Source organism: Pongo pygmaeus, chromosome 4 (genome assembly GCF_028885625.2).
Source record: "Pongo pygmaeus isolate AG05252 chromosome 4, NHGRI_mPonPyg2-v2.0_pri, whole genome shotgun sequence".
NCBI classification, from domain to species: domain Eukaryota; kingdom Metazoa; phylum Chordata; class Mammalia; order Primates; family Hominidae; genus Pongo; species Pongo pygmaeus.
The window spans coordinates 23,780,120-23,852,208 of NC_072377.2; the positions used below are offsets into that span (position 1 = coordinate 23,780,120).

The 72,089-nt window shown below is 38.1% G+C and overlaps 1 protein-coding gene across 4 annotated transcripts; it reads left to right on the plus strand.

Annotated features, from left to right (window-relative positions):
• The first annotated feature begins 17,245 nt into the window (after positions 1-17,245).
• Positions 17,246-43,488, plus strand: PRDM9 (PR/SET domain 9). 4 transcript variants are annotated; one of them, XM_054488313.1, is made up of 12 exons: positions 17,262-17,315; positions 18,595-18,747; positions 19,109-19,232; positions 19,559-19,666; positions 27,519-27,568; positions 30,646-30,802; positions 31,929-32,030; positions 32,239-32,510; positions 32,913-32,980; positions 40,052-40,245; positions 41,019-41,102; positions 41,970-43,482. In XM_054488313.1, exons 2-12 carry the CDS (start codon positions 18,646-18,648, stop codon positions 43,169-43,171), a joined length of 2,463 nt encoding a protein of 820 aa, XP_054344288.1. In that variant the 5' UTR covers positions 17,262-17,315; positions 18,595-18,645; the 3' UTR covers positions 43,172-43,482. The 4 variants fall into 4 exon arrangements, with proteins under 4 accessions (XP_054344291.1, XP_054344288.1, XP_054344290.1 ...); XM_054488314.1 differs by having other exon boundaries at positions 17,267-17,357; XM_054488316.1 differs by lacking the exon at positions 41,019-41,102 and having other exon boundaries at positions 17,246-17,315; positions 41,970-43,488.
• The last annotated feature ends 28,601 nt before the right edge of the window (positions 43,489-72,089 follow it).

A 72,089-nucleotide genomic window follows, 5' to 3' on the forward strand; every position in this document is an offset into this window, starting at 1 on the left:
TAAGGACCTCTTGTAAGACAGGTTGAATGGTAATGAATTATTTCAAAATTTACCTGTCTGAAAAGGATTATATTTCTTCTTTGATTGTTAAGCTTGTTTGGCTGGATATGAAATTCTTGGATGGAATTTATTTTTTTAATAAGCTAAATATAGGGCCTCAATCTCTTCTGGCTTGTAGGATTTCTGCTGAAAGTTCTGCTATTAGCCTAATGGGGTTCCTTTTGAAAGTGACCTGCCTCTTTTCTCTAGCTTCACATAACATTTTTTTTTTTTTATTTCAAACATGAAAAATTTGATGCCAATGTGTCTTGGGTATGGCCATCTTGAATGGTATCTCTCAGGTGTTGTCTGCATTTCCTAAATTTGAATGTTGGCCTCTAGTGAGGTTAGGGAAATTTTCATGGACAATTTCCTAAAAGTCTTTTTTCCAAGTTGCTTGCTTTCTCTCTCTTTCAGAGATGCCAATGTCATAGATTTGGTCTCTTTACATAATTCCATATTTCTTGAAGGTTTTTCTTTCTTCTTCATTGTTTTTTTCTTTATTTTGGTCTGAGTTATTTTGGACAACCAGTCTTCTAGCTCTGAAGTTCCTCAGCTTGGTCAATTCTGCTGTTAATGCTTGCAATTGTGTTATGTAATTCTTGAAGTAAGTTTGTAAGCAGTATCAGATCAGTTTGGTTCTTTCTGAAAAATGGCCATTTTCTCTTTCATCTCCTGATCATTTTATTATATCCTTAGAGTCTTTGGATTGAGTTTAGACTTCATCCTGATTCTTGATGAGCTTTGTTTCTGTTTATATTATGAATTCTATTTCTGTTGCTTCATTCATTTTAATTGTTAAGGACCATTGCTGAGGAACTAGTGTCATTGCCTGGAGGTGAGAAGACAGTCTGGCTTTGCGAGTTTTCAGAGTTCTTGTACTGTTTCTTTCTCATCTTTGTGGGCTGGTGTTCCTTCAGTCTTTTATGTTGTCCTTTGAGTGTTTTTTTTTTTCTCTTATCTTCTTTGGTGCACTTGGAGGTTTGATTGTGGTATATGGTGGGTTCAGTTGACTCGCCCCATTTCTGAAAGATTTTAGGGGGCCAAGATTCAGCACAGCACTCTTGGAATATGTACTCTAACTCTGGGGGATCAGCACGGGGTCCCAGCTTTGTTATCTGGCCCCTTGAATTTAAAAACATGCTGCACTGGAAGATCCAAGGTGTTTCCAATCTGCTGGCCACAGCAGTCTGATGGATGGTGATGGCTAAAGGGCTTTGTCACCCAGTGGCAGTGGGATTTGTTCTCATTTGTGCATGCCAGCAGCCACAGCAGTGCAGCAATTATGCATGTGTGTTGACTGGGTGGGTGGTCACCTGGGAAGCAGAGCTGCAGTGTTCCCGCTGCACTGGTGGCGTGGTGGGGGCATGGTGCAGGTGAGGACAGGTTTGCCAGTGTCTGTGCACACTTTGCTGCAGCTGCATGTCAGCACAAGTGAGGCAGAATTTTTAGGTTTGTTCCCTGTTGGTACCAGCTATGGCAGCATTGCTGGGTCCCCACATGTCATGGAGTAGGGGCTCTTTGGGATGTGATCATCTCATAGTGGCAGGAGTTGTGCAGTGTGGCGCTTGTGTGCCTGTTGGTGAGAGGAAGCTAATTGCATGTGTGTGTATGCATGCATGGGTAATATCAGTGGGGGAGGGCCTTGGGCGAGTGTGTGCCAGCAAGGTGGTGTGGGGGAGGTTGTTGTGGAGGGAGAGTGTGGGTGGCCTGGTGAACATTGGCAGGGGCCACTCTGCTGGAGCTTTCCAATGGTCAAGCGTGGTTTACCAGCCAACGAGTTATGATGAGGGCCCCCAAGAAGCACCCTGGTTAGATGTCCTAGGATGCACTGCACATGGGAGCAGCTAGGCTGAGGCCCCAGGAGAGGACAGCAAATGGGGGCGTCCTCAGATCAGACTGGCCCCATCCCATGGGCAGGACCTCTACTGCCCTGTTCAGGTTCAACAGACATTCCAAAGCTAAACCTTCCTAGAGGAGCATGATAAGCCTTGGGGGGATGGGTGTCCCTGCCTGTGCTCCATAGCAGACACTCCTGCACCAAACACTCTGGGCTCCACAAAGGGTGGGGTCCTACCCCTACCACCTAGCCAAACAGTTCTTTGTAGCAGCTCAGGTGTCTGTTGGGGTTGTGGAGTCCCCTGATGCCAGGATCCTGGAAGGCTGTGACAAGAGTGAGTCACTCCTTGCCTGTTCAATTCACTCCTTCCTCAGGAATCTCTGGGAGCCAGGAACAAGTCCTGATGCTTGGTAGGCCCATGCAAGGTTCCCAGCTTCCTTCCTCTCTAGATCAGCAGCAGTGTCCTCTGTCCATCTTACATGAATATGTCTAGAGTGTACTAGTCTTCCCAATGTCCTGGTCTCCTTTGGACAGCTATTTGTCCTTGCTGCATCTAGTCAGCCATCTTGGCTCCTGGTTTCTCAGGGATCAACACTTTTCGTATGACATCACTTTGATGTGAACCTTATCTTTGGCTTGAGGTAGTGTTTTTCATTTTTCCCCAATGTGAAATTGCTTTTGTGTTTTTCTTCCCTTTCTGTGCTGTATTCGCTGGAAGAAAAGCACTGTGCACAGCCCACTTAAATAGTGGGGATTTATTCTCTACCTCCTTGCCACGGGAGTGTTTTCATAAATTATTTGGAATTTTACATAGTATATTTGATTATTTTCCCCTCAAGTCTTTATTCAATCATTTATTAATATTAGAATGATTCTGTTAATATTTGTCTTACATTTTATGTTTTAAGCCAAGCTACTTTACTTATGTTGTTCAGAACGCTTGGTCATTGATGGTGGTGGTCGGGGGTGTCTTTCAGATGTCTTTTATACCATTTTTTATTTTATTTTTAAGAGACAGTGTCTGTTGCTCTGCTGCCAGAGCTGGATCGCATTGGCACCATCATGGCTCACTGCAGCCTCGACCTCTGGGCTCAAGTGAATCTCCCACTGCAGCCTCCCGAATAGCTGAAACTACAGACACATGCCACCATACCCAGGTAATTTTTATATCTTTTGTTGAGATGGGGACTTTCTATGTTGCCCAGGTTTGTCTTGAATTCTTGGCCTCAAACAAACCTCTCATCTCAGCTTTCCAAAGTGCTCAGTATCCTTTTGACATATCATAATCTTCTCCACCCCCACCAGCATCTTGTAATTATTGATGGTTCACTATGATCTATGCTTATCTTGTATATTTCCTGACTCAAACCTGGTATCAATCATTTCACCAAGGAGCTCTGGGTCTTTTTGTCATAGAATAGTGTTAGAAATCAAAATGTGGGTCACTATGTGTGCTAGTTGCCATTGGCTTCAACTCTACTTTTAACTTATTTGAGTAATTATAGAAAAGTGAGTTTCTTGTAACAACACAATTGGGTCTTTTTGTTTTTTGGTCCACTCTTACAATCTTTTTATCTTGATTGGTATATTTTGATTATTCACAATATTGATGAAATTGGATTAATAGATCTATTTTTGTACTATTGTCTATTTGTGGCATTTGCTCTTTGTTATTTTTCTTTTCCTGACTTGAATAATTTCAGTTGAGCATTTTATGTGATTCTATTTTATCTTCTTTCTTAGTAGATCACATATACCTATTTATTTTTTAATTTTTTAGCGGCTACCCTACAGTTGATGGTATAGATTTGTAATTGGTATAAGTCTACTTTCAAATAAAACTACCATTTCACATATAGTGCAAGGACACTATAACACAGTGTTTCTAATTCTTACCTCCCATCCTTTTGACATTGTACCTTTCATTTTACTTATTCACATTATATGCTTACATAATACATTGTTATTATCACGGCTTTAAGCAAACATTTTTTAGTGGTTAATGGGTCGGTTAATTAATATTTTAAAAAACATTTATTTTACCTGTATTTTTTCCTTCTCTGGCAATTTTTATTTCTTTGTACGTAATTAGTAGTCTGACTTATGTTAGTTTAGAAAATACAAGAAAAAAGCAAACAATGATGGAAAAGATATTGTAGTAAAATGAATTCTATCACTCTAAGTAACACTGTTACTTTGTTTTTTCTTGTTTGTGTATGTGTGTGTGTGTGTGTGTGTGTGTGTGTGTAAAGTATAACAATATTTACATAGAGATAAAGAAAGTAATAATATTCTATATATGCAGAATTCAAAATTTCTGCCCTTTAGGAAGCTAACAAGATTGGTGAAAGTTCAGAAGAAAGTGTAATTTGCTTTGTCAATATTGAATCAGAAAACATTTATTCAGTACCAGCAATATTACTGGTGCTGTCCTAGGGAGTGAGGGTGCAGTTCTTAACACATTCCATCTTTATTTAAGCTTACGACCTCTATATTAGTATCTCAAAAATACACAGAGAATAAGTAGAAATGAAAATCAAAACAGGATATTACCACATATATATTCAAAAAATTCAGACTTTTTAATGCAAATTTTTAAATGCTTTTATTAAACAAATCATTTTAGGTCAAAGCAGAAAATCAAACTGAAAGTGTTATATTTCTCTAAGCCAGAGATAATGAAAACACAGTGTATTTAGACAAAATTCATTCAGAAGAAAACCTGTAGCTTGAAATCTTAGATCAATATAAAGCAAAATGTAAAAAATTATTTTAAAATTTCGTAATTTCAATAACAGAAAAAACAAACCAAAGAAAAGACAAAAGATTTAATGAAGAATGAGGAAGAAATTAAAGACCTAGAAAAAAGTAAAGTGATTACATTATAAAGCTTGTCCTTTGAAAATTCTGCAAAATAATTCTATCACAAGATAATCTTGGCAGCCTTAAAGGGGAAGAGTATACAAACATACACATCATTCATAAAAATGAGAAGAGAAAATTAATCAAGAAAATAGAGGAAATTTAAAAAATTATCAGATACTTTGCACAGCTATATGCAAAAAATAGATAATTTTTAGAAAAATATAAATTTTGTAATGTTGAACAAGAGACAAAAGGTATATGGGAAAAATATCTAGAATAAATAAATAATATTTTTCAAATACTACTCTCGCTAGAACAGGCCTGATTCTCCATGTGCCTGGCTCATTTATATTTACTAGATTATAATATACACTATCAAAGTTTAAGAGAAGATTTTCTCAGTGCTAGTAAGAATTCCAGATCTTGTTGAAAGAGATAGACAGAGAAAGATAAATATTTAAAAGCTTTATAAGAAGTGAATGTGCTGTTTATGCAAACTCTGTTAACTGGTTCTTAAAAATCTGTAAGTACATCTCACATGTAGATATACCTAATGCTAAATGACGAGTTAATGGGTGCAGCACACCACCATGGCACATGTATACATATGTAACTAACCTGCACATTGTGCACATGTACCCTAAAACTTAAAGTATAATAATAAAAAAAAAAGAAGTGAATGTGCTGTTTATACAAACTCTGTTAACTGGTTCTTAAAAATCTGTAAATACAACTCACTTACATGTCGATGAAACAATACAGCATGATATTAAGGTGGGATTTAGTCTGGGAACAAAAGGATAACTCAACATTTGAAAACGTTTTAATATAATTTATCACACTAAGAGATCCCAGGAGGAAAAAAATCACATAAATGTTACCTAATATACTGAAAAGTCACTTGGCAATATCCAAAACTGTTGAGTCATAACTATTACATCAATATAAGTTAATGAAAATTCTTTTAAATCATTATTCATATATCTATATCTGTAACACATATATGTATATACATGTATACCCAAATATATATGTATATACATGTATACCCAAATATATATGTATATCTCAAAATCAAGTTTTCTCATTAATAAAGGATTATTTGAGATAGGCTTTCAAAAGTAATGTATTCATGACTATAATGGAAGTGTTAGAGAATGCAATAAACAACTTATAGATATTAAAGTTGCAATTAAAGAATTAGAAAAACCTAAAATGGGATCTTTCTCTTAGAGCATATGAAAATAAAAGTGGAAGTTCTATAAGATCAAATTAAAATGACAAGAAATGTTTTATTAGTGAGATATAAAACAAATATACTAGCATCAATAAACTACATAAATATGTTATTTTCACATATATGATTTTTATATATCATATATACATACATATATAGATAAAATATAAACAATATATTTTACATATAAATATGAATAGACTTTACAAACATGTGTGGGTGCACACACATGCACTGATACACGCATGCAAGCAAGAACTGGTTTTAAAGTATAAAGGAGATCTACGTTACATCATCAATATTAACAAGAACAAGTAAAAACTACAAAATATATGTAAAATGTATATAAAGAAATGGTCTATAACATAATTTAAAATTAATCAAATTTAAATGAATGAATTAAATTTAAATTAAATTTAATTTCATTATTTCATGAATTTAATTTGAATTCATTCATTTAAATTAATTTAATTTAAATTAAATCTAATTTAATTAATCTCTGTTTTTGTAAGTAGACAAGCTGACACTGACACATGCAGAAGTAAACAAGGAAAACTTCCTAAAAATTTTCTAGCACAAAAAAAATGTTAAGTGGTTGGTGGGAAGTATTAGACCTTCAATAATTAAAACATGGTATAATTTACCAATATTTAAGCCATTATGATATTGAAACATGAACAGAGCACATGTCTATTTCATATAATACAATTAATACATATATTTTTAAATGTATATATTCATAAATAGACAATTTATATAAGACAAAGAAAGCATTTAAAATCAGTGAGTTTATAAAATGACTTCCTAGTAAAAGATATTGAGATAACTGGAAACTAATTTAGATTCAGAATTCTTCTTTCTACATTATAAGATAAATGTCAAATAGTTAAGAACATACTTATAAAACATGAAACCATAAAGTATAAAAAATATTGCGACATTTTTACAATAATGAAATATGTAATAGCTGTTTCAGTGTAGAAGCTGTTAAAAACATCACAAGCAAAAAAGAGATAGGTAAAAATAACAAACTAGAAAAATATTTGCAATTCACACTACAAATAAAGGAGTAATATTCCCACATTGTGCAGAACACCTACAATTCAGAAGAAAATGACCAACATGCTGATTTAAAAATAATGGGCTGAAGGCACAGGGAAGCAGAAAAAGTAGCAACAGCATTGATATATATGAAAAAGTGGTCAAGTTGCCTTATGGTAAGATAAATGCAAGTAAAACCCAGCAATTCACACCTGTAACACTCTAGGGAGACAGGATTTTAATGCATTCATTGTGTGGGTAGAAAATAGAACAGCACTTATTGAGGAATATCTGGCAGTACCTGACAAAATTATGAATTTTGGAATTCTATTTCGGAAATACAGCAGTATAAATATAGAATAAATCTTATGCAGGCACATTATTGTAGAAATGTTTATAATAGAAAAATACAATAAAGATTCCATGTGCTCATTAATAGAAAATGGGTTATAGTCCTCTAAAAGAAGAAAAAAAGCAGAAAAAAAATAAATACAAGAATTTATTTTTACTAAGAAAAACTCACCAGGATATGTTGATAAACTGAATGATCAGCTTCTAAATATTATATATAGTGTTCTCCTTTATTCCAAAAGGTACACAGATAAAAATATATTTTCATTTGCTTAAAATATTTGAGAAAAATAAAGAAAATAATAAATAGCATACACATGACAGTGATTTGGCAGAGACAGGAAGAGGGAAAGTCAAGGACATGACTTCTCTGCTTATGCTTCTTTTTATATTACAATGTAAATTGTGCTTATGTTCAAGAAAGCGTATTTTGTATTTTAGAAAAATACTCCAAATAAACAGATGGTCCAACAATGAGAGAGACATTTATGGGAATCTAGTATGATTCAGGTAATGCTTTGAAGGCTTAGGACATGGTGATGAGTAATGGGGAGAAAAAAATTGGGTCCTTTGGAACCAGGGCTTTATTATAACTCATTTATGGTCTCCCCATGCTACGAGAAATTTTTCTATCAATATTCTTTAATCCTTTTTCTAGAATTGGTAAAGAAAAAAGAAGTAAAAGAACCACCTTAAAGCTAATTACTCAATATGACAAATTGTTTTGGGATGCTGAATTTAGTAATTATGTATATGGGCTATTTAATGTAATTTTTTGCTAATCTAGATGAAACAAAGATTGCTATATTTGCTCTTTATTCAAGAATGTTCTCTTTTCCCCTGGTTATTTCTCAGCTTTGCAAATTTGCATTGACAAGAATCAGAATGCTTTCTCAGTGACACATTATGCACCTGACAAAATTCAATGGAGGGTGATGATTCTTAATTTTAATGACAGGCTTTCTACTTTCCATGGACTATGCATAAATCTTTAATTAAGAGTTATGAGGCAACACAGGGAACACAACAAATCCTCCATTTGGTTTGTGAAATTTAAACTGAGTAAAAAATCTACTAGTAAAAGAGATGCCCCAAAGAGATAATATAAATACATACTTTAAGTAGGTATAAAAATAGAAATAATGATACAAATTATAAACTGATCAGTATTTAAATGTTTATTTTATTAAATACAGATGACATAATCTCAGTCTTTAAGAAATTTTAAAAAATTAATGCACTTACTCAAAATATTAATAGCATAGCCTTAAAGAAATTAAGGAAACATGATTCCTAACTTCAGCTAGATTTCTGACAACTGGAATGTGATTATGCACATTGTTCTTTACTTGCAACCCTTAAATGAGTCATTAAGATATGAGAAACATACAATCGTCTTCTTAGCTTCAAGCAATAATTTTCTTCTTCATAACATTTTTATATCAGAAAGGTATATGGGTGTAGAGAGGTTGATGTGGTAGTTTTTTGTAAATAAACAAGCTGGCCAGAGGAAAAAACAATAGATTTGGTAAAGAAGAGTCAAAGATTTGTTGTTTTAACTTACCATCTTTCATAATCTACATGTCAAATAACATGGACCCAGGACATATGCTTGTTTCATGTGACATATGCTTGTTCATTGGGGGGATTTTGAGTAAGGGATTATTCAACATGTTAATAGGGCCCAACACATTAGCCTTACATACAAGATATATTATAACAAATAAGTAAGCTGTATTAGTCTGTTCTTGCATTGCTATAAAGACCTTGAGATTGGGCAATTTATAAAGAAAAGAAGTTTAATTGACTCACAGTTCAAGGCACATTTTACATGGCTGAAGCAGGAGGAAGAGGCAAAAGGTGAAGTGTTACAGACTTTCAAACAACCAGATCTCGTGATAACTCACTCACTATTATGAGAACAGCAAGGGGGAAATCCATCCCCATAATCCAGTCACCTCCCAGAAGGCTTCTCCTCCAACTCTGGGGAATAAAACTTGACATGAGATTTGAGTGGGAAACAAATCTAAACCATATCATTCTGACCCTGGCCCCTCTCAAATCTCATGTCCTTCTCATATTGCAAAATACATTTATCGCTTCTGAACAGTCCTCCAAGTCTTATCTCATTTCAGCATTAACTCAAAAGTCCACAATCCAGAATCTCATCTGAAGCAGGGCAAGTTTCTTCCACCTATGAGCCTGTAAAATCAATAACAAATTACTTCTTTCCAAGATACAATGGGGTTACAAGCATTGGGTAAATACACCCATTCCAAAAGAGAGAAATCAGCCAAACAAAGTGGATGCAGGCTCCATGAAAGTCTGAAAACTAGCAGAGCAGTAATTAAATCTTAAAGCTCCAAAATGATCTCCTTTGACTCCATGTTTCACACCCGGCCACAATGATGCAAGGGGTGAGATTCCAAACCTTGGGTAGCTCTGCCCCTTGGGCTCTGCAGGCTATAGCTTCCTCAGCTGCTTTTATGGGCTGGCATTGACTGCCTGTGGCTTTTCCAGGCACATTATGCAAGCTGATGATGAATCTACCATTCTGGGATCCGGCAGATGGTGGCGTACTTCTGACAGCTCCACTAGTCAGTGCCCCACTGGGGATTCTGTGTGGTGGCTCCATCCCCACAATCCCCCTCTGAACTGCCAAAGTAGTTTCTTAATGAAGGCTCTACCCCTGCAGTAGACTTCTGCCTGGACATCCAGGCATTTCCATACATCTTCTGAAATCTAATCAGAGGCTCCCAAGCCTCAACTCTTTCCCTCTCTGCACCTATAGGCTTAGCACCACCTGGAAGCCACCAAGGCTTAGGGTTTACATCTTCTGGAGCTTCAGGCTGAGATGTATCTGGGGCCCTTTTAGTAAGGACTAGAGTTGGAGTGCCTGGGCTGTAGGGCACATGTTCCAAGGCTTCACAGAACAGTGGGGCCCTGGACCCATGAAACCTTTCTTCCTTCCTAAGCTTCCAGACCTCTAATGGGAGGAGCTGCCATGAAGGTCTCTAAAATGCCCATTTTCTCCATTATCTTTGTTATCAACATTTGGCTACTTTTTACTTATGCAGATTTCAGCATCTGGCTTGAATTCTTCTGCAGAAATTTATTTTTCTTCCTACCACTTTGCAAGGCTGCACATTTTCCAAACTTTGCACTCTGTGTTGAGGTATGTTTATTCTATAACTAATTTATTGAGGGTTTTTTCATGAATGGGCCTTGCACTTTATCAAATGCTCTTCGTGCTTCTATTGAGATGATCTTATGGCTTTTGTCCTTTATTCTTTTGACATGGTGTATCATATTTATTTATTTGTGTATATTGAAGAATCCTTGCATCCCTGGAATAAATTATCTTGATCCTGGTGTATTATCTTGTTGATATGCTGTTGAATTTTGTTTACTAGTATCTTGTTAAGGGTTTTTACTTCTATGTTAATCATGGATATTAGCTTTTGTTGTTTTTGTGTCCTTGTTTAGTTTTGGTATCAGGGTAATGCTGGCCTCATAGGATGAATTAGGAAGAATTCCCTCCCTTTCAATATTTTTGAATAGTTTGAGGATTGGTGCTAGTTCTTCTTTAAAAGTTTGATAGAATTCAGAAGTAAAGCCATCAGGTCCTGGGCTTTTTTTTGGGGGGAGACTTTTTATTACTGACACAAATTTGTTACACCTTATTCATCTATTCAGGTTTGTTATTTCTTCTTAGTTCATTTTTGGCAGGTTGAATGTGTCTAGAAACTTATCCATTTTCTTCAGGTTTTTCGATTTGTTGACATATGGTTGTTTATAACCAAGTGTACAGTTTCTGACATTAATAAGCTGTGGTTATGCGTATTATACTGCCAGTCAAAACACTACTTGTAATACAACTGAGAATAAAATTTATATGTACCCATGTGGTCTATCTACCACTTACATTTTTATCTTCATCTTTTTTTACATTTTCCATGACATTGGTGCCATGTGAGATACTTTCACCTTCTCTCCCTCTTCCCATCAGACTGATTTTACCCTGTAGGCTAGTGTATTGTCATCTTTCAGATCCTGGTTCTAATGTTGCTTCCTGTACGCTTTATCCTGCCCCACTAGCAGAGGATCCTTAAGTTATGAAATTTTAGCACAATATACATTCTTCCTTCATAGAATTTAACATATATTTATTTGGGTAACAATTTGATTAAGAAGGTAGTAGTAAGTAAAATACAAGCACTATAAGTAAAAGGGAAACTGTAACTTAGTTGCCCGTTTTATATCCAAACCAAAACCAGTGCCTGGTACATAGTTGCCTTCAGTAAATATTTGGGAAATATATGGCTGAATTCTTGACAAGCTTTACATAAATGAATGGTCCCTGTCTTCCTCTATGTGCAACTATGTACTAAAAGACTTACTATGCAAGTGTTTAAAATAAATAATGCTTATGTACCTCTTTTAAAATTTGTTTTGAAGAAACATCATCTTAGTGAATAGCTATGATGGAAAATGTGAATTATACTTGATTACACCTTCCTCTTCAACTTCCATATCTAATTGGTCTCCAAGTTCTTTTGATTCTTCTATCTTACATCTTTTGATGTGACCCTCCAAACTCACCCATAATCATTCATCCTTTGGTGGCTTCATTCATGCCTTAGTTAGGGCAGTGATAATTTTATTTCCTGAAGGTATTCAAGATGCTCCCCCAGTATACCGTTTGCAATTTCAACTTTTTAATATTTAGGTCTGAGAGTATAATTTTCTCCTCCTTTTTAGAAGAAAATTCCAGCTTTGGCTGGCAGGAAGGCTTGGAAGCTGATGACCAAAAGGATATTTAATCATATCTTCGTATGCTCTTTGGTCATCTGAGGATACCACAGGGAAAGAGATAAAAAAAAGAATGGTCTTGAATCTCTCTTCTGTGTATTACCTATTCTTTCTTTCAAGTGGAGCCTGATAAGGTCATTAGTGTGGCTTTGTTTTTACAGGAGGATTAATCCTTCTAGGACACACACTTATTGGTTATAAGGAAAAGCAGATATTCTAGTTATCTTATTGAAGTTTTTCATGGTGGGTTGTAGGAGAAATAAACCAGAAGGTTACTCATATAAAACAAAGTTACATAAAAGCAATATGTGGGCCAGGCATGGTGGTTCACGCCTGTAATCCCAGCACTTTGGTAAGCCAAGGTAGGCGGATCATGAGGTCAGGAGATTGAGACCATCCTGGCCAACATGGTGAAACCTCGTCTGTACTAAAAATACACAAATTAGCTGGGTGTGGTAGTGTGCGCCTGTAATCCCAGCTACTCGGGAGGCTGAGGCAGGAGAATCACTTGAACCCAGGAGGCATAGATTTCAGTGAGCCGAGATTGTGCCACTGGACTCCAGCCTGGCAAGAGAGTGAGACTCCATCTAAAAAAAAAAAAGAAAAAGAAAAAAAGCAATGTGCGAAGTAAGTTTGCCACGCTGTTATTGATTGCACAAATTGCACACATTTCTTTAAAGTTCAGCAAGATATTTTCAAACATTATTGAAATTTGAGTTAAAGCTTTTGAATCTTTAGAACTTGAATCTCACATATAAGGTAATAGCAGTTTTGTTTAACACGTTAAAAAGCATGATTACTATTCATTTGGAAAAATAAAGATAAAATTAGCAAACTAAAAAGTACAAATACCAATTTATTGAAGTATGTCTTTTCATCTACTAAATTGTGCATTAAGAAATAAGATAATTTATCCTTTATTTTTCATCTCCCCAATAGTCCTTAAAATAATGCTTTATTAATGCAGGTTTTTACAAAATTGGACTACAGTTTGCACTTAAAGAGACTGATATGAAACCACTATCCTCTAATACTTTATAAAATCCTGGAGAAAGTATGGATTTTCATTTGCTTCAGGTGTCATTCATCTTAAACTTACAACTAACTTTTTTAAAGTATGGTCTATAATAGTAGCTGTATTGATTCCCCCACTGACATGGCAAGAGATAAAAATTTTTTTTTTTTTTACAAAGAAACACAGGCATACATACTTGAAGCAACGAAAGATAACACATTTCTCTTATGTTTGTGATATGGTTTGGATTGGTGTCCCTGCCCAAATCTCATGTCATATTGTAATCCCCTATGTTGAAGGAGGGACCTGTTGGCAGGTAATTACATCATGGTGGTAAATTTCTCTCTTGCCGTTCTTGTGATAATAAGTTCTCATTAGATCTGGTTGTTTAAAAATGGGTAGAACTTGTGCCTTCACCCTCTTCCTCCTGCTCCAGCCATGTAATACATGCCTCCTTCCTCTTTGCCTTTCATCATGATTGTAAGTTTCCTGAGGCCACCCCAGCCATGCTTTCTGTACAGCCTGCAGAACCATGAGCCAATTAAACCTCTTTTCTTTATAAATTACCCACAAAGACACAAACTTCATGGCTCAACCAAAAAATCACTCAAGATAATCTATAGACTTAAATTTCCAAATATAAAATTGTAAAAGTTATAGAAGAAAACCTACATGGATTTGGGTTGGTGATAAATTTTTAGATATAATAGCAAAAGCTAGTCCATAAAAGAAAAAAAAATTGATGATGTGGACTTTATTAAAATTTGAAATGTCTACTCTGAAACATCCTGCCATGAGAATGAAAAACCAAGCCACAGACTGAGAGAAAATATTAATAAAACAAACCTGAAAAGGATTTATATGCAAAATATACAAAGAAATTCTAATGCTCAGCAAGAAGACAACACAATTAAAAGGTAGACACCTCACTAAAAAAGATAAGACAACAAACAAGCATCCAAAAGAATGCTCATGGCACTTGTCATAGGGAAAAGCAAATTAATGCAACAATGGTATACCACTGAGCATCTACTAATGTGATTAAAATCTTTTTTTAATGTACTAAAAATTACAACAGGAAGCTGGGAACAGTGGCTCATGCCTGTAATCCCATCACTTTGGGAAGCAAAGTCAGGAGGATCACTTGAAACCAGGAGTTCAAGACCAGCCTGGGCAACATGTGAGACCCCCATCTTTACCAAAAATTAAAAAAATAAAATAAAATAAAATTAGCCAGCCCTGGTGGCACATATCTGTAATCCCAGCTGAGGTGGGAGAATTGCTTGAGCCTGGAAGGTAGAGGCAGCAGTGAGCAGTGTTCGCACCACTGCACTTAGCCTGGGCTACAGAGCAAGACTCTCTCTCAAAAACACAAATAAATAAATAAAATTAAAATAAGTTGCAACAGGAACTCTCATTCAATGCTAGTGGAATGCATAAGGATACAGCAACTTCAGAAAACAATATGGCAGTTTTTATTAAAGTTAAACATGCTCTCACCATAGAGGCACTCCTAGGTTTTGGGGGGTTTTTTGTTTTGTTTTGTTTTTTGTTTTGTTTTGTTTTGTTTTGTTTTGTTTTGAGATGGAGTCTCACTCTGTCGCCCAGGCTGGAGTACAGTGGTGCGATCTCGGCTCACTGCAGCCGCCATCTCCCGGGTTCAACCAACTCTCCTGCCTCAGCCTCCCAAGTAGCTGGGACTACAGGCCAGTGCCTCCACACCCAGCTAATTTTTTAATTTTTTGTAGAGTCAGGATCTCCCTATGTTGCCCAGGCTAGTCTTGAACTCCTGGGCTCAAGTGAACCTCCCACCTCAGCCTCCCATGTAGCTTGGACTTAAGGCATGAACCACTACACCCAGCTAATTAAAAAAACATAATTTGGTAGAGATGGGCCTCAATATGTTGCCCAGGCTAATCTGAAACTCCTGGCCTCAAACAGTCCTCCCTCCTTGGCCTCCCAAAGTGTTGGGATTACAGGCATAAGCCACTGCATCCCACCTTTGATTTTTTAATTGTTATTTTTTGTTGTTGAGCTTTAAGACTTTTTTTATAAGTTTCTGGATATTAACTCCTTATCAGTTATATGATTTGCAAATGTTTTCTCCCGTTCTATGTAGGTTGCCTTGTCACTGTTGATTGTTTCCTTTGCTACACAGACATTTTTAAGTTTGATGTACTCCCATCTATCTAATTTTGCTTTGGTTGCTTATGTTTTTGGTGTCATATCCAGGAAGTAATTGCTCATTCCAATGTTATAAAGATTTTATTTTTTTTCTTCTTGGAGTTCTGTACTTTTAGGTCTTAGATTTCAGTCTTTAATTTATTTTGAGTTAATGATAATAGATAATGCATCATACGGTAGCATTCCATAAAATGGAATGATATGGTTTGGATCTGTGTCCCTGTCCAAATCTTATGTTGAAATGTAATCGCTAGTGTTGGAGGTGTGGCCTGGTGGGAGGTGATTGAATCACAGGACAAACTTCTTATGAATGGTTTAGCACCATCCCACTTTGGAACTGTGTAGTGAGATCTGGTTGTTTAAAAGTGTATAGCACCTCCCCACCTTTCTCTCTTCCTCCTGCTCTGGCCATGTGAAGTGCTGATTCCCCTTTCACCTTCCGCCATGAGTGTAAGTCTCCCAAGAAGCCAAGCAGGTGCCAGCATCATGCCTCCTGTACAGCCTGCAGAACAATAAGCCAACTAAATCTATTTTCATTAGAAATTACAGTCTTGGGTATTTCTTTATAGCAGTGCGAGAATGGACTAATACAGACGCCAATCCCCCAGGCTCCCTATCTCCTTGCAGGCAGCAGCTGACCTCTGACCCAGGAGACAGCCGGGGCAGCTTCCCTGTGGGACTTGGATGCCTCTGTTCTGCAAGTCCTCCTGCCCACTGGCCCCTCCCAGGGCCCATGCCTAGCCACTCTGCAAGAGCAGGTGCACAGTTTAGCCTCTGCAGCCCAGCCTGAGTGTATCGCTCCGCCTGAGTACCTTCCTGGTGACCCAGGAGCACATTGGATTCCCCAGCGCAGAGACAGCCCAACCCCAATTCATAGGACTTCTTGGTATCCCCAGGGCTGTGGCATGTAGCTAGGGATACTGAGCGGGAGATCTGTGGCTAGCACTTGAACGGGGGAGGAGCCCCCACTCAGAGCACTGAGAGAGGTGAGACATTTGGGATACTTGGCAGCGAGGGAGAGAGGCATGCCTCCCTCCAGAGGGCCAGTCCAGAAAGGGGGAGACCTATGCAACCTCTGCCCGAGGGAGCCCCGCAGCCCAGAACACCTAACAAAAGAAATGCAGGCAGGCGCCAGTGATCACAGGAGGCTCCCCCAAGGTCCAGGAGCTGGTAAAGGGCTATCGCTCTCCCGTCTCACCGCAAAGCACGGCTGGAACGCAAAGTACAAAAGAGCCTTGCTGCTGGAGATAGCAGCCGTTCCTCTTAAGCACTATCTATTGGATCACAGCCCTAACTACAACACCAAAATTGGCCAGCTAATACAACGTCTGTGAAACCAAGGACAATTCACCCACACGTAAGGGTCCTGTACAGAACCCTGGCCCTCTGAAGCACCCAGAAACGAAGCCAGCTGACAATACCCAACTTACACCACAGTTAAAGGAACACCAACCCTCCCAGATGAGAATCAGTGCAAGAACTCTGGCAATTCAAAAAGACACAGCGTCCCCTCAGAAGACCCAGGCCTGCGGAGGGACTTGAGGAACAGCCCCGACTCCCGACTCAGTCGCAAACACCGGAGTTGGGGAAAACCAAGTAATAAAACCCTCGAAACTGCGCCTGCGCCCCGGAGGATTACACGCAATCCCCTCTGGGAGGCGAGGGACCTTCCTCAGGGGCGGGAAGAGCCAGGCCCCTCCCCCACCTTCTGAGCCCAAAACCGGGTTGTGCTGACAGGCAAGGCTCCGCCCTACTCCCCGCCCATTTAGCACCTCCTGACTGCCGAATGGCGGGCTCGCCGTGGTCTCAGTGCTGATTGGCTGGCAGCTCTACAGCCTGGCACTTCGCCCTCCACCACATCGCACCTCCTGAGGGACTCTGAGAGGACGCCCGGCCAGGGTGAACACCGCGGCAGGAGAATACGGGAGACTGTGAGAGCATGGGGAGCCTTTGTCGTGCAGCGTGAAACCCTTGTAACCCCTCATCCTGAGACCTTCAAATTTTAGCCTGGGAGACCCCAGATCCCCTCACCCTGGGAAGCTCCAAATCCTCTCAGCCTCAAAAGACCCCAAATCCTGCCACCTTGAGGGTCTTAAAATCCCCTCAGCGTGAAACCCGCAAAGTACTTCAGCTTCAGAGACTCCAAATCCCTTCACCCAGAGGAACACCGAATCTCCTAATGCTTAGATCACCAAATATTCTGAGCCTAAGGAGCCGCAATTCCCCTCACCGTGAGGCACCTCAAATCCCTCAGCCCTGAGGAACGCTAAATATCTCACCCACAGAGAGACCAAATTTCCCCAACCTCAGATAACCTAAATAGCCTGAAAACTCAATCCCTTCAGCTTCAAGGACCAAATAACCTCAGTGTCAAAGACCCTAAAACCCCTTAATGAGAGATCCAAATTTCCTTTACCTGAGACCCAGAATTTCCTCAGCCTCAAAGATCCCAAATCCTTTCATCCTGAGGAACCCCAAATCCCCTTCACCTGATGAATCTCAAATCCTGTCAACTTGAGCACTCCAAATCTCTTCAGCCTAAAAGACCCCAAATCTCATCCTGAAAAAACCACGGATACTGTCAGCCTGAGGGATACCAAAGCTCCTCAGCTCGAGATACCCCAAATTCCCTCAACCTGAGAAACCCCAATTTCTTCAGTCTAAGACATCTCAAATCCCCTCAGCCTGAGGGACCCCAAATCTCAACCTGAGAGATAGCTTCCCCTTAGAGATGCAGACTGCTTTACTCCTGGATTTTTCCAGAATCCTCAGGTAGAGGTCCCCAAATCCTGTCTATGCAAAATGTTAGTTTTGCCTCGCTGAAACAGAACCTTGCCCCTCAGTCTGACCCAAGTCTCAGCAGTCAGGGAGCCTCAAGTCTCCTTGGGACTTCTCTGGCTCTCACACCTCAGGACTCCCCTCAAACACCGGTAGCTACAACCCTCCAGCCACCTGTGCCATCCTTCTCCAAATAAGCCTAGCTGCAGGGGAACTAAAAGAACAAAATCCAGCTTACATTAGGTGGTAGCTCATGGCCAGTGGAGGCCTTCCCATCCCATCAGTACCCCCAAATCTCCCTGGGGTGCTCAAGACCTCACCAGGAACCCACATCTTCCTGCTCTGAACACCCAGCCAGATGGAGAAGACAGAGTCTGGCTCTGGGTAGTGCTCAGGGCTGTTGCCCCCTCTCAGCACCTTCTCCTTCCACAGGAGCCTTTGGCCTAGGAGCTGGGAGACTCAGGGCCCTTTCCACACTCAGAAATGGAGCAGGGCCTTCTAGGCAGTCCCAGCACCATGAGCCCTGAAAGGTCCCAAGAGGAAAGCCCAGAAGACGACACAGAGAGAACAGAGCAGAAGCCCACGGTGAGAAGTGGGGGAGGTGAAGCCCGACTCCTAGCAGGAGCTGATCTCTGGAGTGCTGCAGACTCCTGGCCTGTACCCTTGGGGGACCCTATCTGAATGTGCATGGAATGGGGGCAGCTGGTCCTGGCCAGGACATGGGGGAGAAAAGAACACTAGCATCTGCTCTGTGTTAGCAGAGAGCTACGAAAATGCTCAGGGTCTGCTCAGTTAAACGGGACACAATCTGGAGAAGGAGGGAAAATCTTTATATTTCACAGAGACTCCCAGAGGCCCCAGGCTATGCCCTACACACAGGGTAGAGGAAAAGGACCAGCTCAGTGTGTACTAGTAAATCACTGATGGAATCTGTTACTTCTTCTAGGTCAAAGATGCCTTCAAAGACATTTCCATATACTTCACCAAGGAAGAATGGGCAGAGATGGGAGACTGGGAGAAAACTCGCTATAGGAATGTGAAAAGGAACTATAATGCACTGATTACTATAGGTAACAGGAAGTGCTGGGCACAGACCAGCCTGGGAGACATAAAACAGGTCTTTGGTCCCTATATTATTTTAGTTCTCAGGTGGCGGCATCTGCCCACAATTCCCTTTTGCATGGAGACAAATCTGGAGGGAAATTTTGTTCTTTTGCGTCAGTGTGGGGCTGAGTGTGGATATTGACCATGCAGAGGTCACATTTTGACCTTGTTCAAGACTCTCCCAGCTCATCAGACTGAGCAGCACTGGCTTTGTGGTGCTTTCCATTGCCACTGCCCTTTATTCCTCCTCCCAGCCCTTCCATTTTAGAACAAAATTTTTGCTTCTTTTCAGGTCTCAGAGCCACACGACCAGCTTTCATGTGTCACCGAAGGCAGGCCATCAAACTCCAGGTGGATGACACAGAAGATTCTGATGAAGAATGGACACCTAGGCAGCAAGGTAAGAGGGAAGGGAAGGAGGATTTTTTTTTTTTTGAGATGGAGTTTTGCTCTTGTTGCCCAGGCTGGGGTGCAATGGCGTGATCTTGGCTCACTGCAACCTCCACCTCCCAGGTTCAAGTGATTCTCCTGCCTCAGCCTCCCAAGTAACTGGGATTATAGGCATCCACCACCACACCCAGCTGATTTTTTGTAATTTTTTTTAGTAGAGATGGGGTTTCTCCGTGTTGGTCAAGCTGGTCTCGAACTCCCGACCTCAGGTGATCTACCCATCTTGGCCTTCCAAGGTACTGGGATTACAGTCATGAGCCACCACACCTGGCCTATTTTTATTTTTATTTTTTGAGACAGAGTCTCGCTGTGTCATCCAGGCTGGAGTACAGTGGTGCAATCTCGGCTCACTGCAGCCTCTGCCTTCCAGGTTAAACAATTCTCCCACCTCAGCTTCTCGAGTAGCTGGGACTACAGATGTGCACCACCATGCCCAGCTAATTTTTGTATTTTTTGTAGAGATGGGGTTTCACCATGTTGGCCAGGCTGGTCTCGAATTCCTGGCCTCAAGTGATCCACCTGCCTTGACCTCCCAAAGTGCTGGGATGATGATGATGATGATGATGATGATGATGATGATGATGATGATGATTGTTATTATTATTACAGACAAGGTCTCACTCTGTCACCCAGGCTGGAGTGCAGTGGTGCAATCATAACTCGCTGCAGCCTCAAACTCCTGGGCTTAAGTGATCCTCCCACCTCAGCTTCCCAAAGTGCTAGGATTACAGGCATGAGGCACCGTGCATAGCCCCTAGGAAGATTTAGAAGTGACCTCCTGGCCAGGCAGGGTGGCTCACACCTGTAATCCCAGCACTTTGGGAGGCCAAGGCGGGCGTATCACTTGAGGTCTGGAGTTTGAGACAAGCCTGGCCAACATGGTGAAACCCTGTCTCCACTAAAAATGCAAAAAAAAAAAAAAAAAAAATTAGCCAGGTGTGGTGGTGGGTGCCTATAATCCCAGCTACTCAGGAGGCTGAGGCTGGGGAATAGCTTGAACCCGTGAGGCAGAGGTGGCAGTGTGCCGAAATTGTGCCACACCCTCCAGCCTGGGCAACAGAATGAGAAGACTCTGTCTCGGGGCGGGGAAAAATAGTGACCTCCTGAAACCAGCCTGGGTTTAGGTCTCAGCTACATTTCAGAATTTAACAAAGGAAAAAGAATCTTCCCTCAAAGGCATAAATGTTCAACAAACAAGCAAAATGCAGGACAGTATATACAGTAAGAGGTTATTCATATAACATTGTTTGTTTGTTTGTTTTTGTTTTTGAGATAGAGTCTCCCTCTGTTGCCCAGGCTGGAGTGCAGTGGCACAATATCAGCTCACTGCAACCTCCACCTCCCAAGTTCAAGCGATTTTCTTGCCTCGGTCTTCTGAATAGCTGGGACTACAGGCATGTGCCACCACACCAGGCTAATTTTTGTATTTTTGGTGGAGATGGGGTTTTGCCATATTAGCCAGGCTGGTCATGAACTCCTTACCCACCTCAGTCCACCCACCTTGGTCTCCCAAAGTGCTGGAATTACAGACATGAGCCACCACACCTGGCCTCATATAAAGTTTTAAAACTTGTAAAATATATATAGTATTTATAGATACAATAATAAGTGGTAAATGTATAAAATCTAAATGTGAATAAGAGTGCCAAATTCAGAACATTTATCATCACAACAAAAGAAGGAAGGGCTGGCAGGTGGCTTCACTGTGGCTTGGTTAGTTTTTTTGTTTGTTTTTATTTTTGTTTTTAAATTTTGAAATAAACATAAAAAGATCTGAAACAATTGTGGCAGAACGTTGACATTGTACTGAATGGTGATGGATGTATAGGTTTTCCAGTACCATTCTCCATTGTTTTCTATATGTTTAAAATTTGTCATTCTTTTTTTTTTTAAATTGTTTTTGCTAAACATTGTTAATACATCATAGAACAATGAAAGCAAACTTAAACTGTAAATCCACGAAAAAGCTTTCTAATACCAATCTCATAATAGTTTAGTTATTGAGTTAAATTTCTTAGAAGAAGAAATAATATTAAGTAAAGATACATCATTTATGTACATTTAATCATACTATATGATCCTCTTATACCAAAATGAATCTACTTCTTTGTCTCGATTCTGGAGCGGGTTTGAGAGAGCTGTTTACTTTCCCTGACCTTTCCCATATGTCACTGATCAGAGACAGCATCAGGTAAATAAAATAATGTATCATAATTATAAAATAGAAGTGTGAAGCTCATTTCCTCTTCGGACTGCTTGGTTAGGAGAGTTTAGAAGTAAAAAGAGTCAATCTGCCCAAACTAGAGAAAGCAACTTGGATTGGGTCTACAATTTCCCCATCTATGGATTTTAGATTCCTTAGGACCTAAAAATAGTGTAAGAGGTATGAAAGGCCAGTGTTTGCTTTTCTGCCAATGTTTTGACATGAAAAGAATGTCTCTTTAGAGGGAATCTACCTCCCATGGTTTACCACACATCTATACATCTTTATCTGAACTCAGTTAAAATCCCCAATTTAAGTCAATTTATTTTTTATTGTGGTAAGAAATCATATAACATATATTTACTCTTCTAACAATTTTTAAGTGTACAACTTTATTAATTATATGCACATTGTTGTGAAATAGATCCCTAGAACTTTTTATCTTGCATGACTAAAACCCTATACCCATTGAACAATAACACCCCATTTCCTCCTCCCTGCAGCTCCTAGCACCTGCAATTCTGTTTCTATAAATTTGATTACTTTAGATACTTCATATACGTGGGATCAGCCATGAAATATTTGTCTTTTTGTGACTGATTTATTTAATCACTTAGCATAATGTCCCCAAGATTCACCCATGTCATAGCATGTGACAAGATTTTCTTCTTTTTTAAGGCCGAATAATATTCCACTCCACGTATATACCACATTTTTAAAATCCATTCATTTGTCAATGGATATTAGGTTGCTTCATCTCTTGTCTATTGTGAATAATGCTGTAATAACTATCAGTGTGCAAATATCTCTTTGAGATCCTGTTTTTAATTCTTTTTAATATATTTTATACCCAGAAGTGGAATTGCTGGATCATAAGGTAGCTCTGATTTTAATTTTTTGTGGAAGTGCTATACTGTATTTTACAGTGTCTGCACCATTTTACATTCCCACTACTATGGTTTGAATGTGTGGAAGTTCATGTATTCGAAACTTAATTGCCATCGTAACAGTATTAAGAGGTGGAGCCTTTAAGAGGTGAATTAGGTAATGATAGCTCCAACCTCATGAATGGATTAATGCCACTATCACAGGAGTGGGTTAGTTATTGCAGGAGTGGGTTCCTGTTGAAAAGGATGAGTTGGGCCCTTCCCTGTCTTTCTCTCTGTCTCACATGCACACTTACCCTTCCACCATGTCATGATGCAGTTTGAAGCCCCTTGCAAGATGCCAGTGCCATGCTCTTCAACTTCCCAACCTCCAGAACCACAAGCCAAATAATTCTTCTCCTTATAAATTACCCACTCTGGGCCAGGCATGGTGGCTCATGCCTGTAATCCTAGCACTTTGGTAGGCTGAGGCAGGTGGATCATGAAGTCAGGAGTTCGAGGCCAGCCTGGCCAGCTTGGTGAAACCCCATCTCTACTAAAAATATAAAATTAGCCGGGCATGCTGGTGTGTACCTATAATCCCAGCCTACTCCGTAGGCTGAAGTAGAAGAATCACTTGAACCCGGGAGGCAGAGGTTGCAGGGAGCTGAGATCGCACCACTATACTGCAGCCTGGGCAACAGAACGAGACACCGTGTCAAAACAAACAAACAAACAAACAAACAAAAAACCACGCACACACATAAATTACCCACTCTGTTACATTCTAGGAAAGCAGCAGAAAACAGACTAAGCCACCTACCAACAATGAGCAAGTGTTCTAAATTTCTCCGCATCTTCGCCAACACTTGCTATTTTCTGTTTTTTTGACAGAGGCTATCATAACAGGATAAGGTGATATCTCGCTGTGGTTTTAATTTTCATTTCCCTGATGATTAGTGATGTTAAGCATATTTTCATATGCTTCTTTGCCATTTATGTATCTTCTTTTGAGAAATGTCTATTCAAGTTTTTTGCCCATTGTATTAGTCAGCCCAGGCTGCCACAAGAAAATACCACACACTGGGTGGCTTAAACAACAGAAATTTATTTTCTGACATTTCTGAAGCCTGGAAGTAAAAAATCAGAGTGCCAGCATGGTTGGGTTCTGGTGAGGGCTCTCTTCCTGACTTGTGGGCAGCCTCCATCTCACTGTGTATTTACACGAATTATTTGTGTTTCCACATCAGGAAGGAGAAGGAATTTCTTCCTCTTCTTATAAAAGCAATAATATCTACTAGAAGATTTTTTTTTTAGACAGCCTCACTCTGTTGCCCCAGGCTGGAGTTCAGTGATGTGATCTCAGCTCACTGCAAACTCCACCTCCTGGGTTCAAGCAATTCTCCTGCCTCAGCCCCCCACGTAGTTGGGACTATAGGGGCACACCAGCTAATTTTTGTATTTTCAGTAGAGATGGAGTTTTACCATGTTGACCAGGCTGGTCTAAAACTCCTGGCCTCAAATGATCTGCCCACCTCCTTGGCCTCCCAAAGTGCTGGGATTGTAGGCATGAGCCACTGCGCCAGACCAAAAACACTAAATGTCATCCTAAGGGTCCCACCCTCATGACATCACCTATCCCTAATTACCTACCAGTGGCTCCATCTTTAAATACCATCATATTGAGGTATTAAATATGCTTCAGCATATGAATTTGGGGGAAACAAAATTCAGGCCATAGCACTCATTATTTAATTATTTGTTTTGTTGTTGTTGTATTATAGGAGTTCTTCACATATTCTGAATATTAACTCTTTTTTTTTTTTTTTTTTGAGACAGAGTTTCACTCTTGTCGCCCAGGCTGGAGTGCAATGGCGCGATCTCAGCTCACTGCAACCTCCACCTCCCAGGTTCCAGCGATTATTCTGCCTCATCCTCCCGAGTAGCTGGGATTACAGGCACACACCACCACGCCCAGCTAATTTTTTGTATTTTTAGTAGAGACAGGGTTTCACCATGTTGGCCAGGCTGGTCAAGAACTCCTGACCTCAAGTGATCCATCTGCCTCGGCCTCCCAAAGTGCTGGGATTACAGGCCTGAGCCACAGCGCCTGGCCTGGATATTAACTCTTTATCTTCTTTTTTTGAGTCAGAGGTCTCACTATGTTGCCCTGGCTGGTCTCGAACTCCTGGGTTCAAGTTATCCTCCCACCTCAGCCTCTGAATAGCTGAACTATAGTCATGTGCCACTGCACTCAGCAACATTAAACCTTTATCAAATATATGGTTTGCATATATTTTCTTCCACTCTGTAGGATGCCTTCCCGCTCTGTTGAATGTTTTTTTTGCTACACAGAAGTTTTTAAGTTTGGTGTAGTCCTATTTGTCTATTTTTGCTTTTATTGCTTATGCTTTTGGTGTCATATACAAGAAGTTATTGTTCATTTCAATGTCATAAGCTTTTCCTCTGTGTTTTCTTCTTGAGGTTCTGTACTTTAAGGTCTTACATTTCAGTCTTTAATCTATTTTGAGTTAATTTTTATATGAGATATGTGGTAAGAGTCTGTCTTCTCTTTTGCATATGTATATCCAATTTTCCCAACACCATTTCTTGCAGACCGTCCTTTCCTCCATTGTGTAGTCTTGGCATCCTTGCTGAAGATCATTTGACCGTATACACAACGGTTTATTTCTGGCCTCTCTATTCTGTTCCATTGGTCTATATGTCTGTCTTTATACCAGTACCACACTTTTCTGATTACTATAGCTTTGTAATATGCTTTGAAATCAGGAAGTGTGAGGCCTTTAACTTTATTCTTCTTTTTCAAGATTGTTTCAGCTATTCTGGGTCCTTAGAGATTCTATATGAATTTTTGGATATTTTTCCGTTTCTGAAAATAATGGCATTGGCATTTTGATAGAGATGGCATTGAATCTATAGATCATTTTGATAGTATGAACATGTTAACAATATTAAGTCTTCAAATCCATGAACACAGGATGTCCTTCCATTTATTTGTGTCTCCTTAAATTTCTATCGGCACCGTTTTGTAGTTTTTAGAGTTCAAGTTTTTTGCCTCCTTGGTTAAGTTTATTTGTAATTATTCTATTCTTTTTGATGCTATTGTGGTTGGGATATTTTTCTTAATTTCCTTTGTGGATTGTTACTAAATAGAAACACAACTGATTTGGGGTGTTGATTTTGTATGGTGAATTCATGTATTCTTTTTTTTTAGACGGAGTCTGGCTCTGTTGCCCAGGCTGGAGTGCAGTGGTGTGATATTGGCTCACTGCAATCTCCACTTCCCTGGTTCATGCCATTCTCCTGCTTCAGCCTCCTGAGTAGCTGGGACTGCAGGCGAGGCACCCACCACCATGCCTGGCTAATTGTTTGTATTTTTAGTAGAGATGGGGTTTCACCATGTTAGCCAGGATGGTCTCGATCTCCTGACCTCGTGATCTGCGCACCTCAGCCTCCCAAAGTGCTATGATTACAGGCGTGAGCCACCATGCCCGGCCCAAATTCATGTATTACTTCTAACAATTTTTTGGTAAAAATCTTTACAGTTTTCTTTTTCTTTTTTTTTTTAAGATGGGGTCTCGCTCTGTTGCCCAGGCTGGAGTGCAGTGGCATGATCTCAGTTCACTGCAACCTCTGCCTCCCAGATTCAAGCGATTCTCCTGCCTCAGCCTCCTGAGTAGCTGGGACTACAGGTGCCCGCCACCACGCCTGTAATCCTAGCACTTTGGGAGGCCAAGATGGGCAGATCACGAGGTCAGGAGATCGAGACCATCCTGGCTAACATGGTGAAACCTTGTCTCTACTAAAAATAAAAAATTTAAAAAGTTAAAAAAATTAGCCGGGCATGGTGGTGGGCACCTGTAGTCCCAGCTACTCAGGAGGCTGAGGCAGGAGAATGGCATGAACCCACGAGGCGGAGCTTGCAGTGAGCTGAGATTGCGCCACTGCACTCCAGCCTGGGCGACAGAGCGAGACTCCATCTCAAAAAGAAAAAAAAGGGTGTGGGGGGGAATTTCTTATACGACCTTTTTATGTTAAAGTGATTTCCTTCTATTCCTACTTTGTTCAGTGTGTTTGTCGTGAAAGGTGAGTCAATTTACATTTTAAAAATTAATATAATAGATACCTTATTAGGTATACCTTAATAGATAGGATGAAACAAAGATGAAGTTTTATCTATTTTTTTAAGTCTTAAGAAAATTAGCAATGCCTCTAATAGAAACATAGGCCTTAATGATACTTCAGAAAACATTTCCAAATCGCCCTTGGATAATACTTGGAATCATCACTCTCTGATTCAGAATTCTCTGTCTCTAATGAGAAACTCCAGAGTTAGGCCAGGCATGGTGGCTCACACCTGTAATCTCAGCACTTTGGGAGGCGGAGGCAGGTAGATCACCTGAGGTCAGGAGTTCAAGACCAGCATCGCCAACATGGAGAAACCCCATCTCTACTAAAAATACAAAAATTAGCTGGGTGTGGTGGCACACACCTGTAGTTCCCAACAATTCGCAAGGCTGAGGCAGGAGAATCGCTTGAATCCGGGAGAGGGAGGTTGCAGTGAGTGGAGATTGTGCCACTGCACTCCAGCCTGGGTGACAGAGGGAGACTCCGTCTCAAAAATAAAAAATAAAAATAAAAAATAAAAGAGAGAATCTCTACCGTTTGGAAACATTTACCAACCAAACCACTGATTTCTCATCACCTTTTAGTCAAACCTCCTTGGATGGCCTTAAGAGTGGAACAGCGTAAACACCAGAAGGTAAGTATTTCCCAAACCTTATTGACAAGAAACCTTCCTCATGGATCCAAACACAGGTAAGAGAAGGAGAATGTACAGACTGTCATAGGAACTACTGCCTTCTTTTCATGATCTCTTTAGCACAGTGTCTGACGTCATCATTATTTTAAGAGTTAATAAGAACAGCAACAATAATTGCTACCACGGTGTTATTTTCTCAGTATTTTCAGACTTTATTTTAAGCATTTTACATGAATAAACTTTACATATAGTTCCTATTCAACTTTATATATAGTACCTATTAAATAGATGCTGTAACTGTAGCCATTTTACAGATGAGAAAACTGAGGTATAAAAATGTTCAGTTATATCCCTGTGATAACATTCAGTGTTGGTGCAGTCTAATCCAAAACTCCTTCTCTAAAGCACTTACAAGATCATTAACACAAGATCATTAAAAGTTTCATAGTTTTATAAAGTTTATGCTGTCTTACCCATATGTGTTACATCATTCGCCCAACTGACTTTTCAACCTCAGTTTTTCTCTGTTACGGTAAAGTGAGATTTGCACTAAAACACTCTGATTAAGGGAAGCTTCCAAGTAAATAGACAGTTCATATTGTGTTTGGTCCCAGAAGGAGATAGGCTCCCTACCCTCATAAGGGACCCATTCTGATCAGAGGAAGCAGCTTCCAGCCCCGAGGATTTTCAGGTTTGAAGACTGAGAAACAACAAATAAGAAAATGGTTTAGGACTTCATATAGGTTACATCCTATTAAGTAAAAATATATTCTTCTGGAATCGATTTCAAATGCTCATTCCTACAGAAGGCAGTAACAGCTCCTTCCTCTGGGCTCCAATTAGGGAACTGTCATATTTTTGGAATTATTTGTTTAGCCTGCCTGCTGCGTCTTCATTGTGAGCTCTTCAGGAGTCTGGTCCATATCTGATTCTTCTCAGAACTTGCAACCCCAGCTCAGGGCCTCTGAGAGCCTCCTTAGTGTTTTCTGAATGACTGATTCCAAGTTTATGAATTAAACTATAAGTAACAGGGTCAAGGAATGCTGAAAATATCTTTGAGTTAGATTCCAAATGTAGAGATGTTATCATGACTATGAGATAATTTTCATTTGTTTGTTATTTTTCTGGGTGGTGGGAGGGTGATTTGAGACAGGGTCTGGCTCTTTTGCCCAGGCTGGAGTGCAATGATTCAATCTCGGCTTACTGCAGCCTCCATCTCCTAGGTTAGTGCGATCCTCCTGCCTCAGCCTCCTGAGTAGCTGGGACCATAGGCATGCACCACCATGCCCGGCTCATTTTTATGTGTTTTGTAGAGACAGGGTTTTGCCATGTAGCTCAGGCTGGTCTTGAACTACTGGGCTCAAGCCATCCTCCCACCTTTGCCTCCCAAAGTGCTGGGATTACAGATGTGAGCCATCGCACCCAGTCTGTGAGAAAAATTATTTTTTCTTTTCTTTTTTTGAGACAGAGTTTCACTCTTGTCACCCAGGCTGGAGTGCAGTGGCGTGATCTCGGCTCACTTTAACCTCCACCTCCTGGGTTCAAGTTGTTCTCCTGCCTCAGCCTCCCAAGTAGCTGGGATTACAGGCGCCTGCCACCACACCCGGCTAGTTTTTTGTATTTTTTGTAGAGACAGGGTTGGCCAGACTGGTCTCAAACTCCTGACCTCAGGTGATCCGCCTGCCTTGGTCTCCCAAAGTGCTGGGATTACAGGTGTGAGCCACTGCACCCCGTGAGAAAAATTATTCATCTCACATTCGTACTGCAATAAGTAGTTCAAAAAACACTTTGGTGAACATTATTATCTTTCATGTTCACTACCATATTAAGAATTAGCGCCAGGGGCAGTGGCTCACACCTGTAATCCCAGCACTTTGAGAGGTGGAGGTGGGCAGATCACCAGAGGTCAGGAGTTCAAGACCAGCCTGGCTAACATGGTGAAACCCCATCTCTACTAAAACTACAAAAATTAGCTGGGCATGGTGGTGGACACCTGTAATCCCAACTACTCGGGAGGCTGAAGCAGGAGAATCGCTTGAACCTGGGACGTGGAGGCTGCAGTGAGCTGAGATCATGCCACTGCACTCCAGCTTAGGCAACAGAGTGAGACTCCCTCTCAAAAAAAAGAAAAGAATTAGCATGGTCTGAGTGCGGGGGCTCATGCCTATAATCCCAGCACTTTGGGAGGTTGAGGTGGGTGGATCCCTTGAGGTGAGGAGTTCGAGACCAACCTGGCCAACCTAGTGAAACCCCGTCTCTAATAAATATACAAAAATTAGCTGGGTATGGTGACACATGCCTGTAATCCTAGCTTCTCGGGAGGCTGAGGTAGAAGAATCTCTTGAACTTGGGAGGCGGAGGCTGCAGTGAGCTGATATCGTGCCACTGCACTTCAGCCTAGGCAACAGAGCAAGACTCCTTCTCAAAAAAAAAAAAAAAAAGCACGTATGCCAATTTCTGGATCAGGAAACTAAAGAGAATTAGCTAACAATAGACCCTTATTCAAGCAGACAAGCAGAACTGGTACAGGAACTAACTAATCTAATTCCAAAGCCAAATATTCTTTCCAGGATATGGCAACATGCAACTTTGACATCACTTTCTTAGTTGTCTAGATATATTTTTGCCAATCATCTCTTTGTTCTGTTCCCAATCTTACTGCTCTATTACCTCATTTTCCGGATGTGCTTTGTCCCTCTGTGCTTTTCTACATTTCCCCTTCCATCAAAAGTCTACTAGTTTATGGAAGATTCCCTCCTTCTCTTTGTAAGCCCTTATCCCCTTCTTTCACAGATCTTGTTGATTCTCCAGCTAGTCTTCCCAAGTATATTTCCTCCTTCCCTTTAACTTATATAGAACATTTTAGAGAAAGTTGAAGGAAAGAGCCTTAAGACATGGGTTAGAGTCCCAGATTCACTACTCACTTAGACCTTCTCTTTTCCCTCTAGTATTTAGACACTGTAGGTATTTTCAAGGTTTGAACATTAACTAGAATCGTGCATATGAAAACATGTTGCAAGCCGTAAAGAACTAAAGAAATTCATGTTGTCTTTTAATATGTGACTCTCATATTAAAGGGAATGCCCAAGGCGTCATTCAATAATGAATCTAGTTTGAAAGAATTGTCAGAAACGGCAAATTTACTGAATGCAAGTGGCTCAGAGCAGGCTCAGAAACCAGTGTCCCCTCCTGGAGAAGCAAGTACCTCTGGACAGCACTCTAGACTAAAACTGGGTAAGAAAAAATGTTTGGGGGGAATTTAGTCCCTCTATGTCCTCTAGAAAGGTTGATGAGTATGGTTTACCTATGTGGGGTGGACTTTGCATAGGCCTGGGCTTAAGCTGGACTCAACTGTGAGACCAGAAGGTAGATGCAGTATTTTGTTAAAATTATTTATTTATTTGTTCACTGAGATAGAGTCTCACTCTGTTGCCCAGGCTGGAGTGCAGTGGCGCAATCTCGGTTCACTGCAACCTCTGCCTCCATGAAAATAGATGTTTTCTTGCCTCAGTCACCAATTAACTGGGATTATAGGTGTGCGCCACTGTGCCCGGCTGATTTTTGTATTTTTAGTAGAGACAGGGTTTCACCTTGTTGACCAGGCTGGTCTCAAACTCCTGGCCTCAAGAGATCTGCTCACTTCAGCCTCCCAAAATGCTGGGATTACAGGCTTGAGCCACCATGCCCAGCCTTGGACACAGTATTGAATAGCATGTAAGAACATTAACTTTGAAGTCATTCACTTGGGTTATAATCCACATAGAAGCATTGGGGCCTTGGGCAAATCTTATAAATTCTCTGAGCTCCTGAATGGTAATCTGTAAAATGAGACCAAGTATATATAGACCAAGTATATTGTTTGAAAGCATTAAATTAAATATAAATGAACTGATGCATGCAATGTGTCCAATAAGTACCTCTCTGATAATAGATATTCTTTTGTGCATTTCTGCATTTCCTCTTCCATCACATGTCTACTAGTTTATAGAAGATCCCCTATAGAGATCATACTTTAACTTAGTGTTGTATGTCCAGGCCTTTGTTTAATGCTTAAGATGTAATGTGACCTCAAGAAATATTTTCCGAATGAATAAATGCATGAATGAACCATTTTGTAAGTAGAAATGTTGGGAGGTTAATGGTATAATGAGAACAGCCAGAAACTAAAATTAAATAGGCATCTGCAGTCAGTGTGGGTATGGGGTCTAAGTCTCTCTGAAGCAGTAGTTAAAGAGGGGGACACTAGAGTATGTAGAAAGGTAGATGCTAATTTGATGGTAGGAGATTTCACATTTTCTTATGAAACAAGGATGAACACCCCAGACTCCCAATTTTATCCATCTACTCTTCTCCAACCTAGAACTTAGGAGCAAGGAGACTGAAGGAAATACGTATAGACTGCGAGAAAGAAAGGGTCATGCATACAAAGAGATCAGCGAGCCGCAGGATGATGATTACCTCTGTAAGTGACACTTTTGGCCACTCACACAGCTTGCTGTTATGTCCTGGTACAATAATTTCATCATTTGGCCCACAAATCATTCCCTTACTCTAATGAATTAGAGTACAGGATTGGGGCTAAATAATGTGAATGCCAAGCTCTTTCTGAAGCTCTTATATCAAGGAACACGCATTACAACTTTCCTAATCTCTGCTTCCCTCACTTCCAGATTGTGAGATGTGTCAGAACTTCTTCATTGACAGCTGTGCTGCCCATGGGCCCCCTACATTTGTAAAGGACAGTGCAGTGGACAAGGGGCATCCCAACCGTTCAGCCCTCACTCTGCCCCCAGGGCTGAGAATTGGGCCATCAGGCATCCCTCAGGCTGGGCTTGGAGTATGGAATGAGGCATCTGATCTGCCGCTGGGTCTGCACTTTGGCCCCTACGAGGGCCGAATTACAAAAGACGAAGAGGCAGCCAACAATGGGTACTCCTGGCTGGTAAGAAGAGCCTGCCGTTTCCCCTGTTCTGTCTTCCCACATCCCTTTTGTGCCTTTGGTGGGACATAATCTTCTACATGTTAGGATATCGGTAGGGATAACATGGTTAGCTCTGTGTACTCAAGGGTCTTTGCATGAACATGGAACTCCTATTTAGAGATCAGAGGTTACATGGGAGCAGAGTGGTACAAAGACAAAGAAGTGCATCCTCCCTTGTGGAGCTTCTGCTCTGATTGGACAAACCAACTCAGATGTGTAGATGATGACTAAGGTGCACACCATGTGGTCTCAATTGGCAGCTGAAGCTATGCAGGCCCAAAGGCCATTGATGACAGTGGAGTAAAATAATTCTTCTGATTTTTACCCTCTAAAAAGCCTTTACCTTATTTTTCTGAAACTCAGATCACCAAGGGGAGAAACTGCTATGAGTATGTGGATGGAAAAGATAAATCCTGGGCCAACTGGATGAGGTAAGGCCAGTAGCTCTCTGAGTTTCAGAGAGAACCTTCATCTCTCACAAAGCCGGATTTCCTTCCTTATCATTATGCCTCCCTCAATGATTTTCTTTTTTTTTTTTTTTTTCTTTTTTTTTCTTTTATTGTAATTATTATTATTATTATTATTCTTATTATTATACTTTAGGTTTTATGGTACATGTGCCCAATGTGCAGGTAAGTTACATATGTATACATGTGCCATGCTGGTGCCCTGCACCCACCAACTCGTCATCTAGCATTAGGTATATCTCCCAATGTTATCCCTCCCCCCTCCCCCCAACCCACAACAGTCCCTGAAGTGTGATGTTCCCCTTCCTGTGTCCATGTGTTCTCATTGTTCAATTCCCACCTATGAGTGAGAATATGCGGTGTTTGGTTTTTTGTTCTTGCGATAGTTTACTGAGAATGATGATTTCCAATTTCATCCATGTCCCTACAAAGGACATGAACTCATCATTTCTTATGGCTGCATAGTATTCCATGGTGTAGATGTGCCACATTTTCTTAATCCAGTCTATCATTGTTGGACATTTGGGTTGGTTCCAAGTCTTTGCTATTGTGAATAATGCGGCAATAAACATACGTGTGCATGTGTCTTTATAGCAGCATGATTTATAGTCCTTTGGGTATATACCCAGTAATGGGATGGCTGGGTCGAATGGAATTTCTAGTTCTAGATCCCTGAGGAATCGCCACACTGACTTCCACAAGGGTTGAACTAGTTTACAGTCCCACCAACAGTGTAAAAGTGTTCCTATTTCTCCACATCCTCTCCAGCACCTGTTGTTTCCTGACTTTTTAATGATCGCCATTCTAACTGGTGTGAGATGGTATCTCATTGTGGTTTTGATTTGCATTTCTCTGATGGCCAGTGATGGTGAGCATTTTTTCATGTGTCTTTTGGCTGCATAAATGTCTTCTTTTGAGAAGTGTCTGTTCATGTCCTTCGCCCACTTTTTGATGGGGTTGTTTGTTTTTTTCTTGTAAATTTGTTGGAGTTCATTGTAGATTCTGGATATTAGCCCTTTGTCAGATGAGTAGGTTGCGAAAATTTTCTCCCATTTTGTAGGTTGCCTGTTCACTCTGATGGTAGTTTCCTTTGCTGTGCAGAAGCTCTTTAGTTTAATTAGATCCCATTTGTCAATTTTGGCTTTTGTTGCCATTGCTTTTGGTGTTTTAGACATGAAGTCCTTGCCCATGCCTATGTCCTGAATGGTATTGCCTAGGTTTTCTTCTAGGGTTTTTATGGTTTTGGGTCTAACATTTAAGTCTTTAATCCATCTTGAATTGATTTTTGTATAAGGTGTAAGGAAGGGATCCAGTTTCAGCTTTCTACATATGGCTAGCCAGTTTTCCCAGCACCATTTATTAAATAGGGAATCCTTTCCCCATTTCTTGTTTTTCTCAGGTTTGTCAAAGATCAGATGGTTGTAGATATGTGGCATTATTTCTGACGGCTCTGTTCTGTTCCATTGATCTATATCTCTGTTTTGGTACCAGTACCATGCTGTTTTGGTTACTGTAGCCTTGTAGTATAGTTTGAAGTCAGGTAGCGTGATGCCTCCAGCTTTGTTCTTTTGGCTTAGGATTGACTTGGCGATGCGGGCTCTTTTTTGGTTCCATATGAACTTTAAAGTAGTTTTTTCCAATTCTGTGAAGAAAGTCATTGGTAGCTTGATGGGGATGGCATTGAATCTGTAAATTACCTTGGGAAGGATGGCCATTTTCATGATATTGATTCTTCCTACCCATGAGCATGGAATGTTCTTCCATTTGTTTGTATCCTCTTTTATTTCCTTGAGCAGTGGTTTGTAGTTCTCCTTGAAGAGGTCTTTCACATCCCTTGTAAGTTGGATTCCTAGGTATTTTATTCTCTTTGAAGCAATTGTGAATGGGAGTTCACTCATGATTTGGCTCTCTGTTTGTCTGTTATTGATGTATAAGAATGCTTGTGATTTTTGCACATTGATTTTGTATCCTGAGACTTTGCTGAAGTTGCTTATCAGCTTAAGGAGATTTTGGGCTGAGACAATGGGGTTTTCTAGATATACTATCATGTCATCTGCAAACAGGGACAATTTGACTTCCTCTTTTCCTAATTGAATACCCTTGATTTCCTTCTCCTGCCTAATTGCCCTGGCCAGAACTTCCAACACTATGTTGAATAGAAGTGGCGAGAGAGGGCATCCCTGTCTTATGCCAGTTTTCAAAGGGAATGCTTTCAGTTTTTGCCCATTCAGTATGATATTGGCTGTGGGTTTGTCATAAATAGCTCTTATTATTTTGAGATACGTCCCATCAATTCCTAATTTATTGAGAGTTTTTAGCATGAAGGGTTGTTGAATTTTGTCAAAGGCCTTTTCTGCATCTATTGAGATAATCATGTGGTTTTTGTCTTTGGTTCTGTTTATATGCTGGATTACATTTATTGATTTGCGTATATTGAACCAGCCTTGCATCCCAGGGATGAAGCCCACTTGATCATGGTGGATAAGCTTTTTGATGTGCTGCTGGATTCTGTTTGCCAGTATTTTATTGAGGATTTTTGCATCAATGTTCATCAAGGATATTGGTCTAAAATTCTCTTTTTTTGTTGTGTCTCTGCCAGGCTTTGGTATCAGGATGATGCTGGCCTCATAAAATGAGTTAGGGAGGATTCCCTCTTTTTCTATTGATTGGAATAGTTTCAGAAGGAATGGTACCAGCTCCTCCTTGTACCTCTGGTAGAATTCGGCTGTGAACCCATCTGGTCCTGGACTTTTTTTGGTTGGTAAGCTATTGATTATTGCCATAATTTCAGCTCCTGTTATTGGTCTATTCAGAGATTGAACTTCTTCTTGGTTTAGTCTTGGGAGGGTGTATGTGTTGAGGAATTTATCCATTTCTTCTAGATTTTCTAGTTTATTTGCATAGAGGTGTTTGTAATATTCTCTGATGGTAGTTTGTATTTCTGTGGGATCGGTGGTGATATCCCCTTTATCATTTTTTATTGCATCTATTTGATTCTTCTCTCTTTTTTTCTTTATTAATCTTGCTAGCGGTCTATCAATTTTGTTGATCCTTTCAAAAAACCAGCTCCTGGATTCATTTATTTTTTGAAGGGTTTTTTGTGTCTCTATTTCCTTCAGTTCTGCTCTGATTTTAGTTATTTCTTGCCTTCTGCTAGCTTTTGAATGTGTTTGCTCTTGCTTTTCTAGTTCTTTTAATTGTGATGTTAGGGTGTCAATTTTGGATCTTTCCTGCTTTCTCTTGTGGGCATTTAGTGCTATAAATTTCCCTCTACACACTGCTTTGAATGCATCCCAGAGATTCTGGTATGTTGTGTCTTGGTTCTCGTTGGTTTCAAAGAACATCTTTATTTCTGCCTTCATTTCGTTATGTACCCAGTAGTCATTCAGGAGCAGGTTGTTCAGTTTCCACGTAGTTGAGCGGTTTTGAGTGAGATTCTTAATCCTGAGTTCTAGCTTGATTGCACTGTGATCTGAGAGACAGTTTGTTACAATTTCTGTTCTTTTACATTTATTGAGGAGAGCTTTACTTCCAAGGATATGGTCAATTTTGGAATAGGTGTGGTGTGGTGCTGAAAAAAATGTATATTCTGTTGATTTGGGGTGGAGAGTTCTGTAGATGTCTATTAGGTCTGCTTGGTGCAGAGCTGAGTTCAATTCCTGGGTATCCTTGTTGACTTTCTGTCTCGTTGATCTGTCTAATGTTGACAGTGGGGTGTTAAAGTCTCCCATTATTAATGTGTGGGAGTCTAAGTCTCTTTGTAGGTCACTCAGGACTTGCTTTATGAATCTGGGTGCTCCTGTATTGGGTGCATATATATTTAGGATAGTTAGCTCTTCTTGTTGAATTAATCCCTTTACCATTATGTAATGGCCTTCTTTGCCTCTTTTGATCTTTGTTGGTTTAAAGTCTGTTTTATCAGAGACTAGGATTGCAACCCCTGCCTTTTTTTGTTTTCCATTTGCTTGGTAGATCTTCCTCCATCCTTTTATTTTGAACCTATGTGTGTCTCTGCACGTGAGATGGGTTTCCTGAATACAGCACACTGATGGGTCTTGACTCTTTATCCAATTTGCCAGTCTGTGTCTTTTAATTGGAGCATTTAGTCCATTTACATTTAAAGTTAATATTGTTATGTGTGAATTTGATCCTGTCATTATGATATTAGCTCGATGTTTTGCTCGTTAGTTGATGCAGTCTCTTCCTAGTCTCAATTGTCTTTACATTTCGGTATGATTTTGCAGTGGCTGGTACCGGTTGTGCCTTTCCATGTTTAGCGCTTCCTTCAAGAGCTCTTTTAGGGCAAGCCTGGTGGTGACAAAATCTCTCAGCATTTGCTTGTCTGTAAAGTATTTTATTTCTCCTTCACTTATAAAGCTTAGTTTGGCAGGATATGAAATTCTGGGTCGAAAATTCTTTTCTTTAAGAATGTTGAATATTGGCCCCCACTCTCTTCTGGCTTGTAGGGTTTCTGCCGAGAGATCCGCTGTTAGTCTGATGGGCTTCCCTTTGATGGTAACCCGTCCTTTCTCTCTGGCTGCCCTTAACATTTTTTCCTTCATTTCAACTTTGGTGAATCTGACAATTATGTGTCTTGGAGTTGCTCTTCTCGAAGAGTATCTTTGTGGCGTTCTCTGTATTTCCTGAATCTGAATGTTGGCCTGCCTTGCTAGATTGGGGAAGTTCTCCTGGATAATATCCTGCAGAGTGTTTTCCAACTTGTTTCCATTCTCCCCATCACTTTCAGGTACACCAATCAGACGTAGATTTGGTCTTTTCACATAGTCCCACATTTCTTGGAGGCTTTGCTCGTTTCTTTTTATTCTTTTTTCTCTAAACTTCCCTTCTTGCTTCATTTCATTCATTTCATCTTCCAGGGCTGATACCCTTTCTTCCATTTGATCGCATCGGCTCCTGAGGCTTCTGCATTCTTCACGTAGTTCTCGAGCCTTGGTTTTCAGCTCCATCAGCTCCTTTAAGCACTTCTCTGTATTGGTTATTCTAGTTATACATTCTTCTAAATTTTTTTCAAAGTTTTCAACTTCTTTGCCTTTGGATTGAATATCCTCCCGTAGCTCGGAGTAATTTGATCGTCTGAAGCCTTCTTCTCTCAGCTCGTCAAAGTCATTCTCCGTCCAGCTTTGTTCCGTTGCTGGTGAGGAACTGCGTTCCTTTGGAGGAGGAGAGGTACTCTGGTTTTTAGAGTTTCCAGTTTTTCTGCTTTGTTTTTTCCCCATCTTTGTGGTTTTATCTACTTTTGGTCTTTGATGATGGTGATGTACAGATGGGTTTTTGGTGTGGATGTCCTTTCTGTTAGTTTTCCTTCTAACAGACAGAACCCTCAGCTGCAGGTCTGTTGGAGTACCTGGCCGGCCGTGTGAGGTGTCAGTCTGCCCCTGCTGGGGGGTGCCTCCCAGTTAGGCTGCTCAGGGGTCAGGGGTCAGGGACCCACTTGAGGAGGCAGTCAGCCCGTTCTCAGATCTCCAGCTGCGTGCTGGGAGAACCACTGCTCTCCTCACAGCTGTCAGACAGGGACATTTAAGTCTGCAGAGGTTACTGCTGTCTTTTTGTTTGTCTGTGCCCTGCCCCCAGAGGTGGAGCCTACAGAGGCAGGCAGGCCTCCTTGAGCTGTGGTGGGCTCCACCCAGTTCAAGCTTCCAGGCTGCTTTGTTTACCTAAGCGAGCCTGGGCAATGGCGGGCGCCCCTCCCCCAGCCTCGCTGCCGACTTGCTGCTTGATCTCAGACTGCTGTGCTAGCAATCAGCGAGACTCCGTGGGCGTAGGACCCTCTGAGCCAGGTGCGGGCTATACTCTCCTGGGGCACCGTTTCCTAAGCCCGTCGGAAAAGCACAGTATTCGGGTGGGAGTGGCCCGATTTTCCAGGTGCCGTCTGTCACCCCTGGAAGGGGAACTCCCTGACCCCTTGCGCTTCCCGAGTGAGGCAATGCCTCGCCCCTGCTTCGGCTGGCGCACGGTGCGCTCACCCACTGACCTGCGCCCACTGTCTGGCACTCCCTAGTGAGATGAACACGGTACCTCAGATGGAAATGCAGAAATCACCCGTCTTCTGCGTCGCTCGCGCTGGGAGCTGTAGACCGGAGCTGTTCCTATTCGGCCATCTTGGCTCCTCCCCCCTCCCTCAATGATTTTCACATTCCCTATTTCTGTTTTTCTCCATACAATGCTGTTATATACCATCAACATTTAGAAATAAAAAATAAAAATATAGATATTATGATTTATTGGTATCAAAACATAAATATGTAGGCTAGACAAAATTGAGGCACCAAGATAAACCTTGAGAAGCCTAGATTCATGGGGGACACTGAATTCATGCTTTAATTTATGTAATCCATGTTTATTAAGCACTTTGTATGTTCCAGGTTAGGAAGTGAAGTTCACTACTTCAACAGAAGTGAGCTGCAGGATGACTCAGCCCCTTTCCACAATGGGCTTTTGTTCTATCAGAGAATAGAAAAATGAATCAACTGTTACTGTTCTATGTCATTGGGCCAAGAGAAAGAGACTTCTAAGTTTCTCTGGGAATCTGGGGAAGTCAGGTGAATGGCACCTGAGTGAACTGTAGGGTGATTAGAGGAAGGCCTGTCAAAGAAGGATGGACTTGGGCCGAGTGTAGAATGATGTGCACTAATTTAGAAGCAGAGTACATGATCAAGCACCAAGTTCTGTGGTATAAAACAGAATTAATTTAGAGTTTAGAGAAGCTAGAAGTCAATGTGTTTCATGGCCAGTCAAGGTGGAGGTAAGTCTGGAGTTGGGCTTTGAAAAAATGGTTGATTAGGCATGGCAGGGAAACATTCTAGGCAGGATGAGCACTGTAGTCAGAAGTGCAAGTTCATATGACATTGTGAAAGAGATTTAGGAATGAGCAGAAGGTTCCCGGAGGAGTGGTGGGGGAGTGGTCAGCACTAGACCATGGAGGCCTAGACCAACAGGTGATGGGCCAGACCTGGATCTGACAGATACTGGGAACTCACTGCCTCTTTTCTTTCCCTTTGCCTGCCTTGACCCCAGGTATGTGAACTGTGCCCGGGATGATGAAGAGCAGAACCTGGTGGCCTTCCAGTACCACAGGCAGATCTTCTATAGAACCTGCCGAGTCATTAGGCCGGGCTGTGAACTGCTGGTCTGGTATGGGGACGAATACGGCCAGGAACTAGGCATCAAGTGGGGCAGCAAGTGGAAGAAAGAGCTCATGGCAGGGAGAGGTAGGCATCACTATTACTCTTTTAAAAGGACAGGAAAGAAAGAATTATCCTAGAGAATTTTCATGGTTTAACTCTTAAGTACATCTTAAGAGTTAACTTAAGAGTTAATGCCATCTAAAGTCAGTAAGATTTCAAATCAGTGGCTCCCAAAATTAAAGATTCATGTTATATACCTTTGCCTCTTTGGAACAATTTTTATATTTTTAAATCTTTGTTCTGATTTTATATTCTAAGTACTTCATGCACAAAGTATATAACAGCATATAGTGCTGAAAGACTTAAAGACAAAAATCAAGTTCTCAAACACCTACCAGCTCTCCCAACAAGGTAGTTTCTTCTGGCATTTCCTTGATATTTCTTAATGATATGCATGTGTTGTTATTCATTCATTAATTACCTCAATTAGCTGTCATATGAATTCCTGCTCAGTGCCAGACCATGTTGCAGGAAGTGTAAATACAGATTGATCAAGACAATCAGAAAAACTGCTCTTGAGATGTGAATTAGGGAACCATATGATTACATACAGACATATGTGTAATATCAGACAGTGATTAGTGCTGTGAAGAAAGTGAATCCAGAAAGAATACCTGGGGATCAGTGTGAGGTGAGAGTAGAGTGTTGCAGGGGATTGTCAGGGAAGATTTCTCTTAGGAGACAGCATTTGAGAAGTGCAAGTGCCTGTGGGCCAAGGGTTCCAGGCACAGGGCACAGCTAGTGCAATGGTCCTAAGGCCAGAAAGAGTTCAGCTTTGGTTCATTTTTGGAAAATAGGCTGCAGTGGGTCATCCCCTCAGGGCTGCTCCAGTTTCCAGATGAGAGAGAATGGTGGGCAGGATGAAGGTGGGGAGCACGGAGGTAAGTCTGAGTAGGGATATATTTTGAAACAAGACTTCCTATTGTATTTGAAATGGGCTCAGACTGAATGAAATATCTCAAACATGAATACTTGATGGGCAGCCTGAGAGAGAACATATTCTCATTTTATGATTTGTAGAATCTGAAATGGAATCCATGCACCTAGTTGGGGTAGCAGGACCCAGAGTCCTTTAGTCAGTGGGACCTGGACCACTCTGTGTTGGCCAACCTGAATCCCACTTCCTGATGGAGAACCAGGCACATAACAGTCCTCAATTAAATATGTCCTTTTGAATGAGGAGACTCAAATTCAGATTTGCTCACACATCTTCTCTTTAACCACATTTGTGGATCTCCAGCCTGAGTGCTCCTAATAGATCCTTTTCCCCTCTTAGGAAGTCACTAAGGACAATCTCACCTAAGTCATCAAGAGTGTTATTTCTCAATAGAATAAAATAGCCGAAGACCTCCTGTCAGCAAAAGTGCCCAGGGACCAGGGAGGGAGGATGTGGCAGAGGGTGATCAGGGAAGGCTTTATAGGACTTGGAAGATACCTGCAGTGTGGGGGAAAGGTCACTGCAGTTCCATCTATGTAAGGAATGACACTGCCCTGATGCTGCTTGAGGTTACCTAGTCTGGCAGATATGTAGAAAAGGCCCAAGATGTGGGATTTCTGGATTTTTTAAGATGTAGTGAATAAAAGTGGAATGCAAAAATGGACTGTAAAGGTCCATCCAGCACTTGGTGAGAGAGAGCTTGCATTGTTAACATATGAAGAATGATTGTTTCTTCATTTGATCTTCATACCTTCATATGTGGTAAGGCCTAAACAAAACATCTACCCTGACCAAAAACTTCCTCTTTCAGAACCAAAGCCAGAGATCCATCCATGTCCCTCATGCTATCTGGCCTTTTCAAGTCAGAAATTTCTCAGTCAACATGTAGAACGCAATCACTCCTCTCAGAACTTCCCAGGACCATCTGCAAGAAAACTCCAACCAGAGAATCCCTGCCCAGGGGATCAGAATCAGGAGCAGCAATATTCTGATCCACGCAGCTGTAATGACAAAACCAAAGGTCAAGAGATCAAAGAAAGGTCCAAACTCTTGAATAAAAGGACATGGCAGAGGGAGATTTCAAGGGCCTTTTCTAGCCCACCTAAAGGTCAAATGGGGAGCTGTAGAGTGGGAAAAAGAATAATGGAAGAAGAGTCCAGAACAGGCCAGAAAGTGAATCCAGGGAACACAGGCAAATTATTTGTGGGGGTAGGAATCTCAAGAATTGCAAAAGTCAAGTACGGAGAGTGTGGGCAAGGTTTCAGTGTTAAATCAGATGTTATTACACACCAAAGGACACATACAGGGGAGAAGCCCTACGTCTGCAGGGAGTGTGGGCGAGGCTTTAGCTGGAAGTCAGTCCTCCTCAGACACCAGAGGACACACACAGGGGAGAAGCCCTACGTCTGCAGGGAGTGTGGGCGGGGCTTTAGCCGGCAGTCAGTCCTCCTCATTCACCAGAGGACACACACAGGGGAGAAGCCTTACGTCTGCAGGGAGTGTGGGCGGGGCTTTAGCCAGCAGTCAGTCCTCCTCATTCACCAGAGGACACACACAGGGGAGAAGCCCTATGTCTGTAGGGAGTGTGGGCGGGGCTTTAGGGATAAGTCAGGCGTCTGCTATCACCAGAGGACACACACAGGGGAGAAGCCCTACGTCTGCAGGGAGTGTGGGCGGGGCTTTAGCCGGCAGTCAGTCCTCCTCATTCACCAGAGGACACACACAGGGGAGAAGCCCTACGTCTGCAGGGAGTGTGGGCGGGGCTTTAGCCAGCAGTCAGTCCTCCTCATTCACCAGAGGACACACACAGGGGAGAAGCCCTACGTCTGCAGGGAGTGTGGGCGGGGCTTTAGCGTTAAGTCAAGCCTCTGCTATCACCAGAGAACACACACAGGGGAGAAGCCCTACGTCTGCAGGGAATGTGGGCGGGGCTTTAGCGTTAAGTCAAACCTCCTCAGTCACCAGAGGACACACACAGAGGAGAAGCTCTACGTCTGCAGGGAGGATGAGTAAGTCATTAGTAATAAAACCTCATCTCAATAGCCACAAGAAGACAAATGTGGTCATCACACACTTGCACACCCCAGCTGTGAGGTGGCTTCAGCGGAAGTCTGCTGACCCTTTATATTCCCCGAGAGTATAAAGAGATCGGAAATAACTAATTAAACAAATCCGCCACTTTCATGACTAAAGATGAGGAAGAACAGGGGATAGTTCTGTAAGTGTTCGGGGGACATCAGCATGTGTGGTTCTTTCCCGTACTGATCCCCTCCATTTTTTGTTTGTTTTTTGCCTCCTGTTCTAATAAATTTTGTCTCCATACAAATCTGAACCCCAAGTGTGTACCTCATTCCTCCCTTATCACTGAAGGCAAGAAGAGTCCAGAAGGGCCACAGAGAACTCATGTGTTCAGCTCAAGTCTCCACAGGAATTCAACCCCCAGAAAGACATAAACTTGGAGTCCACCTGGTTTAATTATTCGAGAATCAATTAGCAAGTCCAGGAAAAGAAATGTAAGATTCTAGAGAGTCGCAGCAGGAAAGGGAGTTCCCTGGTCTCCTGGGAAGTGTGGCCTCTTCTCCTAATGGACTCCCCTCCTCTGCTGCCATACTCCCCCTTGTCTCCCCAGTCTCCTCTCCTGATCTCCTCCAATCTCTGTAGCCCAAGATGTGAAAGCCAGACAAGAACACGCGTGTGTGTATATATGTGTTCGGGTGTGGGGGTATGTGCCCTCCGTGTAGGTAACTGTGTGAGTGTGGGGGGTTTCAAGGGTGTGTTAGGAACAACGCTCAAAATCCTAAGGAAATTGAACCTCCAACAAAGGATTCTTAGCAAAGCAATTTTACCTCTGTGCAGAGGGGTGCCTCCTTGGCCAGTCGTCATGAGAGCACACCTGAACAAAGAGGCAGGAGAGCCTTTATTCCTGACACAAGTCCTGCCCCTGTACCTTTTTCCATTGGCCGGGGTCAGGTCGTACAATCTAAACTAATCCCAGTTGGCTAAAGATTTGATTTTTTTAGATAAGGTGGGCAAGTAAAAAAAAAAAAATGGAGATGAAGGGGAAGGGGTGTCTGTAATGAGCTAGGAAGTTAGTCCTCTTTCCAAATAAGGAAAGGAATGTGAGCTGGTACTGATAACGCCTAGTACTGTGGCGTGCCTGGGCATCTAACAAAGGCAAAAAGGAAAAAAGAAGAAAAAGGAGAAAGGAGGGGGGGTACTATGAATTAAAGAATAAAAGATTGACCAGATTATTTGAAGAGAAACCTCATCATATCCCACAGGTGTGTGTGCATGTGTGTGTATCTGCACACATATGTGCATGTACTTGTGTGTGCATGTGTGTGTCCAGTTGAGGGCACCAATCAGAGAAGGAATGCCCCTGCTTCTTCCAGGGGAATCCTAGATCCTCGTTCTCCTTCTACAGAGAAACAAAAATGTAAAAACAAACACCTTACTCTTTTTTAACAAAAGATTATGAAAATAAATAAAGGGATAGTTTTTTTTTTTAATTAAGATCCACACTGTCTGTCAAGACCCAGCCAAGCTGGAGGAGGGCAGACAGACCATCCCTGCAGGCCTAGGAAGAAGCCTTCCTGTCCTCCTGGAAGGGCTTAGGAATCAAGCATCCCTGTACCTCCCAGCAGACTCATGACTGAAATGTGCTGAAGTTTCCCCTCAGAAGAAAGTTGAACAGGGGTGGTGTGGAGAAGAAGGAAGTGCCCCAGATGCATGGGCCATCAGCTTTGCTGCCATGAACAAGCTCAGTCTTTGATTCTGAATCTGATTCTTGAGGTGAGAGAAGAGCTTTCAGACCAAAATGTCCCCAGGGCATGTAGAGTCAAGAGGGGACATGGAGTGCTCAAAATCGAGTCAGTTCCCCGCTTTGAACAATCTAAGTCCCTTTTCTTATTCAGTTAAAGCCAGCAGAATCCTCAGTTGGGACTTGGTAGTAGGGGGTATCTGCTAGATGGTACTAGCCATCAGGCATTTTTTTAATGAGGGGACATTTCTATGAAAATAAACAAAAACAAAGGCTAATAGTTGGAAACTCAGTTTCTGAGTCCACAGGGCAGTCAGTGGAGAGGATTTCCAGATGCCTTTAAACAATTGCCCCCAGGCGTAGGTGTAGAGAGCATGACTGAAGTCCCACACTTATGTCACTCTGGGCCCGATAAAATTTGCACACCTCTCATAGCTCAGACTGCTCTGAGCTATTTTTCTTTTCTTATCTTCTTTTACAATCTAGAACATGTAAAGGATTGTCCTACATATCAGCTAGTTCAGAGACATTTCAAGTGAAGCAGCTTCAGATCTATATTTAACTATCGTTATAGTTAGCGTTTTCTGTTCCACTGCAGTGATCTAAGCCATGACGATGGTCCCGGGCCAAACCGAGGGTTGGGCTGCTTGTTCTCGAGGCCCAATAACGAGACGCAGAAGAACTGGGAGAGAATGGGGAAAAGCTTAAAAGCCTTTCCTCTGAGAAATGAAGTAAGATTAGGATGCCTAATAACACAACAGTTATTCAGCACAGTACTGAAAATTTTAGACAAAGCAATTAGGCAATATAAATAAATAAATGGCATACATATTGAAAAATAAGAAGTCAAATTATTTCTATTTGCATATGATATAATCTTATATACATAGAAAAGCCTAAAGACTCTACCAAAAAACAACAAAAAAATCCTCTTAAAACTGAGAAATAAATTCAGTAAAATTGCAGGATACAGTATCAGTATACACAAATCATCAGTACTCCTATATTCCAATAACAAACTACCAGAAAAATAGATTAAAAAAGTGATCCCATTTATAGTAGCTATGAAAAAAATACTTAGGAATAAATTGAACTGAGGAGGTGAATGAAAATCTCTACAATAAAACTTAAAACCACCAATGAAAAAAATTGAAGAGAACCCCTAAAATAAAAAGGCATATCATGCTTATGAATTGGAAGAATTACATTGTTAAGATAATCATATGACACAAAGCAATCTACAAGGTCAGCGGAATCTCTCTTAAAATACCAATGACATTCCTCAGAGAGGTAGAAAAAAATAGCCATAAAATTTATATGGAATCAAAAAAGACTCAGAATAGACAAAGCAATCCTGAGCAAAACAGCAAAGCAGGAGACATTACACTACCTCACCTCAAAATATATACAAAGCTATCTTAACCAAAACAGCATGGTATTGGTATACAAACAGATGCACAGCCCAATGAAACAGAGCAGAGTACCCAGAAATAAATTCAGGTATTTAGAGGCAGTTGATTTTTGACAAACTTGCCAAAAGTATGCATTGAGAAAAAGACATTCTTCAATAAATTATGCGGGCAAAACTAAATATCAATATGCAGAAGAATAAACTAACTTCTTATCTCTCACTGTATACATAAATCAACTCAAAAGGAATTAAATACTTAAATTTATGACCTGAAACTATAAAAATACTTCCATAGGGGAAATGCTTCAGGACATCAGTCTAGGCAAATATTTCATGCATAAGAGTTTGAAAGTACAAACAACAAAAACACAAATAGACAAATGGGATTATACCAAACTTAAAGCATTCTGCACAGCAAAGGAAGCAGCCAACAGAATGAAGAGAAAATCTGCAGAATAGGAGAAGATATTTGTAAATTATTCCTCTGACAAGGGATTTCTGTTCAGAATATACAAGGAACTCAAACAACTCAACATCAAAAAAAATTGATTACAAAACGGGCAAAGAATATAAATAGACATTTCTCATAGAAAGACATACAAATGGCCAATAAACAGGTGAAAAATTCAACATCACTAATCATCAGGGAAATGCAAATCAAAATCAAAATGAGATTCTACCTCCCATCTCAGTTAGAATGACTATTAAGAACACGAAAACTAGGAAATGCTGGCAAGGATGTGGAGTAAAGGGGGTTGTTATACATTGTTAGTGGACATAGAAATTAATACATTCATTATAGAAACAGTATAGAGGTTTCTCAAACTAAAAATAGAACTGCCGAAAGACTCAGGTTCCCACTATTTTGTATTTATTCAAAAGAAAAGAAATCAGTATATCAAATATATGCCTGTACCCTCCATATTTATTGCAGCACTATTCACAATAGCCAAGATACAAAATATACCTAAATGCCCATCAGCAGATAATTGGATAAAGAAAATGTGATTATATAATGAAATATTATTGAGCTATAAAAAATGAAATCTTGTCATTCCCAGAAACATGGATAAGCATGGAGGACACTATTTTAAGTGAAATAAGTCAAGGTACAGCAAGATAAATACCACATATTTTCACTTATATGTTGGAGCTAAAAAAATAGCTGAGCTCAGAAGTAGAGAGAAGAAAAGATATTACTAGAAGCTAGAAAGGTCTCAGGGAGAAGAAGATAGAGAGAGGTTAGTTAACGGATGCAACATTATAGCTAGATAAGAATACTCTCTAGTGCACTATAGCACTGTAGGATGTATATAGTTAACAATAATTTTCATAAAGCTGGAAAAAAGGATTTTGAATGTTCCCAACACAAAGAAATAATAAACATTTGAGATGTATGCATTGTATACATGTATTGAATTATCCTTTTGTATTCCATAAATATGTATAATTATTAAATGTCAACTAAAAATAAAAGGGAAGAAAAGAAATCTATAAACTTGAAACATCCATCAGGTAGATCTCATCTATATCCTTCATCCATAATCAAGTTTTTTATAGAGGAGAACTCCAGAGAACTTCCTTCATTTCTCTCTACATTTTCGGATTATGCTTTTCTCCTTTTGTTAAAAATCACATCTACAATACCTTAAAAGGTGTCCTAAAATAAATTCTTTCTCTATGTTCAATCAAAAAAGAAAAGATTTGACTTAATAATAGGTATAAGAGGTAGAGAAAGTTAATAGAAAACAAAGGAAGATTTTTATTAACCTATTCAACAAATCCATATATTTTAATTAAACATCCTATCTGTAAAGGGGCAGAATATTTAATGACCATCACTTAAATTCATTATCTGTGAAATATTACTTAACTAGCACATTTTCATCAAAAAATTCTCTGAGTGAGCATTGTGCTTCTGCCTTAGATATAAGACATGATAATTTCCCTTTTTATGTAAGAAATTTTATACTACTCTTATATTATCCAACCGCCTTACAGATAAAAAAGATACGTGACTGAAGTCTATACTTTGTCTGATAGCATTATTACCAACTTAAAATTGTCTAGTATTAAAAGTTTAGAGAGATGAGCTTATTCCTGCAAGAATGACTATAATGAAAAAAAAAATAGATGTTGGCATGGATGCAGTGAAAAGGGAACACTTCTAGACTGCTGGTGGGAATATAAACTAGTACAGCCACTATGGAAAAGAGTGTGGAGACTCCTTAAAGAAGAGACTTTCAAATTTGCTTAATTAAAAACCCTCATTTTAATAGTGAGCAAAAAGAAATCAAGCAAGACTAAATTATTTTCCTTAGCTTCTCATTCACAGAGTTAATATGTACATAGATCTAATTCCCACTCCAATTTTTCCTTTCCTTGTTCACTGTCATTAATTTGTCCTAAATTTTGTAGTGGTTTACAGATGTCAAAGACTGTCTCTGATGTGGATCCAAAGAGCAAACTACTCTTACTCTTACGGTGCTTTTATTCTGGTGGAGATAGAGAACTAATATATAAATTAATAAGTTCTTACGGTGATAATTTCTATGAGAAAAAATTAATTTACTAATGTGAGAAAGCTGAATGAGAGACCTAAGCTGAGGGATGTACTTTATAATGAGAGTCAGGAGTTGAGGCCAAGCGACAAGAAACAGCCATGCTGTGAAGATCTGGGAAAAGAAGGTTCGATGTAGATATAAGAGGTTGTACAAAGTCCCCGGGGTAGAAAAAAGTCTCTCCTGATCAAGGGTTAGAAAGTGAATGTAAGCAGAGTACATCTAACAAACATGTGGTGTAGGCTAACGAGGAGTCTGAGCCCAGAGACCCCTGCACACTTCAATACAGAGCTTCGACTTTATTGAAAGAATCCCTTTGGATCCTGTCTGGAGAATGGACTGATGGGTGACAAAAATGAAAACAAGAAGAAGAATTAATATTATTCCTTCCTTAATCAGACAATAAATTACTTTTTTAGAAATGTAAACTCTCGTAAAAATTAAGGAAAAAAGAATAAACAAACATAAGAAAATTCTGTCAAAAATTATTGATTTTCTTCTTAAATCATGTTTTTACTAAGTACTATATTTTGAATATCTCTGAACAAGTTGTGACAAGTAAACAAAAGGAAGGACTTATTATAATTTACAAATCTGGGGAAAAGCAAAATTGTTTAAATAGTGAAGAGGACATGTATCTCAGAACATATTTAAATCTATTTACAAAAAAGGATAATGAATTTAAATGTTATGTGTCAGAATTCATTTTCAAATTGTAAGCTGTATTTCAAGTATCATACGTATAATTTGTGGTTATTACTTATTTTGTAAGCTTATCATTTATTTTTAGAATGCTAAACATGTAGTGTTGTGTTACATACAAAAGAATGTTACTCAATAGGACTTTGTGAAATTCAATGTGAGTTTCTATGCTAGCTAAACTCTATATATTATTTGTTTCTATCATGGATTGCTGTCCTTAAAAGTTGTGTAATTTTTTTTATCATGACTATTATGACCTGCCTTAATGTAATTAGTAATATTGCTCTTAGTTTTCAATTTGGCAGGTTATAGGGTACGTAATATAAGTCACACAATTTCAAAACTTCAAATAATGACCAAAGCGGAGAAAGCTTTTATTTCAAAAAATGATGCTATTCTAGAACACTTGCTACTCAGGTATAATTTTAAATTACTGTTTAATTCTATTACAATAATAAATATAATTTATCTATGATAATTCATGAATGGAACTAGTTAAGCTTGCATTCTTTATTTCTACTAATAATACCTGATATACAGAAAATTTTCGGGTACTCAAAAAATCGCTCATCATTTGTAGGAGTGGAAACCCAGAGTTCAAAATTTTAGGTACTTCACTGACTTGAAAGTTCAAAAGGACGTCCAAGTAATAGCCTCTTAAATTTTCCCGAGGCACATCAGAAATTTAGCCCTTAATTATTTTCTATTCAGCTACTTTGCAAAAAGTTGTTTCAAAGTGAAAGTTGTTGATTTCTTCTAATACAGTTCCAACCAAATTACTATATGCTATATAAGAGAAATATCACAAAATACCTAGCTTAATGAAGATACTCATATTTCTAAAAGTGATCAATTTAATCAATTTTATCTTGTTTAAATCATATGAATGTATATGCAGGAGAGAGATAGATAACTAGAGTTATCTAACTCTGGTTAGATAATAATAATCATGGAACCAAATAGTCAAGAATTCTAAATGTATTAATTTTACCATTATGTAAATACATTTTGTGGTCGTCACAATCACATTAAAAGAATAAATTTTTATTCTTTGAATGCAAGATAAAGACTATAATATATTGCATTTTTTTCCTGTCCCTCTTCTACTTATGATGTTTTATTTATGTAAATGGGGTTTTGGGTAAATATTGTCAATGTCAAATTATTGCTTTCTAATATTTATTAGAGAGATTGTCAAAGTTTAACTTTGAAATACAACTTGCTTAAATAATGGTATCGTTTTAAACAAAATTCATTTTTTTCCACTTATTTGTTTTGGCTTGAAATTTATATCATCTGATGTCTATACTTTGAGTGACACAAATTAGTTGCAATTGCTAAATGCTTATTATATGCCAAGGATTATACTAAATATCTCATATGCATAATCTCGTTTGTTTTGTGGGACAACTCTATGTAATAAATGTTATTAACTCCATGTTCCAGAAAAGAAAACTGATGTGTACTTAGATTAAATCTATGAATGATTAAATCTGAACTGAAATCTGGAATTACTTGGCACTGGAGTCCAGGCTCTGGGGTCTGCAATGTATGCCATGCTCTAGGTTGTGCTCTGTTTCTCCTGCTGTGCATTTGCGTTTTTATTTCTTTTTGTTCTTGCTCTCTTTCATCCCACCCTCCCACAAACTCATGATACAAACATCTTTGAAAAGGTGTGAAATTGCAGTTGAAAGGGAAGCAGGTATTACTGAACTCCTACCAGCAGAAAGAATGAGTTGTCCAACAATTTTGTTGGTATGAATTTTTTATGAGCCAGGTTGTAGAAGGAATGAAGGCCAACTTTCAATTACAGAGAATAGATCCTTAGTTTAATGAGATCAAGCATTTTTAGTGGCATTGGTCTTGCCTTTCTTTTCTGAAGATTCAGCCTAATAGGAATTTATAATTTATAGCAATAGCTTTCAATCTCTGGAAACCCTTAGTGTTTCATGACTTAGCATAGCTTTGGGAAGTTTAATAAACTTTTGTGTCTCCAGAAATATTTTAATATGTTGTGGCTGAAAGTGTTCTGATATGCAGATATCAATATTGACCAAAAGTTTTCATTTTTGTTTGCAAATATCTGTACAAGTGAAAGGCAGACATTTGCCTTAAAATACAAATAATATCTAAGTTTTATTTTCATATAATTTTATACATTTGCTTTCTTTTTCTTGTGACAAGAATGAATTCAAATTAACTATGAGATTTTTAAAATTTTCAGCCTCATCACTCATAGCCTCTTAGTTTTGAAAGATAGTAACCATAAAATAGTGTACTAGAAGTAATTTACTCATTTCACTCTATTATTTTTAAATTGAAAATAACATTACTCACATATTTAGTAACTTATTTAATCTGCACCTAGGTAGGGTTTCTTTCTCTGTCTTCTGCTCCGTGGGCAAATTCTAAAACATTAATATATTTCAGTCAATTAAGAAAAACTTTTCCATTCATCCCCTTCCAAATATAGAATATTACTGCATTGGATTCCTCTTTATTGGTTGTTATGGGTTGAATTTTGTACCCCAAGAAAGATATACTGAAGTCCTAACCCACAGTACCTCAGAATGTAATCTTAGTTGGAAATAGAGGCTTTACAGAAGAAAAATGGCTTCAATTTCTAGTTATCCAACTGTTTCATGTTTTATTTCTATTAGATACAATGTGTTATAGAGACAAGATGATAGCTGCTATGAATCCAATCTCTTCAGACTGTAGTAGCCCAGAGCTCATTGTCTTTGTACATCTTTCTGAATTACTAAATTTTATGAAAACACATTACATGTGCTTAATGTACCTAAAGAAAAAAATTCAGTTCTTTTGTGGATTTTGAAGTTTAAAACATATTGTGATAATTGCCATATATAAATAGGTCATCCTTGACCTCTGCAAACAAAGAATCACCACCACATATTCAGCAACACCCAACATCAACCATTACCCTCTGAAAAATCTTTTTTAAGACAATTATGCATATAACCATTAAAATCAGTGTTCTGCTTATCTGCTCAAAATCACAATAAAAGTAAAACATTAAAGTTCCAGTTCTTTCATTAAAAAACTCTAAAATAGAAAACTGAATTTTTAGAAAAAGTATTTTATCAAAAATAAAACATGGCACATATAATTACACAGGGGACAAATGCTCTGTTTTTGTGATTGGCTCAGAGGAATGAAGCTGCAAATTCAAAATTCTTTCTTCATTCTCACTTAGCATATAGACTACAAAATAATAGTAAAATGCATGCCTTTACATTTACTGTGATTTTAAAGACATAGGAATTTGTTAGTTGTGTTTTCTGAATTCTCGTTCTCCAAATAAAAACAAGTGTTACATTAAAAAAAATTGTTCCTTCAAAACTTTGGAGTGGAAACTGACTACAATTCCAGGAAGCTGCTTTGTTTATCTATGAAATAAATAATTTGAAATTAAATGTTCATGTTTAGTAGTGATGAAAATAAATTTTACAAACTACCCAGTTAAGTACTAATAAAGGATACTTGAAATTCTGCATTCTGTTTTACTTGAATATTTGTTTGCATATGACTATTTTACTATCTTAATGAAAAGCTGTTTAATATTAAGTGTATGTCATTCTTATTCATGTATCATTTAAATAGCAGCAATGTTGGAATTTAAATATTTTCCAATGTGAGATATTTGTTGAGGCTTTAGCCAAAGTTAGAGATTAATATAATTGTTTTGAGTAATACTATAGATTTATATACAATTAAAGTAGAAATATTATAGTATTACAACATATAATTATTATTTTTGAATAGAGATAAACTAAGTGGTTACTATTTTACTTCTATATTATGTTGATATTTTTAAATTAAATTTTCTTCTAATATACATTGTTTCATATTAGTGTAGCAATTTCTCACTACGTCTATATTGTTTAAAAAATATACATGTATTTAAAATATATATAATCACAGCAGAAAACAGTACTCATTTAAGGAACTCAATTTTTTAAAATTTTATTTTAAGTTCAGGGATGTATGAGTTTTTTGTTATATAGGTAAACTCGTGTCATGGGGGTTTGTTATACAGATTATTCCACCACCCAGGTATTAAGCCCAGTACCTAATAATTATCATTTCTTCTCCTCTCCCTCCTCCCACTCTTCCCCACTCAAGTAGACCCTAGTGCCTCTAATTTCCTTCTTTGTGTTTGTAAGTTCTCAACATTTAGCTCGCAGTTACAAGTGAGGACATGTGGTATTTGGTATTCTGTTCCTGTGTTCGTTTGCTAAGGATAATGACCTCCAGCATCATTTATGTCCCTGAAAATTTTAATGAAAGTTCAGATTTACAAAAATAGAAAAGAAGAACATACAGAACTACTGAATCTTAGGTTCCTGAATTAGTATCTAAAACACAGATTAGATAAACATAAAGTCAACAGAAAATTTTTCCCCACTTCACCATGAAAAAATTATCTTATACTTGCCACCACTCCCCACAGCATCTTCCCATCTCTTCTTTTTGTGCCAATAAGATGACCCCAGAAAATCATGATAAGTTACTCCATCTTGTCCCCAGGGGGACACTTAGAATCTTGAAGCCAGAAGTCCTTCCACAATAGGTCTTAACATTCTAATATTATCTCTATATAATTTAAAATAGCAAACATATGTGTTATAGCTGCTGCAATGTAAGAAAAAATATTGAAATGTATGTTACTGAACGTTAATAATTTAAAAAATAGTTTAACATTTTCATTTTGTTAGATAGATTTGTGTTTGTCTCTTGTGATTTTGGATTTTCCCTCCAAAAAGCTTTGTTCTTCTGCATGTAGTTGTTTATGAATTTGACAAGGCTACTGGGAGTAAAAGTATAAATTTCAGGGTTATCTGTAAGTTACTTAAGACATCAGAGAACCCCACCACATGTATATAGTGAGGAAGTGTGAAATATTCAAAAATTTGCAGAGACATTAAGCATGCAATCACAAAATAAAGTCAATAATTTTGAAGTTGGATTAGTTGATAATGGTTCTTCAACAAAGAAACTGTTTCATTCATTATTTCATGCCACATGTAGGATCAATATGGAACAACTATTAAATGAACCAAATTAAATATGTCAAAAGTGTACTAGAAAATGTTGAAACACTCCATTATGATACTACCCCTAAAAACCATGCATGTGTCATGACACACTTAGCTTAGAACTTCCAAGGATGACTCCCAATGAAGAGTGCATAAAGTTTAATGAGAAACTACACTAGAAAGCACAAAATCATGAAAGAAAAAATTTCATCTCAAGCACCATTCACACCACAGAAAAAAAAACCTTCAGTTAAAGGAAGAATAACTATATGTGGAAAAGAAGGGAATAAAGAATATTACAAAAGTGAAGAAAACAGAAAAAAATTGTAGACTAAAAGTGTTAAGTATCTTCATACCATTTTCTTATTCAGGAAAAACTTGAATAAGTTAGCTAGAAATGCTAATGTATTATTAAGAAAAGGAGACTGATATCAACAGTTGAAGTTGCCAGTGGGTAAACGTAAGGCCTAACAGAAAATCCCAGGGCTGGGTGACATAGATAGTGTGAAACACATAATTATAGGTCAGTGGTTCTAGAAACTTCCTGATCTCTTCTTCAGTTATCTCCAAATCCTCTATGTTTCTGCCTCATTCTACACTTCATTTCCTTCACTTTTTTTATTCTTTCCTCTTTCCTTACTTCTTTAAGCCTAAGTTATCCTAGTTCATCATTTCAAACATTATCTTGCTAGCATTCTCAACTCTTTTTTTAACATTGCATATTCCTGGCCAAACCTTTCCATGTATTATTTTTTGCTATGGCATGCAAGTTATTAAGAGTTGCTGGAGAAGATCAGTTCAATGTAATAATAAAAGCAGATAAATTCCACTATTGATCAATTCATGGTCTTTTATGACTTTCAGATTTGCATTACTAAAAACAGTAAATTCTCTCTTCCTGCTTTTCCACATAGTTATTTCAGCTTCTATTTATTTTTCAAATTTACTTTTGTTTTCTCCCTTCAATGTTACAGATGATCTCTACTGCTACTTTATGAAGAAGCTAAAAACTATCAAATAAAACCCCCCATGATTAGTTGCCACCTCGGCTATAGCTGTCTTCGTTTCCACTTGGTTCACATCTTTCCTTCTTCCTTTTGTTTTCAGGGAGCAAAGTATTTTTCTTCCTTGTTTGTAAGACTGGCTATTTTATTTCTCTAAATTAATCCTAATCTTTATTCTCAGAGACTAATCTTTATTCATATGTATAAATTATCACTTCCTTTTGTAATATCAACTTTTCTCACTTTAATAAATCCTTTCAATCAACATCTACTTTTCTGTAAATCTGTGTTCCAAAGCCATCATCACTTATATCTCCATTTTCAAGTTCTCATTTGGCTTTTCACAGCCTCCATAATCAGATTACTTCTGATATGAGATTATTACTGACATCTCTATTTTGATAACTTACTGTGACACTAACATCAGCAAATATGTCAGAACCGTATTTAAGTATCCCTTCTCCCCAACCCTGACTTCCAAAATTGACTTCCAAACTCCCAGACATTTCCTTCTTTTCTTTGACTCTCACTTCCTTACCAAATGTCTTAGGTCAGTCTCCTAATGTGATCTGCCCGAGGCCAGTCTTGTCTACTTTAATCTGGTCTCCAATGTTAGCTAGATATGTTTCTTTCTTTAAAAAAGTCATTTTATTTTTCAGATAAAAACTTTTCAGTGAGTTCTAGTTACAGTCAGTAAAAAATCCGAAGTCTAGCTTGCCCAGCTCATTTCACCCTTCTGCTGGACTTTTTGCAAGTCTCTCTTAAATATCCTTGCCTTGTAAAATATATGAATCATTCTCTCACTTCCCAACCTTTTCAAAGACTATTTATTTAATGCATCTTTCAATCTTATCCAAACCGTGTTTGTAGTTTCATGATCTAGTTATCGCTTCCTCTCTTTAGCATTCTCTGACGACTTCAAGAATCATTACATGCCCCCAAGAACTCATGGTAACCTGCACTTTTGTGTCATTGAGTTCCTTAAATATTCGTTTCTTTATATACTTCCATGTTCATTTTCTAACAGCTGATGCTTTCGCTGAAACCATTACAGTTCTATGAGCATGATGAGGAAATTAAGTGCCATTTCTGCTATCTGATTTCTGTTCCCACTGTTTTTAAATGTATTTTCTCAATCATTCTGACTGCTACACCTGCTGCTTGTCTAGTAAATACTCTTATACATAAAGGCAATCTTAAACTGATTAAGGTCTGTCTCTCCAATGAATAAGTTAGGCCATTTTAAAAGAATAACAGTGATAAATATAAACAGAATGCATCCTCTTCAGTGAATCCTTTAAGTGATATGCTGCTGTGCTATTGCTTCATTCAGCATGAAGGTGACAGTAGCTTACACCTACTGAGGAAAAATGGCTTTCTTCTCTTTCCTTAAAAAGCAGTCTCTGACAAGTAAATAAGGCAAATGATTTTTCATTAAAATATATCTAATGATGACTCTGCGGTGGTCATCTCAGCACATAAATGGGCTTACCATTTTATTTTTTAAAACCATAAAGCACCTTTATACCATTGTTTGCTTACTTCACCCATATTCTCTCTCTCTCTCCTTTTTTTTTTTTTTTTTTTTTTTTTTTTTTTGAGACAGAGTCTTGCTCTCTTGCCCAGGCTGGAGTGCAGTGGCACAATCTTATCTCACTCCAACCTCCGTCTCCAGGGTTCAAGCAATTCTCCTGCCTCAGCCTCCTGAGTAGCTAGGACTGCAGGCACCTGCCACCACACCTGGATAATTTTTTTTTTTTTTTTTGAGATGGAGTCTTGCTCTGTTGCCAGGCTGGAGTGCAATGGCGCGATTTTGGCTCATTGTAACCTCCTCCTCCCAGGTTCAAGTGATTCTTCTGCCTCAGCTTCCCTAGTAGTTGGGATTACAGGAGTCCACCACCACCTCAGCTAATTTTTGTATTTTTAGTAGAGACAGGATTTTGCCATGTTGGTCAGGCTGGTCTAGACCCCCTGACCTCAGGTGATCCGCCCACCTCAGCCTCCCAACGTGCTGGGATTACAGGCATGAGCCAGCGCCCCTGGTCCCAATTTTTGTATTTTTTTTTCAGTAGAGATGAGGTTTCACCATGTTGGCCAGGGTGGTCTCGAACTCCTAACCTCAGGCGATTTGCCCACCTCGGCCTTCCAAAGTGCTGGGATTACAAGTGTGAGCCACCATGCCTGGGCCCATATTCTCTTTTATCTGTGATAGCAAAAGTGTTTCATGCTTATCAGATATCCATATTAATCCAGCCTGTATCCTACTGTGTTCTTTTAAGTTGACAAAATGTATCTCCCAAAATGGTATTTTCTGATGTGTAGTGATAAATACCAAATTTAAAAATTGTTTAGCCACCACAGTGAAGTGGAAAATTCTCATTCATCACTTATATTACCCCCTTCCTTTATTTCAAAATGATTTTTAAAAATTCACGGGCAAAATGGAATGCATTTCAGCCATTCTAATTTGGGCAAAATGTGATTAAGGCATATTGCTTTCAAATTTGTACTGATCAGTGGGTGGTTAATTGCAGTATCCAATTTCATTATAAATTGCAACTGCTGAAATCACAGAAGCAATTTATTTATTTTTATTATCATTATAAATATAATTTCACCTTTCATTTTAGATTTAGGGGGTACATGAGCAAGTTTGTTATATAAGTTCGTTATGTGATACTAAGGTTTAGGGAATGAAAGTTCCTATCATGCAGGTAATGAGCATGGTACCCAATAGATAATTTTTTCAGCCACTCAGTTCCTCCCTCTCTGCATCCTATAGAAGTCTCCAGTGTCTAGTGTTCCCACTTTTATTTTCGTATGTACACAATGTTTAGTCCCACTTACAAGTGAGAACATGCAGTACTCAGTTTTCTGTTCTTGAATTAATTTGTTTAGGATGATGACCTCCAGCTCCATCCATGTTGCAGCAAAGGACATGATTTTGTTCTCTTTATGGCTGCATAGTATTTCATGGTATATGTGTACCACATTTTTCTTTGCTATTGTGAATAGTACTGTGATGAACATATGAGTGCATGTGTCTTTTTGGCAGAATGATATACTTTCCCTTGGTTATATACCCAGTAATGGTTTAGCTGAGTCAAATGGTAGTTCTGTTTTAAGTTCTCTCAGAAATCTTCAAACTGCTTTCCACCGTGGCTACACTAATTTACATTCCCACCAACAGGGAATAAGCATTCTTTGCTCCCCACAGCCTTGCCAGCATCTGTTATTTTTTGACATTTTAGTCATAGCCATTCTGACTTGTGTGAGATTGTATCTCATTGCGGTTTTGATGTGCACTTCTCTGCTGATTAGTGATGTTGAGCATATTTTTAGATGTTTGATGGCCACATGTATGTCTTCTTTTGAAAAGCATCTGTTCATATCCTTTGCTGACTTTTTAACGGGGTTGTTTTGTTCTTGAGCTCCTTATAGATTCTGGATATTAAACGTTTGTTAGATGCATAGTTTGTGAATATTTTCTCTCTTTCTGTAGGTTGTGTGTTTACTCTGTTGATATTTTCTCTTGTTGTACAGAAATTATTTAGCTTAATTTGGTCCCACTTGCCAATTTTAATTTTGTTGCAACTACTTTTGAGGACTTAGGCATAAGTTCTTTGCTGTGGCTGATATTGCAAAGATAATTTACTTTACTAGGTTTTATTCTAGGATTCTTTTTTTTTTTTTTTTTTTTTTTTTGAGACAGTGTCTCACTCTGTCACCCAGGCCGAGTGCAGTGGTGCAATTTCAGCTCACTGCAGCCTCCGCCTCCTGAGTTCAAGGAATTCTTCTGCTTCAGCACCCCAAGTAGCTGGGATTACAGGCGTGCACTACCATGCCCCACTAATTTTTTATATTTTTAGTTGAGACGGGGTTTCACCACGTTGGCCAGGCTGGTTATGAACTCCTGACCTCAAGTGATCTGCCCCCCTCCACCTCTCAAAGTGCCAGGATTACGCACATAAGCCACCGCACCCAGCCTCTAGGATTCTTATAGTTTATGTCTTACACTTAAATATTTAATCTATCTTGAGTTAATTTTTATACAAGGTGAAAGGTAGGAGTTCAATTCTATTCTTCTGCACATGGCTAGTCAGTTGCCCTGGCATCACTTACTAATAGGGATTCCTTTATCTATTGTTTATTTTTATCAACTTTGTCAAAGACCAAATGATGGTAGATGTGCAGCTTTTTTTTTTTTTCATTTTGGTTTTCCATTCTATTCCATTGATCTATGTGTCTATTTTTGTACCAGTAGCATGCTGTTTTGTTTACTATAGCCTTATGGTATAGTTTGAAGTCACGTAATGTGTTGCTTCTGGCTTTGTTCCTTTTGCTTAGGATTGCTTTGGCTATTCAAACTGCTTTTTGATTCCATATGAGTTTTGGAATAGTTTTTCTAATTCAGAGAAAAATGACGTTGGCAGTTTGAAAAAGATAGCAGTAAATCTGTAGATTGCCTTAGGCAATATGACCATTTTAATGATACTGATTCTTTCAATCCATGAGCCTGAAATATTTTTTAATTTGTTTGTGTCATTTATTATTTCTTTCAAGGGTGTTTTGCTATTCTGCATGTGTGTGTGTGTGTGTGTGTGTGTGTGTGATGTTTATATATATATCTTTTGCTTCTGTGGTTACATGTATTCCCAGGTATTTTATTCTTTTGTCACTATTGTAAATGGGATTATGTTCCTGATTTGGCTGTCAGTTTGAATGTTACTGGTGTATAGAAATTCTACTAATTTTTGTAAATTGATTTTGTTGGGTTTTCTAGGTATAGGATTATATTGTCAGTGCAGAGAGTTAATCTGGTTCCTTCTTTTTCTATTTGGATAGCTTTTATCTATTTCTCTTGCCTGATTTCTCTTGCTAAGACTTCTAGTACTATGTTGCATAGAAGCTGTGAGAGTTAGTATCTTTATCTTGTTCCTGTTCTTAAGGCGAACGCTTCCAGCTTTTGCCCATTCAGTATGATATTAGCTATGAGTTTGTCATAGATGCCTCTTTTTAGTTTGAGGTATGTTCCTTTGCTGCTTAGTTTCTTGAGGGTTTTTGACGTAAAGCGATGATGAATTTTATTGAAAGCTTTTTCTGCATCTATTGAGATAACCATATGTTTTTTGTTTCTAATTCCATTTATGTGGTGAATCACATTTATTAATTTGTGTAGGTGGAACCAACCTTGCATCACAAGAATCACTTAATCATAGTAAATTAATTTTTGATGTGCTACTGGATTCAGTTCGTTAGTATTTTGTTGAAGAGTTTTGTGTCTGTGTTCATCATGGATATTGGCCTGTAGATTCTATTTTTTTTTTTTGTCATATCTTTGACAGATTTTGCTACTGGGATGATGCTGGGTTTGTTGAATGAGTAAAGGAGAAATTCTTCCTTCTCAATTTTTTGAAGTTTCAATAATATTGGTACCAGCTATTCTTTGTATGTCTAGTAGTACTTGATTGTGAGTGCATCTGGTCCAGTGCTCTTAATGATTGGTAGGTTTTTTATTACTAGCTCAATTTTGCAACTCAATAATGGTCTGCTCAGGGTTTGGATCTCTACTTTACTCGGTATTGGGAGGTGGTGTGTCTCTAGGAATTTATCCATTTCTTCTAGATTTTCAAGTTTGTATACATAGAGGAGTTCATAACAGTATGCTATTAATTTTTATATTTCTGGGGGATTATCATGTCACCTTTGTCATTTCTGATTATGCTTATTTGGATCTTCTCCCATTTTTTTCTTTATCTAGTTAGTGGTATATTGATCTTATTTAGTCTTTTGCAAAACCAACTTTTGGTTTTATTAATTCTTTATATAGATTTTTGGATCTCAATTTCATTAAGTTCTGCTCTAATTTGAGTTAGTTCTTTTCTTCTTCTAGCTTTGAGTTTAGTTTGTTCTTATTTTTCTAGTTTCTATAGGTGTGATGTTAAGTTGTTAATTTGAGATGTTTCTATCTTTTTTTATTTACGTATATTTTTTGAGACGAAGTTTCACTCAGGCTGAAGTTGCCCAGGCTGTAGTGCAATGGCACGATCTCGGCTCACCACAACCTCCGCCTGCCAGGTTCAAGCAATTCTCCTGCCTCAGCTTCCCGAGTAGCTGGGATTATAGGCATGCACCACCATGCCCAGCTAATTTTGTATTTTTAGTAGAGATGGGGTTTCTCCATGTTGGTCAGGCTGATCTTGAACTCCAGACCTCAGGTGATCCACCCGCCTCGGCCTCCCAAAGTGCTGGGATTACAGGCATGAGCCACCATGCCCGGCCAACGTTTCTGTCTTCTTGATGTAGGCATTTAGTGCTATAAACTTTCCTCTTAACACTGATTTTGCTGCATTTCACACTTTTGGGTCTGTTTTTTTCTCTGTTTTCATTTATTTCAAAGAACTGTTTGATTTCTGCCTTAATTTTATTGTTTATCTAAAAGTCATTCAGGAACAAGTTAATTTCCATATAATTGTACGGTTTTGAGATATTTTCTTGGTATTGATTTCTACTTTTATTCTTCTGTGGTCTGAGACTATGCTTGGTATGATTTCAATTTTCTTGAATTTATTGAGATTTGCTTTATGACTAAGGATGTCGTCAATTTTAGAGTGTATTCCATGTATACATGAGAGGAGTATATATTCTGTGGTTGCGGGAGGAGTCTTCTGTAGATATATATTCGGTCTAATTGGTACAGTGTCTCATTTAAAGTCCAGAGTTTCTTTGTTAATTTGCTGCCTTAATGATCTAGCTAATACTGTCAGAGGAGTGTTGAGGTCCCCTACTATTACTGTGTGGTTGTTTAAGTATTTTTGTAGCTCTAGAAGTACTGGTTTGATAAATCTGATTGTTCTCATGTTAGCTGCATATATTTTTAGGGTAGTTAAATCTTCTTGTTGATTTAAGCCCTTTATCATTATGTAATGCCCTTCTTTGCCCTATTTTACAATCATAGGTTTAAATTCTGTTTTATCTGATATAATAATAGGGACTTCTGCTCTCTTTTGTGTTCTGTTTTTGTGTTAGATCTTTCTCTAACCTTTACTTTGAGTCCCTGGGTACCATTACACTTCAGATGTATCTCTTGAAGACAGCAGATGAATGGATCTTGTTTTTCTTATCCAACTTGCCACTCTGTGCCTTTTAAGTGAATGCTTTTAGACCCTTTATGTTCAAGGTTAATACTGATATGTGAGGTTTTGATCCTATGATAAAGCCATCAGCTGGTTGTTTTGTAGTTTCTGTTGTATAGTGGCTTGAGAGGGTCAATGGATTATTCACTTCAGTATGTTTGTATAGTGGCAGGTATTGATTCTCTCTCTCTCTCTTTTTCTTCATGTTTAGAACTCTCTTAAAGATCTCTTGTAAGGTTGGGGTAGTGGTAACAAATACTCTTAGCAATTTCTTGTCTATAAAATATTTGCATTTCTCCTTCACTTTAGAAGCTTTTTTTTGACGAGATATGAACTTCTTGTTTGGAATTTCTTTTCTTTTAGAATGCCAAAAACGGCCTCCCTTTTATTCTGGCTTGTATGGCTTTTGGTGAGAAATCCACTGTTTCCCTGATGGGGTTCCACTTGAATGTAATCTGATCTTTTTCTCTAGCTGTCTTAAATTTTTTTTTAATTGACTTTGTGCAGTGCAAATAGTGTATGCTTTTGTAGTATTTATTTTCTACGGTTTCTCACAGGTGTTCTCTGGATATCTTTAATCTTGATGTTTACCTCTCTAGCAAAATTAGAAAATTTTTTTGAATTATTCTATCAAATATGTTTTTCAGATTGTTTATGTTGTCTTCTTCTCTCTCATGAATGCTAATAATTTGTGGGTTTGGTTGCTTTACATAATCCCATATTTCTCAAAGACTTTGTTCATGTATTTTAAATTATTACTTTTTAATTTTTTTGCCTCAGTGGGTTAGTTCAAAAAAACCAGTCTTCAATATTTAACAGATGGATTTTAAAAGAGCAAATATTCTCTCTGAAAGTTCATATGACATCTTTTTTTTGTTGTAAGGTAAGAAAAAAATGATATTAGATTTATACTTCAAAACTGCAGGTCTTCTTCTATAATACATACACTCTTAAAACAGTTACCATTATTATCACTAAAGCAATTATCATTACTAAAAAGTTACAACAAACATGAAGTTATACTGGAATAAAATGTGTTCCTTCTCAGAACTAAGAACAACTGAAGAAGCAATAGCAAATTCCACTGGTATAAGTCACTGTGGGATGAAACTCAGGAAAGGAAGGCAAACATAACTTGCTTCATGGAGAAGGAAAAGGTATTCAGAATATGGCTATTGCCTAATGGAACACACGCACACACACACACACACACACACACACACACACACACACACACACACAGTGTCCTATTGAGAATATGGTCTTCAATTTATTATAAAAGGTTTTTATTAAAATTTTTTAAAATTAAAAATAATGTTTTTAATGTGAATATTTGTATACATTTTCCCAAATTGTTAAAAAAGAAAACTATAGATAAAGGCTAAATTTATAAACCAGGGAGGTAGACACATACTATTAACCAAGAATGTTTCAAATAAGAATTTACATTATAAATATCTGTATTATATGTAATCCTTTTGATATTTCCCTCTAGCTAAGCTTTCTTTTCTTACCATCAGAACTAGCATTAGCAATGAGATTTTCACAGTCCATGTCTACAATTTTATACATCTCCATACTACTTCTCAATAAAACTGTAGTAACTTCTACCCATAGCACTGCACTAAACCTGATTTTCATAAACTCATCAATGATTCTTTGGTGCTCAGGCAGTGGACTTCTCTTTCAGTGTAAAAGCTCAAAACATTTGAAATTATTGACTTGTTATTGTCTTCACTCTTATTGCATATGGAATTATTCCTATGACACTTGCCTTTTGGCTTTTAGGATTATTTTATATATATATGAATCACTTATTTCCTTATTTGATTATAAGCAAATTTATTGACTATGCAGTACTGTTCTATTTTTTATGTGCAAACTTTCACATATTGGTGACAAAATATTTATGAATGAGCAAATTAATGTTCAGCTGTCATAAAATATGTATTTCTCTCTCTTTAGATATATAAATATAGATATGCCTAAAGATGTGTATACCATAAATCCCCAGTTAAAGAAGAGTGCTTTGTTTCACATTATTCTTTCTCTAAAGGATTTAATCTAATTGGTATACTTTATCTAAAGCAGAATGAGTTGAAGATGTCTCTACTTTTTATTTGAATATGTATTTCAGTGCCTATTTTCACCAGGCCATGTTCTAGAGACTAACATGCAGCCGCTCACAACCTACTCCCCTGGCACTAATTCTGTTGGGGCTCAGAAAACAATACCCCAAAATAAAGACTTCAGAAACAGCCCCAGAAGCAAAAGTTTCTCTCTGACATTCTCATGCCCTCCTGTCTCTCACCCTTATTCTCCCCAGAGCCAAGCCATAGAATCTGGAAGCTGTCTTCCTCATGGTTGATCATAGAAACCAGAACCCTTTTTACCCACGTTCGGCTGTAACACCTAATAATGTTACTATTTCCCCTGCTGTTCTATGTAAAAATTGGCCATAAAGAAATTATCTGACCTACTTTGTTTGACTGCAGGTCATAAGACCCTCATTTCAGAAAGGGTCCTGCTCCACACCCAGAAGGAAGGAAGCCTGCACTGAAGAATCTGGACAGACAGGCCTTCTGGGGCTTCCTCATTCAGTCTAATAGATTATGAAAACATAACTCTTGTGTTCAATCACAGTTCTACATGGTCATCCATTCTCCATCAAAACTAAGCGTTAACATGGACAATTTCTCTTGTATCTTTGGGTCTTCATTCTGAACACATCCATGTCATGTAAGACTATGACCGAATAAATTGATAATGCCTTTTCTCAGTTGATTTTTTTTCAGTTCACTTTTTAGTAAACCTTCAGAGGATGAAGATGAAATTTTTCCTTTACCCCTATAGTTCTATTATGGAGATAAATCATTTTCACTAAAATAAATTTTGAATTTTTTTTCATTGATGACATAAGCTAACATTTTAAAAGGATTATAGGGTCAAGAGTGACTAGAACTGCTATTTAAATTACCTTGTCAAGGAAGTCATGTTGGAGAGAAACTCTTTTTGTTAAAGTTTGTTTATGTTTCAGTTTAATCTAAGGTACGCTGTAATAACAATAACCCAAAACCGCAGTGGCTTACAACAATATTTAATTTATCCATCACATGAAATGTGGAGTGGACTTTTAGTGGAAACACAATAAAAGTCTAAGTAAACATGTTTTAAAAAAGAGATTTTCCAGTTGATTCTGTAATTCTATGGAGATGCAGAGGATTTACAACTGTTAAAACAAATGTGAAAAAGAACAATAGTAAATGGCTCACGTTAACTAATTTCAAAAAAAGTTGTGAGGCTATAATAAGATGTAGTATTGCAATACATATAGACAAAAAGATCAGTGAATCAGAAGAAAAATACAGAAAACCAAACACACAAGTTTGGATGCAGAAAGAAATAAATTAGTCTTAAAAAATAGGGTGTTAAGACAATTTTACGGCAAATTAAAGTTTCTTAAATGAGATGGGAAAATATGTAAAAATAAAAATTAATCACAACCCTTTCCTCTTAGTAAAAAAAGTAAGATATTAATACCAGACAGATTTTTGATTTAAAAATAAAAGGCAAAATAGAAATCTTTAAAAGAAATCATAAAAAATATGCTTATGCCAGAGTATTAAGATCTGTTTATTTCACTGTATGTAATTTTTAGCTCTATAGATATTGATTAGAAAAATTTGCAGAATCATCAACAATCATTTAGTATAAAAATATTATATCATTGTTGACTCAAACACAGTGCTTAGGAAGAATAAAAAGAAAAATAAGACACCATATACTCATAGCAACTAAACCCTATATAAGTACATAGCATAGTGATGGCACAGTAACACCAAAACACTATGATGAGGGCTCAAATAAAGGCACAGCACAAATACTATTGAATTATAGAAAAAAGAGTCCTGAACTTTCGAAGGATGGAGAGAGGAAAATAAATGCCTTATAGCATAAGTGTTCCTTAAGCCTGCAAATCTTTTAACACTAACAATATGTTTGATTATGATTTTGTTGTTGTTACCATTTAAAAAGGCATTTACTGGATATAAAAAGATAGCAAGATATTTGATTCAGTTTGTTATATTTTTCTTTATGAAAAGTAACAGTTAATATAGAAACTTTTGAATTAAAATGCATTGCAGACTCATAATGTCATTTTAACATGTATTACTATACTTTGAATCCATTTATGGCTGAATCTGAAATATATATTTGAACAGCTGTTAGTTGAAATAAAAGTACTCATTTTTTACTAGACTAATTTTATGTAACACTGAAAACTCTTTCAGCATTTTTATTTAACTAGGGTAATGGCAAAATGCCTAAAAACATATAAGTTATGTGGCTGTACCTTGTATATATGTTTTTCTTCAAGTTCAACATTTTTAGTGAGAATCGTTTCTACAAAGTCTCAAAAGTAAAATTAGACATGCTTTAAAAATTACAAAAAAAAAAAAATAGAAAAAACTGTGGGCCTGAAATGGTCACTTTGCCATTTGACTGACAAAGCACACAGAAGAACTCACGTACCACTTGACATTTTGCTTTTTATAATTGATCATCATTTATATATATTCTCTTTCATAATTGTGTTTTAGTTCCTTAAGCAAAGGTTCAGTCAATGTTCTTTAACTCTTCTTATTGTCTTTCACCAAATATTATTTCAATCATGATGGTATTCAAAAACCCAGGTAAAATAACATATCATAACTTAGAATAAATTTTAAATTAACTATTCAACTATCATATATAGTTACCTACCATATGGAGCACATAATTTTCTACTTTAAAACATGTCACTTCTTGAATTTTTTCTGTTCAGAATGTTCAAATATGACAATGTATTTTATCTATTGTAGCCGATGATGTTAATTTCTCTTTAAAAATTGAAATTAGTTTAAATGATAAGTCCCTTATAGGAATATTAACTAATTGATAGTCCCTCAAAAAATTTGTTTCAATGGTTTTATGTAGTTTTATCGATAAAAAAGTAGTAGACATTTATTTTTTTAATTAAAAAAAATTTTAAAAAACATTTTAAAACATTCTTTTCCCTTCCAAATTTATTTCAGGTTCAGAGGGTACATGTGCACATTTGTTACATGGGTAAATTGCGTGTTGTTGTGGTTTGGTGTACAAATTATTTTGTCCATGTAGTGAACACAGTACACAATAGGTAGTTCTTTAGTCTTTACCCTCCTCCTACCCTCCACCTTCAAGTAGGACCCAGCGTAGGTTTGTTCCCCTCTTTGTGTCCGTGTGCACTAAATGTTAAGCTCCCACTTAGAAGTAAGTACATGCAGTATTTGAGTTTCTGTTCGTAGGTTAATTCACTAAGGTAATGGCCTTCCGCTCCATCCATGCTGCTGCAAAAGACGCAATTTCATTCTTTTTTTTCAGGCTGTAGTATTCCATGATGTATATGTTCCACATTTTCTTTATTCCAGTCCACTGCTGATGGGACTAGATTGATTCTATGTCTTTGCTGTTGCGAATGGTGCTGCTGCAATGAACGTATGCATGCATGTGTCTTTACGGTAAAATGATGTATAGTCCTTTGGGTATATAGTCAATCATGGGACTGCTGGGTTAAGTGATAGCTCTTTTTTAAATTATTTGAGAAATCTCCAAACTGCTTTCTACAGTGGCTAAACTAATTTACGGTCTCTCCAGCAGTGTATAAGTGTTCTCTTTTTTCTGTAAATCTTGCCAACATCTGTTATTTTTTTGACATTTCTATAATAGCCATTCTGACTCGTGTAAGATGGTATGTCATTGTGGTTTTGATTTGCATTTTTCTAATGATTGGTGATGTTGAGTATTTTTTTCATATGCTTTTCGGCTGCATGTATGTCTTCTTTTGAGAAGTGTCTGCTGATGTCCTTTGCTCATTTTTTTAATGAAATTGTTTGTATTATGCTTGTTGATTTAAGTTCCTTGTAGATTCCAGATATTAGGCCTTTATGAGATGCATAGTTTGCAAATGTTTTTCTTATTCTGTAGGTTGTCTGTTTGTTCTGTTGATACTTTTTTTTTTTTTTCTGTGCAGAGCTCTTTAATTTAATTAGGTCCCACATGTAAATTTTTGTTTTTGTTGCAATTGGTTTTGGAGTCTTTGTCATGAAATCTTTGCCAGGGGCTACATCCAGAATAGTATTTTCTCAGTGTTCTTCTAGGGTTTTTATAGTTTTAGGTTTTATATCTAAGTCCAGACATTTTAAAGAATAATAGGCTGGGCACGGTGGCTCATATCTGTAATCCCAGCACTTTGAGAGGCCAAGGCAGGTGGATCATGAGGTCAGGAGATCAAGAACATCCTGGCCAACATGGTGAAACCCCATCACTGCCAAAATACAAAAAATTAGCTGGGCGTGGTGGAGCATGCCTGTAGTCCCAGATACTTGGGAGGCGGAGGCAGGGGAATCGCTTGAACCCAGGAGGCGGAGGTTGCAGTGAGCCGAGATTGCGCCACTGCACTCCAGCCTGGAGACAGATTAAGACTCCGTCTCAAAAAAAAAAAAAAAAAAAAAGAGAATAATAGTAAAGTATGAGCCATTTGGAGAACATTTATTTCTACATTTATTTAGTTGTAATGAATTTTCAATGGGCCAAAGATGTGCAGATCACCTATACTTTGTGTTAACATTTTCTGCTGCAAACGAACAAAAAACAGATCCATAATAGTAATTCTGTAAAATGTAGTATCATGTTATTTTACTCCAGAAGCAAATGGGAGAAGGTATATCTATATCTGTATTTACACACAAAAAACATGGGTGGTTGACATAATTATATATAATGTGTAAATATATGCATATTTTCATGTGTAGTTTACATAAGTGTGTAAATGTGACTAAAAATATACAGTAAAATCAGCTATAAAGTATATAAATTCATTATGAGAGAAAATAAACAATGAATGAAATTGCAGCTAATAAAATCAAAATATTATTATACCTAAAGAGATAAATATGATAACATATAAAAGAATTTATGGCTTCCAAAATTAAAAAGCTAAAATAATTCATGCCTAGCTGGTATGCACCTTATAAAATATTAAAGGAAGTTCTTCAGGTAGAAGCAATATTATAAATACTGATTAAAACAATGAAATTAAATTTCAGCATTAATGTTAAACAGAATTTTTTTCTTTTCTTAAATGATACTTGAGTTTCTTTGTGTCTCTATTAGAGGGAGACTGCTCATTTACAATAAGTGACACATCTCTGAAGGAAGATGGAGTTGAGATTAATACACTTGCTCTCTGTGGATTGCAGACTATTACTCCCAAAATGCCCGTAAAATACCAAAATACCTGGTCTTCAGAGAGTCATAATATTTCCTACAACATCTTGTCTCCCTGTTATCTTATGACCTCAGTGTCACATTCTTTACCCTTTGAATACTCTACCACATGTTTTACTGTTGTTTTCTATTTTATGTCACATGTATACTCTGCATTGATTAAAAGTTTATAAAAGTAACCTCTTGAAAATGATAACTACCTAAATGTCCTTAACAAGGTCATTTCCAATATACTTAACCACTTTTCTTCAGTCTCTTCAATTCTAAAGGAGACTCAAGGCTGTTACAGAATCACCTTGCTTCATCTATCTTTAAAACATCATTTATCTTTGGTTTTCATATGTCTCTCAAATTTCTCTTTTTCCCTCTAAACATTTTCTTAATTTTATGTAAACCTAATATATCTTGGCACTTGTATCTTTTGTCTTTCTCTTAACATTGTCTTTCTGGCACTTCCAGAAAAATAAAATTAGGCCACAATGTTAACCCTTCTCTTGCCATGCTTCTTTCTCTTTTTTAACAATTACTTGGATACATTAGGGAACTTCTCAGTGTGCCTGACAAGATTTATTTTAATTTATCACCATTTGATGTTGAACCTATAATATTCTGGTCGCCACTTTTACAGTTTGAACTGCTCTTGCAGAGTTGTAATATTTATGTGTTGCTAATTTTTATGTTTTATCATATTTCACCATTCTATACTTTATGACACATTGTCCTATATGCTGTTTTAAATGATTTTTTTTCCTTTAGTGTCTTTGACCCTTTCATTACAAGGTTTGACCTCTATTTCTTTTGGTGTTCATTTCAGACTCCTGTCCAAGATATAACTGTGTGATGTCTGTTTCTTCGTATGCACACACACACACACACACACACAATCTTTATCAAGCCATTATAGAACATAGGTTTGCATTGAACATGTCACTTAAAGAGAAATTTGAACCATAAAGTTTTGATACAAGAAGCATTTTAATGAAAAGTTTAAGATGAAAGTCTTTGGCTTAAGATATTTATCCTAACTTTGATATTTCCTACTTACAATCTTCCAAATAATAATATCACTAAGCATCTATTTCGCATCTGAGGAATTAGAAAATAAAATACTCTATACAACGATAGAATGAAAACACAAGAGTGTGTAATATACCTGATGCCTATAAGACATATAGGAAATATCACTGCCTTAATAACTATATGGGCTCTAAATATGCTCCTACTAATAATAAAAGTATATACACATGGAAAATGTTATATCTTAGAAGTACTTTTACAGTTTTTATGAGGTTATTCAATGCAACTATGTTTTTGTGCATCATCTGAATTGTTTGTCTCAGTTACCAAAAACTACATGTTTAAAGAGATTCTGTCCATTTTATGGATATTACGTTTAAAGTGATTATTGCTCAACATTGATATAATGAATTTAATCTAAATCTCAGATATTGTCCTGATGCCATTTAAAATTATTACAGAATATGAGTATTTTATCCTCATAAGTTCATTTAGATATACAATGTTATCTATACAATGTCTCTTTTCATTATTAGCATGATATTTTTGTAATTCTGAAATACGAGATGAATGCACTCATGTCATTGTCAAATACTGTAGAATAAAATCAATACAAATGTAGAATGATACACACAATGCTGCTTCTATATTTTACATTCAAAGCACATAGATAAGAATGATTTAATTAGATTAGATAATTTGCAAAGAAATTTTCATATTTTGATCATTTTGATATATATATCTTAAAATATTTTTTTCTTGGTCAAGAGGACTTTCTATAATAATATCCTATAGCATGGGTTCATGTATGTGTCATAACATATTTGATTCTCACTGAACTGATTAGACATTTGATCCATATATATGAATGTTTGTGGTACATATGTACGTGTATGTGTGTATGTGTATATCACTATTATACATATACATTGCATGTAATATTTTAAGTGCTAGTTTGTTTCCTTACATATT

Bases quoted from the DNA above. Each gene is read 5' to 3' on its own strand.
- PRDM9 (XM_054488313.1), top strand. From the start codon at position 18,646: ATGGAGCAGGGCCTTCTAGGCAGTCCCAGCACCATGAGCCCTGAAAGG. The intron at 32,031-32,238 runs GTAAGTGACACT...CCTCACTTCCAG, and splicing joins GCAGGATGATGATTACCTCT to ATTGTGAGATGTGTCAGAAC. The intron at 32,511-32,912 runs GTAAGAAGAGCC...TCTGAAACTCAG, and splicing joins ACAATGGGTACTCCTGGCTG to ATCACCAAGGGGAGAAACTG.